The 67416-nt window shown below is 41.8% G+C and overlaps 2 protein-coding genes and 1 pseudogene across 2 annotated transcripts; 2 read left to right on the top strand and 1 right to left on the bottom strand.

The window, feature by feature from the left end:
- The first annotated feature begins 8888 nt into the window (after nt 1-8888).
- On the top strand, nt 8889-16725 carry LOC115591086 (interferon-induced protein 44-like). Its single transcript, XM_030432728.1, has 8 exons — nt 8889-8953; nt 12093-12633; nt 12861-12909; nt 14446-14641; nt 14732-14884; nt 14991-15162; nt 15844-15944; nt 16186-16725. The coding sequence occupies exons 2-8, from the start codon at nt 12162-12164 to the stop codon at nt 16378-16380; spliced, it is 1338 nt and encodes a 445-aa protein (XP_030288588.1). The 5' UTR covers nt 8889-8953; nt 12093-12161; the 3' UTR covers nt 16381-16725.
- Nucleotides 16726-19593: 2868 nt separating this feature from the next.
- On the top strand, nt 19594-27598 carry LOC115591567 (interferon-induced protein 44-like). The gene is made up of 7 exons (XM_030433686.1): nt 19594-20065; nt 21702-21750; nt 21923-22118; nt 24645-24797; nt 24883-25054; nt 26689-26789; nt 27401-27598. Exons 1-7 carry the CDS (start codon nt 19594-19596, stop codon nt 27596-27598), a joined length of 1341 nt encoding a protein of 446 aa, XP_030289546.1.
- Nucleotides 27599-40259: 12661 nt separating this feature from the next.
- LOC115591566 (piggyBac transposable element-derived protein 4-like) lies at nt 40260-50742 on the bottom strand (annotated as a pseudogene).
- Between the last annotated feature and the right edge of the window lie 16674 nt (nt 50743-67416).

Below are 67416 nucleotides of genomic sequence, written 5' to 3'. Positions count from 1 at the left end.
GAGGAGACAGTGAAATTGCCCCAGCTCTGTGTGTCTTCGGAGGACTTCATGAACCCAGACACGACGGCGGGTGGTTTTCCGGCGTTTCTGGGACTTGTACAGCAGGTACAGTACAGCAACGGTGGTGATATCAGCCATGATAGACGTGGAAAGACAGCGGGTTGAGAAATACCGGTTCAAAAATGAGCGGGCAAGCGGGCAAGCGCGAATGAAGCGAATGACGCGAATAGTCCAAAATGATCACGCGGCGCGAATGGAGCGTCTGGCGCGGCGCGAATTAAGCGTCTGAAGCGATTGTATTCGCGTCTATCGCGTTTGGTCTGAACGCCCCTTAAGAGGGAACAACATCACTGTACAGTGCAAGCTGTGCCTCCCAGCTGTGCACACACTGTCATCGTCCAAGGACACCACATCCAATTTAAAGAAACATTTAATGGTAAGCGAAACTGCGAACGTTAGCTAGCTACACAAAAATTATGTTAGCTAAAGTTAACATTAGTTAGCCTGCTAACCAGACTGTCATTGTAACAACTACTACTGCTGTTGCTGCTACTAGGTATTACTACTGGGTCTGTGGGTGGTGGTGCTGCTGGTGACCGGGATGGTACGTGTTTAGGTTTTTGTAGTTTTGAAGTCTCGTTTTGGTTCGCTCCCGTTTGCCCTGTTAAAATGAAGACATTACATTGTTAATACAAACTCAATACTTCCTGTGTCCGTCTCAAATTAAAAGTCCTCTCACATAAATCGCTCAGTAGGCTTTTATTGTGAAACATTTGCACGGACTTCATCGTGGAAAACTCGTTGACTTTCGAGGGCACCATAGGCACTTAAAATGTAGCTATTGCCACCTTGTGAGGCTTGTACATTACAAAATTGCCTGAAACACCTGCAGTGACTGAAATGGGTCACTAACATTTTAGATCACAACAAGGTATTAAAATAGCATGATTATATTAGGAAATTGTATGGGTAATTTTGGGGGACAAATAAGTGACACACATCCTATATGTGGGGGTGTTTTACAACTGCTATTACTAGAAATAGGCCTAGTAGTCACAATAACACTAATAATAATTGTTACTATTATTATTATTATTATTATTATTATTATTATTACTACTATTATTGTAATATGTGATGTAATTCTTGAATACAGCAGAATAATTAGTAGTCAATGAATAAAACTGAATAAATCTAACAGTAGATTAATAATTACATTTTTAATTTGCTTTATGTGTTCCTCAGAGGAAGTCTTTATTTGCATTTGTATCGAGGTAATCCAAAAGTAACTTAAAGTAATCAAGTTACATTACTTTAATATTGTGGTACTTGGATTACGTTACTGAGTACATTTTTTAACAGGTAATTAGTAACTGTATCGGACTACATTTTTAAAGTAACCCTCCCAACCCTGCCAATAAAACACAAACACTACGACTGCGATGGAGAGTCCAACTCACAGCACGTCGTCCGACAACAGTTCACAGTCCGTTAGTGATAAAACACGACACTGACGACACACAAAATCCTCTGTCAGCTGCTCGATGCCATTAACTCTGGGCTCCTTCTTCCTCACGCTCCGGTCTACCTGGAAGTGTAAAATCTCTTAAAGGTCATGAACTCTCACACGAAATAAGAATTACTTTGCAGCTTATTTTAAAACATTCAGAACCCATGAAATTATATTTCAAAGTCACACATTTTTAAACAGAAATTATTCATACATTTTAATATTTCATTTATCTCAAAATATTTAATCCAAATTTTTACTTCTTAACAACTGGTGTTTTATCTTTAACTTGTTCACAGGAGAAAAAAAAATGTTTATCTTTTTTACACAACATTGGCCATTGCTAATGACATACGCAGTAATTAATCTAGCATACTTTCATTAAATAAATCAATTTGAGCTAAGCTTTAAGAGTCTATACTTATACTGAGCCTGACTCCCTCTGCTATCCTGATTTTTGTCCTGTCAACTTACTGACATATTGACAGTATGCTTATTACTTATTCACGGTATTCAGGCATTGGATTTGATTTTACAGGTCCGTCCTATTCAATGTTTTTCAGAATCATGACAGAAAACTGAAACACAGCCTCCAACTCACCAACAGAAAGGCAGCAGGTCCTCACAACATGGTGCATTACCACCCAAAATTTAACACTGAGTGATGTCAACTTCACATTCTATATAGATTACGCTAAAAAATATTATCCAAACTAAAAATAACTAAAACTTACAACAACATACAGTATGTATGTTAATTGAAATGACAAATGCTGATCATTAAATGTATTCAGCTCATTTTTGCTAATGTTATGTACCAAAAAGTTGTCAGTTATGACAATACAAATCCGAAATACTAATATCTTATTCTAATGGTGATCTTTAAAATAACACTTTAAAGATACCGTATGCTTAAAATGAGTTTAATATTTATTACCACTTAAGTATTTTTGTTACATTAATATAGGAATATAAGTGACAGTCAACCTAAATTCATTAAGTGGCTTTAAAAAATGTTTCAAGTCCAACGAACCATTAAAGTGTATGGTCTGTGCACAATTTGTTGTTTACATTATACGTTATTTTGACATTAAATATTTAGGTCATGTTGCCATAAACACTGTAACACAAATTTAGGTTTTGTTTGTGAGAAAATAATAAGTTGGTAAAAACAGAAAATTGTGGCAGTTTTATGTTAACACAGAAAAACATTTTTGTGTTCAACGTAACTGTGCAACTCTTGTTGTAATTATGTAGTCAAGAAATTGACTACTTGTCAAAGAAACAAACAACTAAGTATATTTTTACACCAATTTGTAAGTTCAAACAACTATTAATGTCTACATAGTGCACAATTTCTATACTGTCCATTGAGCTTAACAATATATGCCATTTCTGCATTACATATCAAAGTTGTATTGATGTAAACAGTATGACACAAATTTAGGTTTTGTTTCGACTCAAAGATTTTAAGTTACACAAACAAAGAAATGGAAGTTGTACTTAACCTTTAAATTTAATGTTGCTTTGACTAATTTTTTACTAAATTATGTGTACTAGAAAATAATGAGTTGGTAAAAACACAGAAAATGGTGTCAGTTTTATGTTAAGACAGCAAAACATTTTTGTGTTCAGCATAACTGTGCAACTCTTGTTGATATTACATGTTTTTGTTATGTAAAGTGAACACACATTTTTCATTTTATTGATCAAGAAAGAGACTGCATGTTATATGAACATAAAAACATTGAGTGCATTTTTTACAACCATTTTTTTTAGTTCATTCAACTATCAAAATATATGCTAAGTGCACAAAGTATGTGTTGTTAATTGGCCTTGAACTAAATAGGCTACTTCAGCTTTATAGATTTAAGTGAAATTAACTCAAAAATCAAAAATTGCTGTCTTAACATAAAGAAATTATGTTGTGTTAAAAAGGGATGAGTGTTTGTGTCAAGTGAACATAACGTTTTTATGTCATTTTGACAGTCCTGAACATTTGTGTAGACTTTACAATAACATTTTGTGTAATGGATGGATTGGGGTTTACAGTGTGCCTCAGCAGCACACTGGAGATGTTAGATACTCGTTTTACATAAATGGACCAAGATGAACAGATTTAGATCAGGCTGTGATCCCTGCTTTATTTCCAGACTGTAACACTGTAAAATCTAGTTAAACGTTTGAATAAAGAGCTAAGTTTATGATTATCCTTATGATGATTATGTATATATGTATATTGCTGTATTAGAACCCTTTTGTCTGTTGACATAACACAAAACATCTTTTACATTTCATTGTGTTTTAGGGAACAAACAGAGAGGAGGAAGAGGAGGAGGGAAGATGAAGTAGGACATGAGGCTGCAGAGAGGATGGAGAGGCTCTTCTCTGCTCCAGAGGACAATCCTCACATTATAGCTGTTGTTATTTAGTTAATGTATGGGTTCTTTTTATATTATTTGTTCATTATTGTTTATTTTATATAATTCATGAAATAAAATATTGTTCTATTGTTACACGTTGTCTATTCCATTCAGTATTTACAGCTTAAGTACAATTTATAACAGCAAACGGCATCAAGTGCCACTTTTCAGGGACAACAGATTGAATTTTTTCTTTTATCATTTTTGTCTTAATATTTACAACTATTTACAACATTACAGCATAAATAACTATTAACAGATTATTATTCACTATTAACAAAAACAATTATTATTAAAAACAATATTAAAACAGTTACAGATGATGTACAGTAACAGGCTGAGCACGAGTCCCTGCAGTGCTGCTGGGCTGGATGGTGTCAGTGGGACATCATCTGGGTCGGTACTCAGGGTGTTTGGGGGGTCCAGTCTCCTCTGTCCACCACATCCTCCATCAACTGGGTCTGCAGTTCTGACTCGATCGACGGCTGCCATGTCACTAAGAATGTTTTAAGAAAGAGGCAATTTTATAATATAATCATAATAATAATAAATCATTACAACAAACAAAACTATCTACCAAACACTTTAAATAGGAATAACTTTTAACCTTTAAAATTTAAACAAAACCCTAAGTGGCGATCAGCAGTTTACATGTCTGCATTAACGTAATGTAGGCTATAAGTATGTTAATGTCCCCAAACTGTTAGTTAGCTAATAATGATAATATTGATAACATTACTGTGGGTTCAGTTTCAGGTTTACCTCTCCACAGTCCTCTCAGCTGGAGACAAACCAGAGCCGCTTCTCCTCTTCCTCCACAAAGCAGGAGGACTAAAAAGGAGATCAGGAATTTCTGAAGCTCAAACAGAGCTGACAGTCAAACTTTACTCTTCTTGTCACTTTCACGGTCCTGGGCTGCATAAATAGTGACGTACGAGTAGAGGCGGGAACATCTGGTGACGCAACCAGGAAATGCTGCGAAGGGTAGACCGTCCCATTTAACAAAAGTTGACGCGGCCTGCAGAGCGCACCGAAGTACACTCATTCGGTGAGACCGCAAAGGGCGGGTCCTTGAAGTGCAGATCCTAAATTGGGACACAGCTAGTGTCTCCTCCCTTTTATACCTTGCTAGGACTGGCCACTAGATGGCAGTCCAGGGTCATTCACATGCTCAACAGACAGAATACAGAGAGAGGCTGAGGTGACAGCCCAAAACAATTTACTGTTCTTCACAATTATCAAGGCTATTCTAATGTAAAGTGCAACAAATTTCAGACTCACATATCCTCAGGTCTTAATGCAGTTAGCGCTCCAGGGGAACATCTTCTGTGATATACAACTGTACAAGGTACAATATTCTTTCTTCCAACTTAGTGATAGTCATGTGGCGTGGACAACCTTGCTTTAGAAACATGATTTATAGCAACTACTATGACTTCAACCAGTTCTCAGTTAAAAAACAAAAAAGAAACATCTGGTGGTCCAAACAAAATTCATGTACGACGTTTAAGTTTTGTTTGTTTTTTTCCCCATGTCCCTTCAGGGGCTACATACCAAACAGCTTATTCTGCTATTGACTCTTGTTTGGTGTTGTGTGGTGGATTGGGTGATTGAAGTCTGAAGAAACAAGACATATTGGTAATTTAACAATTTATTGATTTTACAAACAGGAGCCTAGCGTATGGAAGAACCATACACAGCCACAACAACCTGGCACCTCCTTCTCATGCTGGTCTCACACTGCTGTGGAATGGCATCCCATTCTTCAACCAGCATTTTTTGCAATTCAGCCAGCTTGGTTGTGTTGGTCACTCTGAAACGAACGGCACGTCCAAGCTGATCCCAAAAGTGTTCAATGGGCTTGGGGTCAGGACTGCTGGCAGGCCATTTCATCCTCTCCACTCCCAAATTCTGAGGTAGTCTGAGAAACCCCGCTCTGTGTGCGACCTTGAACATTGATCATAACGATAATCAAATCTAGTTATCGAGTGGGTTCAATTAATCTAGATATTCATCCTTTTTTGTATCCGTTTGACTTTGTGTAAATAGACATCAAAGGTTCATTCAGCATCCTTCCCACACTTTGTCATCTTGTGCCGTCATGAAGATGCTCGACTTTGGTGGTAATTACACTGATGAGATCAATGACAGCAGGGCCAGTTTTAACCTGCTATGTTGGGGTCAGCTGGAAGAATTGATATTGCTTGACAGAGAAATAGTCTGCAAAGGCCCAAAATGGTCGCCTATAATTGTAATGGGACTCTCTTGTAGGTTTTGGAATTTTTTATTTTACACTTTAAGACATATATAGCTACTTATCTCTCTATAAAAGCAAGGAATCTCTGTCTGTCTGTCTGTCTGTCTGTTCCTCAAATATCTCTGCGGATCAGGATCAGACTGACCTGAGACTTTCAACATGGCTGCTGCGTGGCTCAAGGGTGTGCGACTTTGCATTTGTTTGGACTGCAATGATACCGTTAATAAATTATTTCATAAATGCATTACAAATTCCACGAGCATTGTCCACCGGAGCCACCACAGTCACGTGCGCACCAGAGCCGATCACTGCACACCTTAGCCATGTGCACACCAGAGCCAATCACTGCAGAGCTCAAGCCCACGACATACGTTAAGAAACAAGCGGATTTATACCTGAGCGAGCTGGACCGGGATTTTGCCGGCGGTTCGGTCCTGTTCTGTTCTGTGCATCTAAACTGACTGTTGTGGATTAATGAGATTAAACGAGTCCGGACCGAGTCTGTTCGGGTCTGAGGAGATCCGGAGACGCGCGGACAACAAAGTGGAATCGGAATCTGTGGATGTTCGTGTGTAGCTAGCTGCTAGCCCACCCACACAGCCCACTTCCCGAGTCGACGGACCGGACGCACCGGCACGTCCAAAACCGGACTTAGGGTAAATAATGTCCGCCACGCTTTTTCGCAAACATTGCCGTCACGTTTGCTTTGTGTCTGGTGCAGGAAGAAACGGTAAAAACGGGCTTTTATCACCAAAGTGTCCAAGCAGCAAGTTTGGTTGAGGGACGGGAAGTTGTGGGAGGGACGGAGGCGGATGATTGACAGGCAACGACATTCGGTGTACAGACAGCGATATTGAGAGTTGAGAGATTTGTGACATTTAGCGTGTTTGTTGTGTGTATAGTTAGTGTGTTATGTAGTGTTTGGTGTAGTGTGTTTAGTGTGTAGTGGACTTGGTTTTTTGTTTATTGAGTCAAAAAAATTATACATATAACTTTGTACATTTTTAAAAATGTATGCACATATTTAGCAAACAACAATTTATATTTGCATTATAAGTAATAAAAAATGGTTTGTTAAACATATTTGTGGTTTTCACAGTGAAAAAAATCGAACTTTTTCTACTGTGATTTTATGTTGGGGTTTTTTTGTGATTTTAGGTCCATTGTGTAAATACAGTATGTCAAAATGAAAAAAAATAACTGCACAGTCACACATGTGAGGTTGTGCTGAAAATAATGACACCAAGTAAATAGTTTTTAAGGTGAAATATAATGGCAAAATCAAAAATAGTTAAAAACAGCCAGTTATACCCTGGAATATCGGATTTCACAACAAACCTAAATATCCCTGACGTCCCACCTTCAAAGACAGCCTCATTTGGCCATCAATGAAAAAGCTTCTTAACCTCCCACTTTTCTATAGGAACACGTATTTCCTACGGGCAATGCACTAGTAATAAAAAACAGGAATACACATAAACACATACTGAAAGTTTTAGGGGAAAATATTCGTATTGTTTTGAAAGCTTATTACTTTGCTTTTATTGTTTAGGCTTATGAACTGAAAGATTTAAATAGAGAGTCAAAAAACAATAATGAGAATAATGATAGCATCCAGGTGAATGGTTGTTACAGTATTTAAAATGTTTTGAGGCATCTACTGGTCACCCATTGTAGTCTAATGTTACAACACTATGAATCCTAGACCTGAGCTGCACCTCCAGTTGGCTCAGGAAAATGTGAGCTGGTTCTCTATTTGAGCGTTTCGCTGTGATTTTCTCACAGATTCAGTAATACATCATTTAGGGGGCCAAGGGAACTATTTCATTCACAAAGAATGCAATTTAATGGACTTTGTTGGCTTATTTACTGGGACTTTAATCATTAGTTGAAATGTTTGACTAGCAAACACATCATCTGATATTACTCCTTCCTGCATTATGATATCATAAAACTTCTGCATCATAATCCTTTTGTTCTCTGTTTGAATCACAACCACAGAAAGCAGATTCAGAGCAGTTTACAAGAGCTTATCTGTGATGCCTCAGTAAGTCTTAAATTATGTACAGAGAGGTATGATTGTATTTCCACTTTAGTGGCACAAAATTATAGGATACATTGTAAAGGGCCAAAACTGAATCTTAATGGTGGTCCATGGGCCTAAAGCACACACCTACTTTCTTCTTATGCAAAATGGTACTAGGATTCGAAGTTCTCTTAATAACTGACTTCCTTCAGTGTCACTCTGCCTACCATGCTCAGATTATGAAAAAATAATAATAACTGATCCCACATTTATAAAGAGCTTTTTCAGCAAAAAATTTAACAAACTTTATTTTGCATCTTTTTACTTGATTTATTTTTTGTTAATATCTTGTGTGACAAACCAAACCATATGGAGAACAAACATTAGACAGCCCTGATTTATGACAATAAGCCTAACTGAAAAAATATCTTTAGTATAAGACTATGATGTACAAGGACAGTTGTGTTTCAAGTATTATCGCTTTAACACATGGGATTACATTTGCGTTCTGCTAGAGGTGGACAAAAAGCACAATTTAATTAACGAGGGATTTTTACAGCTTCAAGAACACACAGTGAATTGTTGTATTCAGAGACAAACTTCACTTTTATTTTGAAGGCAGCACCAGTTTCGTTTCTGCCAAATGGAACGCGACCCGCCTACAGCATTCCTGTCATTTGTGCCAACACACAGTTAAATTCCACGGCTCCGTCCTCAACTTTAAACAGGAGAAGGAGGTAAGGATGAAAAACATATCCAAGGATCATATTTGGATTTTGTAGTTAGCCATTGACATTTGAAGGTTTTATTTGATTTGGTGACTGAAAGGTGTGGCAGAATTCTAACTTTGTTAAAGTTTATGTTACAGGTTGCTGTGTACCCCAAAACTGGAGAGTGTTGATCACTCCATGTATTTTGATTTGTTTTATTTTATTTTAATCTTAGGAATAGATACAAGAATTATTAACTGTTCACCGATTTAAACCGATTGTGACTACATAAATACGTACTTATTCAACAACCTTGTGTGTTATTATCGCGGCTGCAGCCTGTAATAACTTAGGTGTGGCAATCCGTTTCCAGGAAATCGAAAATGTAGGCACGAACTGTCAAGGTGTGGCAAACTTGTTTTTTCTTTTGAGAAATATTCACAGTTGCGATCAGAATCTGTGCTAAGGTTGCTAAATGCAGGACATCCAGTGTTTAAAAAAGACGGGAAAAGATAATCTTGTTGAGTGTTTCATTCAATATAGAGTTTGTAAGATCTCCCAGGTGTTGTCACATGTGCATTGTATTTATAACCAGTGTTGGGCAAGTTACTCCAAACACGTAATGAATTATTTATTACTTGTTACTGTCATTCAGAAGTAATTCGTTACATTACAATATTACTGTCTTTGAATTGTAAGGCATTACACTACAATTGCATTACTTTTAAGCTAGAGGCCCAGATGCAATGAACATACATTAGCTAAAGGGCCTTAAAATGTAGGCTACCTTCCATTCACAACCACCAACACTGAAAACGACAGATGGCTGGCCATGCTGAACATGCTGAACATGAATTGCAATGTTCAAATTGAAACATTTGGGGTGCACTACCTGTTTCAGTCCCATGAGAAGATTTACATTGAATCAATATGTGTCAAAAAATGTTGTATGTCAACACCTTGGTCTCTATTAATATAAGGGTGTCATGACTGTAGATCTACGTTCTTGATTTGTTCTGTTATCATGGTTCTGTGTCTTGTGTTGTATCATGTCTTGGTGTGTCTTTGTTTTGATTTTCCATGCCCCACTGTGTCCTTTTAAGTGTCTTTTTTGTTCTTCCCTCTGTCTCCCTCTGTCTGTTAGTCTTGTTCCCTCCTGGTTTTCTCCTCTGTGCTCCTCCTCCTCGTTACCACACCTGGCCTCCTCCCTCCTCTCTCTCCTCACCTGTGCCTCGTCTGTTCATCAGTGTCTGTGTATTTAGTCTGTGTCTTCCCTTCACTCCTTGTCTGGTCATTGTATTTGTCAGCCCCTGTCTGCGCCTGCTCATGTGCCTGCCTCCTGTCTCTGTTCCCTTTGGTATGTGTTTTTGGATTTTTGCATTTTGCATTCTGTTTTGAACTTTGGTTTTGATTTGTACTTTTCCCTTTTTCTTTGCACTTTGTTGTTTTGCTGTTTTGTTGCTACTTTGTCTTTCGTCCCCGTTTTGTCTGTTTTTGTTTTTTTGTATTCAGCCTTAAATAAAGCTCGCTTTTGTTTTCCCCCATTTCCTTGTCTCGGGATTACTGCATTTGTGTCCAACTCCTATCCTTTAGTTTTTCCCCTTTTAACCCCGACTTGACAAAGGGAAAGCATTTTCTAAAAGCTTATGTCCTCTGGATGTGATTTAAAATGCATAATGCATGGACCTGTCCCACCTTCAACAGTACATATTCCAATAATGCATCTACATTGTATTGTATTAAGTTTTTTAAACACACACATTGATTTTCAATGTAGCCTAAATCTGTTCATGGGGCAGAAACCAGCCATGTATCCCAAAATGTTTGATGTTAACACTAAAATTCAGTATGGGCAGACATTTCAAAAACAGTTGATTTCGTGTGTGTTTTGGGGGAGTCTACATTGTGAGGCCCTTTAGCCAATGTTATTGTGTTTAACAGAAGTTGTTGTATGTTTTATCTGGATACAGACTGACGTGAAACAGACTGACATTATGTCGCTATATTTATATTATAGTCAGTAGCCCAGCAGCACTAACCTGTTGAGGCAATGATGGCTTACCTTGTCATTGCTAACCTGGACAGGGATCTTGCTCACATTTTTTATAAAAGATGGAGAATCCACTGATGAAACTGGCAGCATATCTTCGACAACATACTTTGCCACCAGTCTCCTCACTTCGCGAGGTTCAAGCATCGAAGAACGGGAGAATGTTTTTGCTGCTTAGTTTTTTCTCCGCTCTCATCCTCAGTTTGCTTTCGTTTACTAGCTTAATGTTAGTTTGGCACCTCTCTAGATGTTTCGTTAAATTACTTGTGCTATTTCGAGAGGTAGAGAGATCTTTTGGTTTCACAAACAAAATGCACTTAACTATAATGTTCTTCACATCCTTGTCTCTGACAAACTGAGAATAATGAGCACATGTCCATCTCGCGAGTATAAGGTCCAACTTGTCTGCTGCTGCAGTCATCTTCTCCTCAATCAATAGTTCTCCAGCAGTAACAGGAAGTAAACATTTACGCAGATTTTTTTTTTTCTCCTCTGCTAATCTGGCAGTGTTGGCGAATTTGTATAAAAACAATACACCACTTAATTTCGGGTTTAAAATGCATTGTAACGCGCGTTACTGAGATTTGTACTGAGTAAAATATTACCTTGTTTTTGTAATGCCTTACATTACTGCGTTACAGCAAAAAGTAATTGCATTACTTTTGTAACGCGTTACTCCCAACACTGTTTATAACACAATTGATCAATTAGAACATTTATTAACAAGTAAATTCCTATTTTCTTCTTATCCACTCATTTGCTGTTCAGAAATATATATGATGAAGTAAACTGTATTTTTAATTTAAAGTATGGCTTAGTTTGTAATGGTTATTTCATTGCTGTTTTTGTATTTCTTTTGTATTTTTTTTATTTTTTTGTAGTGTAGTGATGATTATATCAATGTTTGCATTTTTTGGTAATTATATCTTGTGTTCTTTTTTAGCACTAATAGTTTTTACTGAGAGAATTCAGTATTTACACCACAGACCTTTTCCATCATTACTCTTCAAACATTTGAGCGCTACAGTTTAGGAGCTGTTGTGAACAGACTGAAATAAAGACAACCTACATTATAACCTGTACTTTTAATGACTCTGTGTACATTTCTTATTTCAGACACAAAAGGGAGTAAACGGCAAAGGTTTTCTCAGCATCCTTTACACACTGGAAAAACATCTGTCCACTATGAACCCCAAACTAACCAGTAGCCAGCAGAGAACAATCTGCTCCCAGCTGGGGAGAGTCAAACTCCAGTTGCTGTACAAGGCCAGCATCCATGGTTTCACCGCAGCAGCCTTCCACCAACGATGTGACACCCGCGGCCCCACAGTGTCTGTGGGCTATAACGCCTCCGGCTTTGTGTTTGGAGGTTACACCAAACAACCCTTCAGTCAGTCTGGACAGTATGTGAATGATGACCAGGCCTTTCTTTTCACTTTCAGTGGAGAAAAGCTCCTCAAATATCCAGTCACTGGTCCTGCTAATGCAGTGAGAATGATAGGTAACTCTGGTCCATATTTTGGAGAAGCTTTGGTTCTTGTCCATGGAAGTCAGCCTGTAGTCTATAACAATCCAGGAAATTATTACAACTTTAATGCTGCAGAGATGCATGGCAACGACCTCAACCTGACTGAGTGTGAAGTCTATCAAGTGGAGGGTGAGTTCTGTATAAATAATTGTTTTTGTTGTTGTTATAAGTCCATTGGAAATCAGTTTTGTTACTTCCCTTAGACCTTACAACACTGTGTTGGCCCACAGATGATTGAGGATTTAAAATGAATGTAAACCCATCACAAAGTAAAACAAATGTGTATATATGGGCAATACATTCAACAATTTTGATGAGCTTATTGTTTTGTAAAAGTTGTATTTTCTCTTCAACAGAGACCACAGAAATGGAGAAGCCATGGAGGACTGTAATCTGGGAATCTGAGTAAGATGGAGAGAGCCACCATCCTGCACACAATACTTTTAATGTGCTTCATTATAGTACAGTATAATTTATTGACGTCAGACACGTAATCTTAATGGGACCTTCCACCATATAATTTTCAAGAAAGACCACAAAACAATACCATACTATACTTCCATATACAGTATGACACAAACTGATGATCTGAAAAGACAGCAGAATGTTGAAATCAAGATGATGTTATAATGAAGGAGACCCACATACATTACGGTGGCCCTAAGTGTCAAAATACATCATACACCACAACATTTCCGATAAATGAAAAGGTGAGACAACAGTCTTGTCTGTGATTGGACAGAATCCAAGTCAGTGTCATTTCCTGTTTTTATTGTGAACCACGGTCAGCCTGATTCCTAAATCTTTCAAGTGTGCTTTCAGAGTTCCATGCAACATTTTAAAGGGGTTACTTTTGAATAGTGATCATCCATAGTCTGTGTACTGTCTACAGTAGATAGTCGTCAGCATGCCCCCAGTTTGGAAAAGCAGCAGAAGTATGGTAGTAGGAAGCTAAGCAACGTACTGCTGACTGGGGCCAAACTAGCGAAACAGTGAAATATAATTTATACTTCTTAAAAAATTAAAATCAGGGCACGCTTTATTGGAACATCTTTATGGTTGCATCTTGCAGTCAGACAGGAATCTAAAGCTATATCCATCTATACTCTGGTCAAAGCCACCAGACTCTTATATCCATAACAGTAATTGTACCTCAAGGAACACAGGATTTGCCGATCTGCCACTGCCACGATCAGTCAATTTATTGTTGTTATTGTGTGTCTTTGGGGTTTGAAAGGGTTAGTTCAGATTAACCTTGGTCACACAGTGACACCAACAAACTGATCAAGCAGCAGCACACCAGCAGCTCACATGTTCTGCAAGCCTAAAATTATTGATTTTATCAAAGGAGTCTGGTTGTTTTGAGAGAGAAATATAAGTTCAGTTCCACGTTGGATATGGCTGTCAGATAGAAAGGTAACGTGGTGAAAATATTCTAGAAATAATGCACACTACAATGCATAATGATTTTTGGGGGGTTGACATTATTTTTAACATATTTTGCTGCGGACTCCACCTGCTGCAGTGCATTACTTAGCTTCCTAAGATGATACAGTGAATATGTTTGAATGGGATAATTTTCAGACAGCTTTGTACAATTTTGCCTTCAGCCACTTTTTTTTTCAGATGATCAAAACATGTCATCTGAATATTTGTTGTGTGTTGACCTTCAGAGCCACCATAGGGTATGACTTTACACACTGTTGTAGATAAAAAAATATGATGCGTCTAAGCAAAACATTATGCTGTGAGAATGTCTGTTGCGCTTACAGTGCTGTAGTGTTTTTGTACAAATCTTAATTTCATAGATTTACCTGCAAACATGACTTGCTTCCATCATGGAGGTAACTGGCTGTGCACAAATAATCTCAACCAGGCTAAAAACAACAAATAAGCTATTAAGTCTATGAAAAAATGATTTATCTTTTCTTGTCCTTGCAGGACGAGGACAGAGCTGATGGAGAGTATTAAGAGCTACAAGCCCACAGTCAGCTCTGTGTCCCAGAGTCGGGTTCTGCTCATTGGGCCAGTTGGAGCTGGAAAGTCCAGCTTCTTCAACTCTATCAACTCTGTATTCAGAGGCCACGTCACCAGCCAGGCCATCTCTGGCAGCGCCACCACCAGCCTCACCACACAGGTCAGTTCCTGACATTTCATGATGGGCGTTTGTGGTGATTGACATGTCACCATTTTCTGATTTGTTTTTCCTTCACTTTGTATGAGACAGTTTCGCTCCTACTCTTTGAAAGCTGGACGAGAAGGAAAGCCTCTGCCAGTCATCTTGTGTGATACCATGGGACTGGAGGAAAGCACAGGGTCTGGGCTTAATGTTGATGACATCAGCAACATCCTTAAAGGTCACCTGCCAGACCGATATCAGGTACATCTTTTTGTTACATGGAGCAGGATATTGAATGCATGAGCCATTGATTTGGCTTTAGTTAACTCAAACTGTCTCTGTCTTTCCCCTCAACTGTGTGACTTAGTTCAACCCCTCTGTTCCTCTGGATTCAGAGGCCCCCAGCTACCGTAAGTCTCCAGTGCTCAAGGACAAGATCCACTGTGTGACCTACATCATTGATGCCTGCAAAGTCTCCATCATGCCCACAAAGCTGGAGGAGAAGCTGGAAGCTATCCGCAGAAAGGTCAACTTAATGGGTCAGTTAATATACATACATGCAGTCTTAGAAAGTAGCACTATGGGTGTCTGCTTTCTCAGTGTCAGCATACTACAACATACATGCTACAGCACGCACACAACTTTCTCCTGACAATCCACAAAGATGCTCTGTATTTTATAAATGGGAAAATGAGTTGTCCAACAATGCAAGACAGCGATGACTAGTAAGTGTCTGAAAGCTCAATTCCCTGCTGACTGGAGAGTAACTGGTGCAATTCCAAAGTCATTGTTACAATTGGAACGTTAAGTGATAAGGTTACCATGGGTCAAGAATGTATTTTTGAAAAAATCTGATTAAAGGTCTCAAACTTACAAGCTGAAGTGAAACATCACTAAGTGATGTCCCATTCCCTCTCAACCATTTCAACCCGTTCCAGACTCTCTCACTCGAACGCTAACCAGCTGATGTCGTGTGAGGGTTTAAGGTTTTAGGGGGACATCGGGATTGGGCAATTGATCAGTAAACAAGAGAGTGATTTTAGATAGATAGCTTTCCCTTTTAAAAGTTATTTTATAGAATTGTGATTAAACTGCATTTAAATTGCAACATATTTTTATTTTTACTTAAGCTTTATTTAGAGCCCCTGTCATATGTTGACAGGCTGATACCTAAAAATCTCCAGCATTTTGAAAATGTTCTTTCTCTCTGGTGTTTTCAGGTATTCCTCAGCTGGTCCTGCTCACTAAAGTAGATGAAGCCTGCCCTTTGGTGAAAGAGGACGTGAGAAATGTTTATAAGAGTGACTACATCAAGGAAATGGTGAGGACTTTGTACAGAAGAACAATGCTATAAACTTTGTTGTATTTCAGGTTTGTTGTGTGTTTTTAGGCCTCAAGTGATACGCTTAACTGACAAGCCGGTCAAAGTCTGTCCATTTGTTTGTATTATTTAATTTAGATAGATTCCAATACTTAAATAGTGAAGAGTCTGCAAAGTTTTCTGTTATCTTTGGAAAACCCCCAGCTATAAATCAGTCTCATCTGAATTCTTTGTGATCCAGATGCAGGAGGTCAGCACTCGGCTCGGTGTGCCTCTGTCCTGTGTTGTTCCGGTGAAGAACTACAGCGAGGAGTTGGAGTTGGACCCAAACTGCGACATCCTGCTGCTCAGTGCCGTCAAGCAGATGCTTCGCTTCGCTGATAATTACTTTGATGACATCAGCGACCAATTCAGCAAAATGGAACTGAAAGAATAGGAAGCATTTGTGCAGCAGATATAACAACCTGAGCATCTGTATTGAAATGTCCCTCAACATGATCCACCCATTTACCAGCATTATGCTCCTCTTCCTCAGGCTTTTTTCACTGCACCCCCAATTTCTGGCTTCAGTGAGCTGTTCTCATTTTGATTGTGTCCCCAAATATTTGATTTTCTTTCTTTTTTTTTTTTTTTACATTTGACATTATGAAGTTTGGCACCATTATCAATTTATTGTATGTTTACTTATCTTTATTATTTCTGTGTTGCGTGTTCTGTACATTGAACTTTACCTTCTCGTTGTAAATACACTCAATAGCAATAAAAGCTCTTGTTGGCCAGACCGGATGTTGTGGAGCTTTTTTAAACTCTTGCTTTTGTTGATAACTCCTAAATCATGTCGATGAAGGTTCTCAGTCATCCAGGTCATAGTGGTTCTAAAAGCTGTATCGTAGGCAACTAGACGTGTTTCAGTTTCTTGAAGACGTTTCACCTCTCATCCAAGAGGCTTCTTCAGTTCTTACTAACTGGAGGGGAGTTGCAGGCTTTTAACCTTAGGCTGGTTGTGGCCCTAAAGACTCTGAACCTCAGAGCTCACATGTCCTTAACAACTCTGTAAGGACACTCCCACATAGAGTGTAAAAGCCTGCAACTCCCCTCCAGGTAATTAGAACTGAAGAAGCCAGTTGCCTACTATACAGCACTAAGCGCTCCAAAATCAGTTAATTCTGTTTAGTCATTTGTAATTGAAGAGTAACCCAACATGCATGAATAAACAAAAAATATGAAAGCAGGTCAGACAGTTACTGTACAGCAAAGTGTCATTCAGACCAGCTGAGGAACACTCCCTCCCTTTGTCACTGGACTATGGTACAGCAAACTGTTAACTAAACACAGTCACAGCTGTAATCTCACTCACTACCTGTTTCTGCATCACTGAAAATAACTAAGTGGATTGTACTATAATAAAAGGCAGCGACTGTCAACAATCACACCAATCATGCTCTCTGGTTGGGAACTTTTAAACAAAACAGCCTGAAAAAGTTTTTTAAAAACATCATTAAATTGGCCATAGGACTGTTTAGTCAGTCATTTGGTGCTTTCTGCGCCTTTGGTGCAGTATTTCCTCTGGTGGAGCTGCTCAGTGGCCACCAGTGACATTGAAGTGTTCGTACTGGGGAGCTGATAAACTGCAAACTCAACTTGTGGTCTTTTAACATTGTGTATGTTGGTTTACTACAGTAACGATGTCAGGCTGTTTCGGTTTGACGGGAAAACGAAAGTTATAGTGCGTCTGTCAAGGCAGCTGAAGTCTAGGATATGTATACTACCCTTCAAAATAAAACGATTATCCATGTGTAAAATTTTGGACCAAATGCAGAGAAGTGATAATAAGAGGACATGTGAGATGAAACTAACGGGGAAGATGACATAAACTCAATATTTTAAGAATGCAGTATAGCCATGCATGCTGTCGTCTGTATTTCTATCACTGGAGAAGGGCCATAAGTATGATTTCCAGTTGTAGTAAGAAGAGGACATGGTGAATAATACACTTTTGCCATGAAAATACTTTCTGTGAGTTTTGATGCTTCTAATCTCCTCAGTCGTCATACTGATAATGAAAAGGCTTCTAGTTTTTTTCAGCTGTTGCAGAGGAGAACTTGTTGGTTCTGATTGTCAGGTAGCAAAGAAGTGATATTGCTGTCTTCCCAACAAAACATCAAACATGGAACACACAAACGTTGATTCTCTTGAAAGAAATATGAAAACTCAAAATATGTTTATTGTTGTTGTTTCATGCTGTTTCATACGGCCGTCTGACTTTCTGAATGGCACTTATCTGTTGTCCTGTAATCAGATCAGGATACACCCAAGGATGATCTCTGGTCCTATCTGATCATTTACATCTAGATGAAGACGTGCAGTATTTTCAGGCGCAAGTGTCACCACAGTTCGAAGAGTTGTGGCAACAGACACCAAAGATGCATTTGAATATATTTGCAGATCTATTTACAAACATAAATTGATTCACAAAAGAGATGTGGATGGCAGAAAAGTCAGTGGTATGTACTCCTGTCGCTCTATGTCTGAGAGCCTGTCGGTCTTCCTTTGTTCATTTGAAAAAAAAATCAGTAGCTATCAATTAGAAATAGCAACTGGCTGTGATTTTCTATTTTTTATTTGACAAGAGAAGGTCAAATCAGACATAAAAGTTTGATTATGTTAATCCCGGTAATAATCCATCCCATTATTGAAAAATGACACTTCGAGTCGACGTTACGCTCTTATTTTGAAGGCTATTTTCCAGTTGAATTCATGCTGACTGCCTGTCTGTCGGAGCGTGCTGCATCAGGTGACACCTGCCTCCACCCTGTGCAAATCTTAATTTCTTGGAAAGTCAATCAGCTGCTACTTCCAACAAAAGAGATAAAACTGAAATATTAGTTTTAAATACTTTTGCCAAACGTCGACATGAAATTGCTGCCTGTCCTACTAGAAGATCTGTATTTAGTAGTTATCATAGTATAGACTGAAATGCCAAACTGCGCATGTACATTTAATTTAAACGCAGTATGGGACTGTGTCTGGGACTGAAGGCTATTTGGCTGAAATGTTCACCTTTATGTTCTGTTTTAGTTTTGGCGAATTTAAGTAAATGGCGAGTGTTTCAGTTTAATTCGACATTATTGTATTACTACACACTTATTACTATTATTATTATAGATATTTTATACTACTTTAGATAGTGTTTGTGATGCAAAACATCTGTATTAATAATAATGGCCTCTCGGTTTCATCAGAACATGTATAGAAGACTAAATGTGACAAAATTATATGAATAGCAAAAAAAAAAACAAAAAAAAAAACAGTACTGGTTACCCAACTGCCAACACCCCCAGGTGGAAGTGCTCACATGTGTATTATGTATTTATCAAAAATATATATAAAAAAGCATCCTGTACATTGCTTGATAAGTATTTGGTTAAAGTGGATAGAAAATGTAAATGAGATCTGAAGAAAATATATTTAAAGAATAATTCACGTGTGTCAGTCAAATCGAGAGCATGAAATTCTAAATACTTCAGAGATTTAAAAACATTGAGATATACAGTTTATTGTGCATCGCGATATAGCCTAAAATTACTGTGATGTTATTTACAGAACTTATCACCCAGGGTCACGAAGTTCAGCGGAACAAGCATCCAGCATGGACCCACAGCTGACCAGAAGCCAGCAGAGAACAATCTGCTCCCAGCTGGGGAGAGTCATACTCCAGCTGCTGTACAAGGCCAGCATCCATGGTTTCACCGGATCAGCCTTCCACCAACAATGTGACACCCGCAGTCCCACAGTGTCTGTGGGCTATAACGCCTCTGGTTTTGTGTTTGGAGGTTACACCAAACAACCCTTCAGTCAATCTGGACAGTATGTAAATGATGACCAGGCCTTTCTTTTCACTTTCAGTGGAGAGAAGCTCCTCAAATATCCAGTCACTGGTCCTGCTAATGCAGTGAGAATGATAGGTAACTCTGGTCCATATTTTGGAGATGCATTGGTTCTTGTCAATGGAAGCCAGCTTGTAGTCTATACCTGTCCAGGAAACTATTACAACTTCAATGCTGCAGAGATGCATGGCAACGACCTCAACCTGACTGAGTGTGAAGTCTATCACGTGGAGGGTGAGTTCTCTCTTAACAACCAAATATTGATCCTGAGCATGCTTGTATCAAGCACAAGGACAAAATTGTTATTGTTCCTGTCACACTTCTGCAACTGATACAGTTCGACTGAACTTTGATCCTATCTACAAGAGAATTTACCTTTTTCTTGTTTTCATAAATCATAACATGTTGCACTTTAAATTATGGAAACTCTTCTACAACCAAGCTACCAACTAATATTCTCATTTAGTTGTAATTTGTTGAGGTTCTGCCAGAATAAACACAGGTTGTACCTTTAATGTCATTACCAGAAAACTGACTTCACTGTGAAACTAGAACCGGACACTCAAGTCTTGGTTTTGATGACTTGCAGCTTGAATCAACAGAAAATAAATTATGTGAGACTTGACTTGGAAATGGAGTACTTGTGACATGACTGGAGACATGACGATGCAAATGAATGAACGACTTGTCTGTGTTCGTGGGTATGTTTTCAGATCCCTTTAATGTCATCTGACTGTCAGTATTTCCCTCTATAAAGGTGACGGGGAAGGAATATTTTTTGACTGTGAAGAAATTAAGAAAGCTTTTATGAGGTTTTTCTTTGAATAAACAGGATTTATTTCACTGAAACTCAACAAATATTCAATTAATTGTTTGGCTAAATTGTTGCCTGAGCTACGGACTCGACTTAATTTGACACAACCTGTGACTTGACTTGCACAAAAAAAGTCATTTAAATTTCTCACTGAAATCCTAAAGGCTTCGATTTTTCTTTTTAATATATTTTTTACACTTACTGACAAATAGTAGACAGTAGCGCAAATTGATGATCCACAAGTGTCAAAACCTAACCTCAAAACTAACTACAGCCATTGAATGAATACTCTTCTAATAGTTAAATAATTCATAATCAAGTCATAAAGAAGTTATAATGTCGTAAGTTCATGGCCTAAGATAAAAGGAGTCAGTTTCAGAAAACGAAACATATTTATTTTTCAACATCGTTCACTCCCACATTAAGTCCAGCAGTTGTGAAGCATATACATCCCTACTTTGTAGAGTTGGGCTTTTTGGACCTCCAGAAATGTTTCAACAGCTGTGTTGACTAGTGACATAATCATGACTGTCAAGTCAGTAGCGTTAAGGTGTCACATCAGTTGAATAGGGCAGGTGTTGGTGCAGGTTAAAATCTGCATTCTTGGATGGCAGCGATCGCCACGGTGGACTGGCGGTCTGGAGCTTTGTCTCAGACTGGGCTGACCTGCAATTTTCAATTACATGAAACAGATATACCACAACAGTTGACCAACTTCAACTCCATGCATAATCACTCAAAGAGTTCAATGGCACATGCTTAGACTGTCAGCTGTATAACTTACCTCAATTCTACCTAAAGCCATGAACTTATGAATCCACCCTTGTACGTACGATCAGGATGATGTGGTGATAAAATTGCTTTTCTTTTTGCTTTGCTGGATGCCCTCATACTTTTTAATGGTGTTGTCTGAGGGAGGTGCTTATATTTCAGAATGATATGCTTTACTTTTTTTGTTAGTCTTTACAAGAACACAACATTATAACTGGACAATATTGTAATAAAAGTAAATAATGAAACCATAACAATTAAAAAGCTATTTTTGCTCCTCCACAGAAATCCCAGAGTTTGAGAAGCCATGGAGGCCGGTTGGCTGGGAAAATGAGTATGTTTTATTATGCAAAACTTTGCATCATATAATGGAATTACTGTCCTGTTCTTTAATATGTTACAGTATACTGCACAAGGTCATGCTACACAAAAACTTGAGGAAGTTATGACTAGAATTGTTCCTATATGGTAATAGATTATCTATAAAACTGCACTTGTTCCTGCAGGACGAGGACAGAGCTGATGGAGAGTATTAGGAGCTACAAGCCCACAGTCAGCTCTGTGTCCCAGGTTCGGGTTCTGCTCATTGGACCAGTTGGAGCTGGAAAGTCGAGCTTCTTCAACTCTATCAACTCTGTATTCAGAGGCCACGTCACCAGCCAGGCCATCTCTGGCAGCTCCACCACCAGCCTCACCACGCAGGTGAGCTCATGCTACAACAGTCACTCAAACAGCTATTTCTAAAGTTCCATCACCAACACCATGTGCTGCCTCGGCACAGAAAGGGTAATAAAACGGTGAAAATCACAATAAATCTGGACCTATAACTGCAGTTATATGAAAGGAGAGCTCATCAGTTTTGTGAGAAAGCTAACAAATCAGATCAGCTCTACAAGGTTTCAGTTATTGGTTTGGTGAGCGTTTAACAAGATGACGTAACTAATGAGACTGTTGCCTATGTAGTCTTTCAAATTGCTCGTTTTCACAGTCTTATATTTCAGCAGTTTTCTGACAAACTACAACTTTCTTGACTTGGAGAATGAGCTTTTAGATTGAAAAACGTCATATGCATACTTCATGGCAGAATTCAGATGGGTCTATAAAATAATTTGTCTCTCCATTCACTAACATACACTGTTCAAAATGTGTTTGGGTTATTGGGATGTGGGTGCATATATGCATGTGCATGGATATGTAATAAAAGTCAAATGAAATGTGTTTCATTATTTTTGGGAACAGTCAAGTGAAACGATATCCCAACATTCCCAACTAATTTTGAGTAGGGTAAATATTTTCTTCTGAAGTAAGGTCCCATGAGGTCCACTGCAAGGGTTTGATAGTGAAGAGAGAGACAATTAATACTTCGATACTGCGACTTTCTTGACTTGCAAAATTATCTTTTTAAATCTCATACCTGTGATTCATGACACAATTCGAATGGGATTGAACATTGTTTTATCTCTCTCTATTCACTACACTTTCACTACAAAGTTCGGAAGAAGGACTCATAGGGGACAAACCAGAAGTGGCACAAGGTCGGCTGTCACAACATGTAGTCCTTCAGTGCACCATGCCCCGAACACCACTAGGTGGTGCATGTAACACACAAGCTGCAACAGCCTACACTCAGGGCTGTAGTATAAGTGGTAACCCAGAATTTACTGTCTGAACTGTCCAAAACAAGTAGGGATAACTCATTAAATGGTGAGTTAAGCCCTGTTTGATTTTAAAAAGCAGGGTGACTGACTTTGTGTGTGTTTAAGACCCACTACAAACTGATAGCATTCACTGATCAACTCACTACTAATCCTTTGTCAAAATCCTTACCAGAGAACAAGAATAAATATATTTTGCCCAACTTTGATGTGGAATAAAACATGTATTTTCCATAGGTAGTCCAAGATTCATATACTGCTAAACTTAGTACATCCTAGACTACTTATGTAACTACTATGATGTACTTTTACTGTGTGCTTTTCATGTAATCCTTTGTCAAAATCCTTACCAGAGAACAAGAATCAGTCTTTTTGCACAAATTAATTAGGTATAAAATCTGTGTCGCGGAACATTAACCATTGTGGCATATTATGTATCATGTTCACTGTACTTTGAATGACCGGAATAAGCTGCTCATAAATAAAAGATAAAGTCGATTTTATATGAAGTAATACATGGTGTTCTACTAATAAAGAAAACCACTCTAAAGAGTCCTAAAAACCGGGATCAGAAATAATTTTTGCTAACAGGTTTTTTGAATGGGTTTTCAGTTAAATGCTTGAATTATGGTCTGTTGTTAACACAAGCTTTAGACGTTTAAACATTTTGTCCAATGACATAAAATACATCATTACATTTTCCAAATTTTGATTATGAACTGCTTATGTGTCTTGAAAAAGGCAGTTTTTCTAACAAGTGGCTATTTAAGGCTGGAGAGGTTGTCACGGACATTAAACGTCATCACCGAACACAGAGAATCATCTACTCACTATGCTGTCTTTACAGGCTGACTTAAGTTGCAAACTGTTCTAACTCCGACTTTCCAACTACACGTGCTTAGTGGTGTTGATGTCATGCGACCGCAGTGTAGTCCTCTTATAGCCACACATTAGCTTTATACTTCTTGTACTTGTACAAATTTACACTCTGATAATCACAAAAGTAGTGTTCATCTGTGAAGATTTTCTTGCTGAACAAAACGTGTAAGTATCATAAACTTGTGTTTAACACAGAGCTTATTTTCAGCAATATTACAAAATCCATTTTAAAATCCCATAGGTTTTATGTTGAGGGAGCCAGGGTGAGCCAACTTCTGGGTTAGCCTGCAAAAATACGTCATCCCTACACAACTCTCTGGACTTAGTGCTGTGTGTTGGAAGGTTCTGGCCTCCATGTCATACATTTATTCCAGATAATGGACACATAGTCAGGCATCGTCCGCAACTTATTATTCTGATGATGTGAATGCACAGAATGAAGTCAATCAATAGTAGAGCTGCGGCTCTAGATTGCCTCAATCTATTTTCAAAAAAGAAAAAACACATTTAATTAAATCCTACAGCCTGTTCCTCCAAGAGTACAAAAAAGGTACTCCTCTTGGATTGTGTATGTAAAAAATACCTGGTGAAATTCTCAGGGTTGTTGCCCCACTGACCACATGCAGTATTGCTATGTGGTTTGTGCTATTTTGGTAATTTTATGTGATAAACTCCATTACTTATTTCTTGACAGTTTCGCACCTACTCTGTGAAAGCTGGACGAGGAGGAAAACCTCTGCCACTCATCTTGTGTGACACCATGGGACTGGAGGAAGGCACAGGGGCGGGGCTTGATGTGGATGATGTCATAAGCATCCTCAAAGGTCACCTGCCGGACAGATATCAGGTAAACACATGATGACGCACTGATTTGGTTGTAGTTTTTTTCTGTAACACAAACTGTCTGTTTCTTCCTCCTGTGTGACTCACAGTTTAACCCCTCAGCTCCGCTGCATTCAGAGTCCCACGGCTACCATGGAACTCCAGGTGTCAAGGACAAGATCCACTGTGTGGCCTACGTCATTGATGCCTGCAAGGTTTCCATCATGCCCACAAAGCTGGAGGAGAAGCTGGAAGCTATCCGCAGAAAGGTCAACTTAATGGGTCAGCAAACGAGCCTTGCGTCATTTTAGTGGAGTTCCAAGTCCTCAGACTGCACTGAGTAAAATATTAACCCTATAAAGCATGACACATCAAAAAACCTTTTTAACAAAATCAGTTAAAAACCATTTTCCATATCATTTCATTTATGAGATATTTTTTGTATCACATTTGATACATTGGGCATTTTTGGCAACTTTTTGCTTACAACAATGTTGACTTTAGATACAAAACAAATTATGCAACATTTTGAAAATATAGAACATTTCAGGCAGTTTCTCTCATTGTTTTTTAATACATAAAACTTTTCACAGCCTATTTCTTTCACTTTGTGGTCGGCACAAAAACAGTTTCTGTCCTTGTTCTGGCAAAGATGCACCTTACACCTTCACAGTAGACATTTGAGAAGTGATTGCTGGTGCAAGTGCTTGCAAAATAGTGTGTGTTTGTATTGTGGTAGGCATGATGTAGATTACATTACAAAAATGTGACATGACCATTCAAGGATAAAGAACCATATATACCTGCAGTATCAAATTTGATACACACATTTTTAACACGGTTTAACTGTAATATAAAGAATGAATCATTCAATAATCAATAATCAAGTAACATATTTACTTGAAAAAATGAGTCACAATATAAATGTTATTCTTACTGTAACTTCTTGAAAATTAGCAAAGATTTTCCTGCCAAAAGTGTGTGAACCATTTAATGACAGCGGCCATTTTGAAAAAGCCAAAAAAAAGTCCTTCTACTGCCTGCACTGGAATGATTATCCACTAGTGGGCAGAGTACATGTATCAGGTGATATACAACAGGTTTTTAAGGAAAGTATTGATTATGTTGATAAGATAGATGTCTCAGAAACTTATGTATCAATTATGATACAAATGGTCATTGTTACCTTATAACAGGATGCATTACATCCCTTAAATCTAATGTTGCAAGAATTTAGGTATATAATATGGTACATGTATTATTTACTTACTTTAATACCTGTGGTGTATTTGGCCTGGATATAACTGTGATATTGTCGTTGCAATCAGGCACAAGCACGTGTTGCACCACAAAATGCTTATTTACACCTGTCAACGGGCTGCTTTTCAAAAATAGAAGAAGGGGGGACGGGCTAGAATCCTGGTTAATGTTCATATCAAGCTAGCATATTCAATTTGGCAAAGTTGTAGAGTTACATACAAGCCATTTCAAAGCCACATGAGAATTTGTTTTAATGGGAATAAAATCTGCACAAACATCCATATATCCTGTTCCAAGGTCTATCATCAACAGTTACCGCTTGCTCGTTTAGTCATGCAGCTAACATTAGCGCTTCTAGCTAAGAAATTCATAAAAGTAGACAAAAGAAAATAACAAAAAGGACGGTAGAAAGTAACATGTAGTTCATATTAATGCTCATGTACAGAACTACACATATCACAGTATGTTCCAGTGAGGCCTTCATTTGTTAAACAATAGAAAGCAACAGTAAAATGAACTTGTGAATGCATCCTGACTATACAAGTAGTAGCTTTACCCTGCAGCAGAACATTACAGTAGATGCACAGCATTTTTGAGATACAGTCAGGTGTTAGTTAAGCACTTGAAAATAGTCTTTTTGTTTTGTTGGTTCTCAGGGGTTCCTCAGCTCGTCCTGATGACTAAAGTGGATGAAGCCTGTCCTTTTGTTCCACAGGACATCAGGAACGTTTATAAGAGCGGCTACATCAAGGAAATGGTGAGATCAACTTCAAATTGTAGGAATTTATTTTGAAAATATAAATGTATATTGACTGCTTAATTCTTATATTTGTGTAAACGTGCCTTAAAAATCAACCAAAATTGAATCCATTTAGCATGTGTTATCTTATTCAGTTCCCCTCCAGTGTTTTTGTCTGTTTTAGTTCAATTATTTCACTTGCTACCTGCTAGTTTCTGTCTTACCTTTCCTCAGCAGGAAGTTGAAGTGAATTGTCGCATTCCAACTAGTTGGATGCTAAAATGGTGTGATGAGCAGCAGCTAAAAAAAAACCGGTTGAAACAGGTTTCCTGGAAACATGTTAATGAAATGTTATTAATTAATTGATTTTGCAAAATAGCAGAATATTATTGTTAAACATCTTAATTTATAAGTGTGTAAAAGTTTAATGACCCAGTAATAAAGTTATTGTTGAATTGTGGACAATCACAACCCACACAAAATGTCTGCTGTGGTAAAGATCAAAGGAAAAATGTGATGGTGTCAAAAAGTATATGTATATGTGTATAGAAAAGTAAACTATATCACTATCTATACTACCACCACTACCACTATTATCTATAATATATGCTCTGTGTTTTGTGATCCAGATGCAGGAAGTCAGCACTCGGCTCGGTGCGCCTCTGTCCTGTGTTGTTCCAGTGAAGAACTACAGCGAGGAGTTGGAGTTGGACCCAAACTGCGACATCCTGCTGCTCAGCGCCATCCAGCAGATGCTTCACTTTGCTGATAATTACTTTGATGAGATCAGTGACCAATTAAGCAACACTGAAGCAAGAGAACAGTGAAAATTAGCTTAGTTTAAATTCCTGTACAAGTGGGTCAGGCTTACTGGAGGAGAAGCAGCCCAGACCATCCCTCAGAAACGAGTGACTCTGAAAATCTGGGCTGATACAGATGTCCAAAACAGTTTGTCCAATAGTTGCTTTTTTTCTTTCTTTTTAGTTGTTATTCATTTTGTTTCTTTGAAAGAGCAAACATTCAGTCAAACAGATTTATGAAACAACCTTGAATACACCTTTCTTTCACATAAATAAAACTTTTATTTGAAAAGAAACTCTGTCAAAAGCCATTTTAGCCCGAAATACAACTACCTACTCAATGAGAAGAACTTGTCTACACTTGCACAGCCTTAAAAACTGATTGAAGGTGCTTAGGGAGGCAGAAGCTCGTGAATAGGCCAGTGCAAAATTGATGTGACAACAAATAAACATTTTCCTCAAGGGGATTATCAGCCAATACCAATATTGGCCAATAAATCAGTATTTCCCTGTCAGGAACTCATTCTGCTTTCATGTCGTTTTAGGAGCATTCATGCATTATTCCAAGATGGGTTTCCTCTCCTTATCATGTGAATGACTAAATCATCTAAATGACTACATTATATATCATATCAGATATCGAGCTTCAGAGCTGCTCTTCATGTTGACTGTGTTTTTTTCTCGTTATGTATGATACATTCTTAAGGTTGGTTTTTGTAACATTTTTAACTGATTTAAAGGGACATTTCATTACAAGCAGACATGTTTGAAAAGCCAACACATCACTAACTAGTATGCAGTGTTGTTTTACCGCATGATGACCACACTTCTTTAACATTCATGTCATTGTCTTTCTGTTCTTTGTCCTCTGTGCAGGTAATTTAGGCTGTAGTCACAGTCAGCATTTTGGCAGTCAGATTTCATTTTGAGTGTATCAGCTTTGCCTCCGTCAGTCTGTTTGTACAGAAGAAACTGATGATTTTCGAACACTGGAGTCGAAGTCTAACAGGGAAACCACCATGTACTGTGTGCACATGTTAGGAATGAGAAATAGAAATGACTTGGACATGCATGGACTTGTGATTAAACACATTTTCCCTGCTTGAAAAGTATTCAGTTGGAAAGTAAAAGTTTCTATTCATGCTCTTATTCAGCTGTGTCTCAGTGGTGGATAAAGTACTGAGATCCTATACCATCTATACTATATAAAGTAAAAGTACTAATACCATACTGTAAAATTATCCTGTTACAAGTCCTGCATTGACTTAAGAAATGTAACTGAAGTTAAAGTATGTAAATATAATCAGAAAACAAACTTTGAAAATAAAAGTAAAAGTACAATGCAGAAAATGGCTGCTATGACTGTTGTGCGGTAATTCCATTTGATTATTTTAAGCCTCAAAGCTGCTGCAAGTGTTGTCCTTGTTTTAGCTAAATTCCTGTATGCTATGCTGTTAGCAGTTCCCTCCCTTGTCTCGATGTCACCACAGTTGCAGACTTTGAAATGGCTTGTATGTAACTCTACAACTTTGCCAAATTGAATATGCTAGCTTGATATGAACATTAACCAGGATTCTAGCCCGTCCCCCCTCAGAACAGCTGGAATTTACCAGCAATTTTTTTTTAAAGTAGGGAAACTTGTAATGCTAAATACAGATAATTAGCTACATCTGCACACCTGACTTTTCCTGAATACAGCTCATATCTATCAACAAACTAGCATATCCATCGAGTGTGCACTTAACAGGCTTAACAGGCTATTGTAAGGCTCATGGCTCATGACAGGCTGTAACATGGACATGTACATTATGAACATAAACACGAAAACGCTGGATTACGTTTTCGTCTCCGCCAGTGAGGGAGTAAGTAAGTGAGGGAGTAAGTGAGGGAGTAATTTACTTTAAGAAAAAAGTAAATTGCAAAAGACAAGAAAAGATCAGGATGAAGATTTTATCCTGTGGGTAATGGGGGCGGGACTTGATAAGCTTTGGCTTCTCCCGCTTTTCCCTTTCGGCCATGTGTGTTGTATTATTTGAACAATGATGAAATGTGATGCTTATGAATTGAAATGCCTGAAATAAACAACATAAATAAACATAAATAAAAGTGCACACTCGACGGATTGACTAGTTTGGTCTAGCTACCGGAAGACACGGATGTCAACAAACAGGTAAGTAGCTCCTTGCACAAACACACTGTTTTAACTACTTTTTTATTCAGTTTGAGTCATACACGCTACAGTGCTGTGTGCTAAGGTGTCTGCTGATGTTACTTTTGGTGTGAGATGTGGAGCATGTTAAGATGCTTAAAACACAGTGTAAAGTTCTGACCCCATGCTGTTAGCTGTCAATGCTAAGTCTCCGTTCACGGAGCTCTGTAATGGTTGGACCAAATGTGTTCGCGTCTTTGGTACTGGCAAGTCAAGGGTAGGGAGCAATGAAGCTGCATGTTTAAATCGACCGAAGTTCTCCTTTAAGGCTTGAAAATTCAATTATTACAATCAGCTCTTCTCATGAGCCGCAGACAGTTTAATGAGCCAGGATTCTTACTGCTCATCCAAAGACAAAAACAAGCTGCTCCATAAATGTTAATGTATAGAGCCCCCTGTATGAATATAAAGAATGGCACATTTATCACACAGCATCCTGAATATGTTATCTTGTTTCAGAATGCACTGAAAACCCTGTCAGCTCAGGCAGCATGCACACTGTTAAAAATCTCAAGAGGAAGTTTGAAAGAAATAAAATCTATCAGGAGGAGTACACAGCATTTCTCACGGAGATGTTGGACAGTGGATATGCAGAGGTGGTTCCTCGAGACCAGTTGGAAGGTAGAGATGGCAGAGTGTGGTATCTCCCTCATCACAGAGTCTATCACACAAAGAAGAAAACCTTAAGAGTGGTCTTTGATTGTGGAGCAGGATTCAAGGGAACGTCATTAAACTGTCAGCTTTTGCAAGGTCCTGACCTCACAAATTCTCTTTTTGGTGTCAGGGGGTGTCAGAGAAGCATGTAGATTTTCTTCGCTTTCTCTGGTGGCCGAAAGGAGACACATCACAGAGTCCAGTGGAACACAGAATGAGAGTGCATGTTTTTGGAGCAGTTTCATCACCATGTGTTGCTAATTATGCTTTGCGGAGGACTGCAACGGACAATAAGGATGACTTCAAAGTGGAGGTGACTGACACTATTCACAACAACTTTTACGTGGACAATTGTTTGAAATCCTTGCCCACAGAAAAGGATGCACTGTCATTGGTTGTTGATCTGGCTGACATTTGTGCAAAGGGAGGATTTCAGCTGGTAAAGTGGACCAGCAATAGTCGAAAGGTGTTGTCATCTATTCCAGCCAAACATGTCAGATGACATTTAGACTCATCTCCGTGTTCGCGTAACAGCGCAGCCTTGCCAATGCAAACAGTACAGCACAGGTTGGATAACATTGCGTCAGTTGGACCGTATAATGCCGATTGGATGACATCGCATCAGTTGGACCAAATAGTGTCGGTTGGATGACATCGCGTCAGTTGGACCGTATAATGCTGGTTGGATGACATCGCGTCAGTTGGACCAAATAGTGTCGGTTGGATGACATTGTGTCAGAAATCCAGATCCATCTTCGTTTTCACATAACAGCACAAGGTTGCCAATGTGAACGGCGCAGCACAGGCTGTAAAAAAACAAAAACATGTGAGATGACATTTAGACTCATCTCCGAGTTCGCGTAACAGTGCAGGCTTGCCAATGCAAACAGTACAGCACAGGTTGGATAACATTGCGTCAGTTGGACCAAATAGTGTTGGTTGGATGACATCGCGTCAGTTTGACCGTATAATGCTGGTTGGATGACATCGCGTCAGTTGGACCAAATAGTGGCAGTTGGATGACATCGTGTCAGAAATCCAGATCCATCTCCGTTTTCACATAACAGCACAAGGTTGCCAATGTTAATGGCGCAGCACAGGCTGTAAAAAAAAGACTCATCTCCAAGTTCGCGTAACAGCTCAGGCTCGCCAATGCAAACAGTACAGCACAGGTTGGATAACATTGCGTCAGTTGGACCGTATGATGCCGGTTGGATGACATCGCGTCAGTTGGACCAAATAGTGTCAGTCGGAGATCAGAGGAAAGGTGTGTTTATTCAGTTGCATATCAGATGACGGGGAAGTTGGGTGTCTGGAGATTAGATGAAGGGGGAATTTGGGTCTCTGGAGATCAGAGGAAGTGTTTGTTTATTCAGCTGCAAATCACATGACGGGAAATTTTGGTCTCTGGAGATCACATGACGGGAAATTTTGGTTTCTGGAGATCAGATGACGGGGGAGTTTGGGTTGTTGGGTTTAACACTGAATGAAACAATCACAAACAGACACGGACTCAGAGTTTGTCTTTCTTTGCAAAGGGGAAGCACGGAGGTCAGCACTGTGAGTCTGACCATCAGCGTTCCAACGAGTTCTTCCCCATGCACATCTTTTATTGTCATACATTTGGGCGTGATCGCATATGATTGGTTCTTACAAGATAACAAGTTGCAGAGTGTTGCTATGCAAGATTCAGGCACATATACATTTCTGTGGTTAATGAGGTGTAACGTAACGTTCCCACCTTCTTTGTTTCAGGCATGTTCTGTGCTTTGCACGACACAAATACATACATAGACAGTTGTTATTCACACATAAACAGCAAGACGCTGTTCCTCATAGTATTTGTCCACTCAGGTGACCTTGTAGCTTTCTGCTGACAGAGCAAGAATGTTGATTAAATACAAAAGCTATGCGAGAAACTGATAATATCTTGGTTACATTTTTCCAACATTTCCCTCCTGTTTATCAGTTTTGAACTAGCTTTTTTTCAGACATTTACTACCTGTTATTCACAGTTTCAGTAAGGTCATCATTGTGCTTTGGTTCAAACAACACTTTCAGACATTCCAACTTTAAAGTTTCATCCTTCAGTTGGTACAGGCTCATAGTATTGTGACAGTAATTGCATTTGCACAAAACTTCTTTCAATCATTTTTTCAAACATTGATCGAAGACATGGCAGTAGACATGATACAACCAGGCAAATTAATACAATGTACAAAGTACAATGATAACAGGGGCTGATGCTTTGAGTAAGACTTGCCACCAGGAGCCGGAAAACAGTCTGTCTAACCAGACAGCTGGAGGTGACGCCCCTGGGGTGTTGTCCAGTACATACCTCTGGAGGTCGGTGAGATTTGTAATGCTCTATGTATGTCTCCTCCATCGCTGAGACCGTTTGGAATATATGTACAGCAGGTTTCTCCAATGATGGTGCACACTCCTCCTTGTGACGCCGTCAGTAGATCGAGGACGATGCGATTCTGCATCACCATTTCACGGATGCTGCATTGTTCTTTTGCCAGTGAGCGCCCGAGGGCTAGGGTGACGTTGATGTGTCTAAGCAGGGCATAGCGGTTGATTTCCACATGGTCACGAACATATCCCAGTCCCGACATTGGGAACAGACTGTCCGAACTTGGCTCCTCCGGACCAGATGCGGTATTCCCAGGGGACGGAGTCAGGAAGAGTTTCCGTCTCCCGCTTGCTCCGGTGACGATGATGTGGATGGCTGGATATGTTTCCGGGTAAATAGAACACGTGGTCTGACAGTGCTACTAGTGCACACACTCCTGCCCATCCTTCTGGTAGTGAGAGGTAAGCCTTTTGTCCACACAGCCAGTACCAGTCAGCGAGCACCCGCGTGCCCAGGGGTGTAGGTACCGTTTTTGAACACTTGGTGGTGCTCTGGTGTCGTGGATGAGAGATGGGTTGCTGCCAGCTGAAGTCGGTTTCACATATCCTAGCTCTCTTAGTTCTCCCCAGTTCCGTTTCCTTGTACGCACTTCGGTAGCTGTCGGGGTTTCAGACGATTCAGTAGGACGAGGCCGGGTAGTGGATCGGTGAGCTGAGGCCAGGCCAGTAGGTCCGTACTGCCCGAACAGTATTGGTCCGAGAGGGGTGAGTCACTCCAAGTGATATTGAGTGGCTGCTTGTAGTTCGCGTCGTACCATGCCACTCCGTTTCCTGGGTGAGTGGTGAATCCGACGAGGCAGGTTGTCCTCCTGGCCGGAGCGTTATACGGCCAGAGTCCTGGTGAATTTGCTGAGATAGGCATGTGTGTGCACATGTAACAGTTCGTTCTATTGTTTAGGTGTGCAGTTGTGTTCATAAACCTCCACCATTCATTCGTAGAGAATTCATGTGGGTACTCGGTGTGGTTCACCAGGCTGTCCTCCAGGGCTCGTCTTTTGATGGGAGCCAACGTTTCTTGTAACATGAACCAGATGAATATTCCGAGTCCCACTAGGGTAATTAACCCTAGACAGCACCACAGCTCGTGGCACCAAAAAGCACATTTCCTTTTTCCTCCTCCCCGTCTTTGGCGTTGGATGCCAGGGTTTTCGGGGTCGTTGGCCACGGCGTCCTGCATTGTCCGAGCCTTTTCCTGACCTCCTAATAGAGCAGGGATCGGTTGGTTTCTTCACTGGGTTTGAGACGCTTGGCTTCTATACGGCCAAGCCCCTTTGTAGCCCAGACTTCCCCACTACTCAGTTGAGGTAGGAAGCGGCTGTAGTTTGCAGTGACTGAGATGAATCCACGTGGTTCTTTCTGCAACTTTCACAGCAGTGGGCGTCGTCAGTAGCACTTGGTAAGGCCCCTCCCAACGTGGGTTGGACCAGCACTTCCTCTTTATGACTTTTACGAACACCTAATCGCCTGGCACCACCTTCGGGATTACCTGGGGGAGGGGAGAGGAATCAGAGGGCAGTAAATTTGCATTTGACACTTGTTTTTCTGAGAACAGCTTCCTAATGTGTTCTGCTAATGTTGTTTCTTCATCTGCTTTCTCGATTTCTGAGGAGAAAGCTGGAAGTTTAAACGCCCTTCCGTGTACGATTTCAAATGGGGTTAACCCTTTGTCAGTGGGTGTGATTCGCATGTACAGTTTGACTAGATCAAGGCATTCAGGCCACGGTCTTTTTGTTTCTTCCATACATTTTCTCAGTCTCGACTTTACCGTGCCGTTTGTTCTTTCTACCAGACCTGCACTTTGAGGGTGATAAGCGCAGTGGTTTTTCAGTCGTATTTGTAAGTGTTTTGCCATCTGTTGTACCACTTCGTTTACAAAATGAGCGCCGTTATTGCTGTATAGTATTTCAGGAATACCATGTTGTGGGACTATGTTTTTACACAGCGCTTTGGCCACAGTTAGAGCATTGGCATGTTTAGATGGAATTATCTCAACCCATTTAGAGAAAGCATCTACAATAACTAAACAGTATTTGTAGGGTCCGCTCTGACTTAGTTCAATAAAATCCATGTGTAGGATCTAAAACGGGTGCTGTGGCTCCGGGAATTTACCTCGTTTTGGTCTTATATTTCCCTGTGGATTGTGTTTGATGCTGATGACACATGACCTACAAAAATGTTTGGAGAAGGTGTTAAATCCATATGTGACAAAATGTTTGTTTACTAGGTCTACCATCCCTCCTGTTGAGACATGGCAAGGCCCATGACTCAAAATAGCAGCGGCCTTAAAAAGGCTTTTAGGGAGGACCGTTTTACCATTGTCACTGTACAGGCCGCATTCGTCAACTTTGGCGCCATGTTTCACCCAGAACTGCTTTTTCGGTGTCAGGTGCGGCCTTCTGCATGTCTATGATAACTTCACGGGTGATAAGGGCGTCATCAGGCTCAGAGATATAAGTATCTGACTTCCCGAAAGAGCCGACCGCAGCTGCTTTTGCAACTTCATCTGCAAGTTTGTTACCGCGCGTGACGTCATCTGTGACCTTTTGGTGTGCGGCACATTTACAAACAGCTACTTTTTTAGGCAATTGTACTGCTTGGAGAAGGGAAGTCAGTAACTGAGCGTGTGAGACAGGCTTTCCTGTCGACGTGACCATCCCTCTGCGTTTCCACTGGGCGGCAAAGAAGAATAGAGTGGAGAACGCATATTGGCTGTCAGTATATATTGTGACAGTTTTGTCTTTAGCCAAAATGCATGCGCGAGTTAGTGCGATTAGCTCTGCTGCTTGTGCGGAGTTTTTAGAGGGAATCTGTTTAGCCTCTATGACAGTATCAGGCAGTTCGACGACAGCGTAGCCTGACTGTGTTTCGCCTTTATCATTTTTAGAACATGAGCCGTCAACAAACCACACCATGCCTTCCTTTAGCGGTTGATCTGTAAGATCTTGTCTCGGCAGCTGGAGAGCTTCAGTGTCATCAATACAACTGTGTGGTTCACCCTCCGTGGCTATTGGTAGCAGTGTTGCTGGGTTTAGGGTGGTGCATCGTTTAACTGTGAGGTGTGGCTGTGAGAGCAACATGGCTGTGTAGGATAGCTGTCTCGCCGGCGATAAGAATGTCATTTTGGCCTGCAGTAGCAAAACATCAACTGCATGAGGTACCAGAAGGGTTAATTGATGAAACAAGACAACATCTGCGGATAGCTGCACGGCTAGTGCGGCGGCACAAATAGCCTGCACACATGGGGGAAGTGCTATTGCCACTGCATTTCGACAGTCCACAGTTTGAGTGAAGGGTTTGTTATAGTCTGGGAGTGATAGCACTGTGGCAGACATAAGTTCTTTTTTCAGTTGCTCAAAAGCCTGGGAGGCTTCGTCTGTCCAATGTATCTTATCAGTCATTGCCATGGGGACGGAGTAGATAAGGTTTAACAGAGGCTGTGTTTTCTCAGCATACGAGACTATCCAAGCTCTGCTGTAGTTGCACAGCCCTAAAAATGCCATCATTTGTTTTTTGTTCACAGATTTAGGAGCGTCAGCAATAGCTTTCTTTCTGGTGTCTTGTATCTCTCTGCCCTCAGCACTAAGTGTGTGGCCTAGATACTGGACTTTGTCCTGCACCCACTGTAACTTTTGCTTTTTGACTTTATTTCCAGTTTTTGCAAGGTGTTGCAACAGAGCATAAGAATCAGCTCTGCAGCTGTCTTTTGTTGGGAAAGCGACTAGAATATCATCGACGTACACTATTATCTGACTGCCGTGTAGGGGAGAAAAGGTAGATAAACAGCCGTTTATTGCTTGTGTGAAAATGGTTGGGCTGTCACAGTACCCTTGAGGTAGTCGGGTATATGTATAGCTCTTCCCTGCATAGGTAAATGCGAACCAGAATTGTGAGTCCTGGTGCACTGGTATAGAGAAAATAGAGTTGCTCAAATCAATTACCGTGTAAAACTTGTTGCATGGATTCAGTGAGTTGAGCAACGTGTGAGGGTCGGGTACGAGCGGGGCGCGTGACTGTACTGCTTCATTTACCTGCCTCAGGTCTTGTACCATTCGCCAATTGTTACCATCTGCCTTTCTAACAGGGAAGATGGGAGTGTTGCAGGGGGAGTCAGGACATTCTCTGATAACTCCAGCATCCAGGAGTTGGTTGATAACGGGCCGAATTCCTACGAGGGCCTCTGGTTTCAAAGGGTTTTGTTTGACCCTGGGACGCCAATCAGACTTAGCTTTAATCTGAACTGGGGGAGCTGTTGTCATTAAACCCACATCTTCTGGACCGGTCGTCCAGAGTGTGGAGGGCAAGTTCTGCAACTCCTTCTCCTCCTCTTCAGAGAGGAGGATACTGACATGTCACTGTGGGAGCTCAGGCATGGCTGGAGTGGCAGAGGTGAGGCCGCCAATGCGTCTGCGGAACATATTAGCAGACGGACTGTAACTCCAGCCCTCGTTATCTTCCAGGCCATAATCAGAGGCACGCATAGCTCTTGTAGCGAATTGACCTAAATCTCTCCAGTTCATATCAGGAGCCTCGGATAATGAGATGTGAGGCTCCCAACTTGTATAAACTAGAGTTTTTACTTCACGTGGGAGATTGGTGTCGGTCACAACAATAATTTTCTTATCTGAGTAGAGATAAGGGATGTAAATTTCTACAGTTTGTAGAGAGAACAGTTTGTCCTGATATTTTTAGTCAGGGTGAGACGCTACGTTCAATGTGACATGCAACTTATCACTCGTCATGATATCGTGTGGTTCAGTCAGGGAGCTCTCTGCTATGTGCAGTAGTTTAGACGTTGTGCCTGTGAAAGAATCTCGAATGAGATCCAGCGAGTAGTACACGCGATTTGTCCCTCCGCTGACGTGATATAGCTCGCCTGAGTCATCATCTAATCGCACCACTCTCATACCGTCAGTGGTTGGAACAACTCCAATCTGTAAAAGTTGCATCAGGTCTCTTCCTAACAGGTTGATGGGGCACTCTGGTGAGATTACAACTGGAGCTTTGATCGTTCTCCCTGACTCATAGTCCTGTATATACAGCGGTTTAGAGACACGGTTCATGGATATAGCTCCGTTGGCTGATTTAACCCATATTACGCTGTTAGAGGCGGCCAGCCTTGGGACTTTGTTTCTGAGGACAGTTTTACACGCTCCTGTGTCACACAAGAAAACAATATTTTTACCATTTACTCTAAGGGTAATCTCGGGTTTAGTTGTCATAGCGCTAAAAACTTCCCAAGCATTGTACACGTTCACCATCATCTCATCAGCGGGGTCCGGAGATGGTGCGGGCTTGGGGGCAGTTGGTGGTCATTTCAAACTATCCCAGTCATTTGGGGCTGATTGATTGTCAGGCCTTCTGTCTCCCCGCCCTGATTTACCTCTTTGGTTACCCCTGAAGCTACCCCTGTAGCCTCCCCGGCCAGATCTACATTCCCTGGACCAATGTCCACGTTTCCCACATCGATGACACGCATTGGGGTCTGTGCTCTCAGAACGTCGGTCACCCGCATTTGGTCTCCCTCCCCCACGCTCTCTGCCTCTGCCCCGTATTCTATAACCTCCTTCAGGTTTGCCAGTGAGGAAGGTTTCGCACTCTTCGTTATCGGAGTCATTATGGTAGTAAACATCACTATCGTCTTTACTTTTAGTCCTTTTTGTGTCCACCTGTTTACAGGCGTGTCTAACCCATTGCATCGTATCTGGGATGCTAGCGGTATCTAGCCCTATATAACGTTTTCGCACCCAGGCGGCTACGCCTGGCTGGAGTCCGTTTATTATAGCTAGTTTGAGCTGTTGTTGGTAAGCACTTTTTTTGGTCCTCATCATGAGTACTGCCGCTGTTAGCCCGGAAAACGTTTTCCATTCGGGCTTTAAAATCATCGGGGACTCCGCCGGGTTTTTGTTTAACTGCGGCGATGTGGGCATAATCTGCTCTCTTGGTGAACGTTGTTTTAATGCGGCCGAATAAAGCGTCGAGGTTATCTTTATAGCCCCCCGTCAGAGTACCGTCTTCGGGATAAGAATATATTGTTCCGTCGTCAGCTCGGCCTGTATAATTCCCTTTAACCTTTGCCCATTTTCTACCTAGAGCCGACTGTATTGCCTCCCCAGCTTCATGCCCATTTAGTCTGTAAGAGTGGATGAGGTCAGTCATATTTTTTACCCATTCTTCGGGGTCTTCTTCGGGGCTTGGGATGCCGGCTACGACGTTTGCAGCCTCCTGCAGAGTCCAGGGCCTAAATACATACATAGTTGGTCTCTGCCCGTTGGCTGTATTGGGATTCGGAACCTGAATCATAGGGTAGGTTTCATATGGAGATTCTGGCCCGAGCCTGTATCGGATTGGAGTTTGTAAAGTCTCTCTTTTTCGAGTTGAGTGGATTCTTTAGAATCTGTTTTCTTGGCTGCAGCCTTCAACTTATCTTTTGGATATAATGTTTCAACCGGGGGTGCTGAGGTCTCAGGGGAGTCAGTCTGTACCGCATGACTGGGCTCTCCGCCTACAGCTGCATGTTGAGTCGGAGAAGGAGGTGTTGAAGGTGAAAGTGGAGGGGGTGAGTAGGGAGGGGAAAAGGTTCCCCCCACCACTGTTTCATTATCTTCTTTTCGTACAAACTGTACCTTGGCATCTTTATTTTTCTGCCTTTCCTGCTTTTTTGTATTCACGTTCTGTTTCCTTTTCTCCGCCTCTTCGAGCCACTTTTTAGCGTTTCTTAATTCATCCATTCGCTTATCTTTTTTTCTACCATGTTTAGCGACTACGCTCGCTTCTAAACGTGAGACCAGCTCTTTTAATTCTTCTACTCTAAGTCGACTCTAAGTCGACCATATTTTTTTTCCCATTTTTTTAGATACTGTACACTGTGTGGATGGAGTTGCTGCATGAACTTCTCATCACCCGAGGCCTCTTGGTCCTTTTTGGACCCACAACTGTTATTACAGTTACCCATTTTTATTAGATGTCGTACTATTCCTTACAATATTGTTCCTAGGCCTTTTTACCTCATAGGCTTTTTTACCTCACTCTGTATAGCGTTTTTCAGTGTTTAGCGCCCATGGTCTACTTCAACAGGCCACTGATTTACGTTGACACCGTTAAGGTTTCGGTCAGTGATGCTGCTTCAACTCATGGGATACTACACATCACTATTTAGTTTTTAGCCTATTTTATTCCCTTGTGGTCCTTCAGCGCCACTTATTCTACTCGGGATATTTCAGCATAACCATGCTCAAGGGTTATTTCAGCATAACCATGCTCAAGGGTTATTTCAGCATAATCATGCTCAGTATACTCACTTTATCTGCAGTCCGGTCTGGTATGTCTGTCCGGATCCCATCAATCCAGCCCTGTTCAGTTGGAGGGGACGTGCGGAGAATTCACGGAGAATTCACTCCCCCGGGCTTTCCTTCAGGCCACCTGTTGTGGTCCTGGCCGTCGACGGGCTTCGGTGTGTTGTCCTCCTTCTGGCAGAGCTGGGTATGTTGGGATCCGGGTCACTGCACCAAGAAATGTTGGGTTTAACACTGAATGAAACAATCACAAACAGACACGGACTCAGAGTTTGTCTTTCTTTGCAAAGGGGAAGCACGGAGGTCAGCACTGTGAGTCTGACCATCAGCGTTCCAACGAGTTCTTCCCCATGCACATCTTTTATTGTCATACATTTGGGCGTGATCGCATATGATTGGTTCTTACAAGATAACAAGTTGCAGAGTGTTGCTATGCAAGATTCAGGCACATATACATTTCTGTGGTTAATGAGGTGTAACGTAACGTTCCCACCTTCTTTGTTTCAGGCATGTTCTGTGCTTTGCACGACATAAATACATACATAGACAGTTGTTATTCACACATAAACAGTATAGCTTCACCCAGTGGTTGAACAGCAAGACGCTGTTCCTCATAGTATTTGTCCACTCAGGTGACCTTGTAGCTTTCTGCTGACAGAGCAAGAATGTTGATTAAATACAAAAGCTATGCGAGAAACTGATAATATCTTGGTTACATTTTTCCAACAGGGTCTCTGGGGATCAGAGGAAGTGTTTGTTTATTCAGCTGCAAATCACATGATGGGAAAGTTTGGGTTTCTGGAGATCAGAGGAAGGATGTGTTTATTCAGCTGCATATCAGATGAAGGGAAAGTTTGGTTTCTGGAGATCAGATGATGGGGGAGTTTGGGTCTCTGGAGATCAGAGGAAGTGTTTCTTTATTCAGCCGCAAATCACATGACGGGAAATTTTGGTGTCTGGAGATCAGAGGAAGTGCTTGTTAATTCAGCCACATATCACATGACGGGGGAATTTGGGTCTCTGGAGATCAGATGATGGGAAAGTTTGGGTCTCTGGAGATCACATGACTGGGGAATTTGGGTCTCTGGAGATCAGATGATGGGAAAGTTTGGTCTCTGGTGATCAGATGAAGGGGGAATTTGGGTCTCTGGAGATCAAAGGAAGGATTTGATTAATACATTGTTCAGCTATACACCTGTTGTTCGGCATGGTGATGTCACCCACTTTAAAGGGCAAATCCATGCAATAATGACCTTCCTGCCTGCTAATGGACTTCTCCATGATCTCCATAAACCTCAGATCCTCCCTCCTGCCTTTCCTCCATGATTTTTTCAAGTCCTGGTTATACTGGGAGACCAACAGCTCCTCCAGTCTGATGATTGATATCCTATTAGCATATATGGTCGAACAGCTTCTCTAACAACCATTGTTGCCCCTCAATATCTTTCAGGTGTTCCCATCTTTCGACATCTCGCTGAGTTGGAATGTTGTTCTTTGACACAGGGATTGTTTCCTGTGTGAATGTCTCTGGGAGCTCCACAAATTGGTTGCTGTCCAACCTTGATACCTCCAGTCCTGTAAGAATCTGGCTTTCCACCACCCTTTCTTGGCCCATGGTGCGCAACATATACGAGTCTTTGTGCCCTGTAAATTCAACTTCTTCATGCAACTGGTGGTACAAAAGGTTGCTGTACTTCCAGGGTCTAAGAAGGCATAGGTCTCTAGCACCTTATCTCCTTTCACAGACTTCAACTGTACAGGAATGATGGAAAGAGTACAATCTTGGTCTCCGGCCCCAGTACAACCACCTGTTTGCAGAGAGACAAGTGCACTACTCACTGGTGTTTCTTGAGGTTTGCTGCCTTTATCCTTATTATGGATTGTTACGTGTGTCGGCCGTGTGTTCTGCCCTGCTGTTTTTCTCTCTCCATCTCCCTCTGTTTCAGGTAGCACCCTCCTCCCTCTTCACCTGAGCACACCTGAGAGCAATTGGTGCTCTAGAGTGGGGGAGGTGATAAAATAGCAGAGAGTGCAGGAGCAAGGGGGCGAGCACACACAGCAGCAGCACACCTGTGAGGAGGATTTCTCCCCTCACTCTCTTGCCCCGTTGTTCTGGACAGGTTTGGTGGAAACCTCCATGCTCCTCTGGTGCTGGGGTTTTTGTTGGGTTAGTTTGTTTTCCTTTTTGGGCTGGAGATTGCCGGTAGTTCAGTTATCTCGTCTCTTTTGTTTTAGGCTTAGTTTTCCTTTAGGTAGTTTAGGGGAAGGTGTGGGAACGACGGCTCACTGCGCAGCTGGTCCCACATCCTCTCATCTTTTGTTCTTTTTGGCCGGCATCTTCAGCCCTCTTTTGTTTGCTGTTGGGTTTTCTTTTGAGAAATGTACAATAAAGTTTGTTTAACGGTTTACACTGAGTGTGGCGTCCTTAATATGTTGCTTCCTCCAACCCCTTTGAGCCTAGTGCTAAGATTATCATAATGGAGGCCGTAACTTGGACATGCAGAATAGTTGGGTGCTTTAGATTGCATTCATCACATGATAGACGATTTCTGCATTCTTTGCTCATGTGGCCAACCTTCAAACATCCAAAACAGATTCCTTTATCTTTCAGAAACTCAATTTTCTCCCTTTGAGGAATTTTCTTTAGTTGTGAACATGTGAATAGCAGATGTGGCTCTTTACAATAAGGGCAGACTTCTGATGACAGCTCTTTAGATGTTAGGGGCTGCCTTTGCATTTTATACACTGTGGGCTTGGGAGGTGCAGTGTGATTGGTAGCTGTAATGGTTGTTGCAAAACTACTTCCTTTGATGCTGCTCCTGGTTAGCGGCTTGCTCCTGATAACAGGCTTTGTTAATGTACTTGGACATGAATCTGAAATATCACCAAAGAGTGGGTGAGACAAGATCTTGACTCTATTCTCCAGAAAGTTCACCATATCAGGAAATGTGGCTCTGTAGCTTAGTCGTTCTTGAATGTCACAGGCTGCAGACCTCCATCTTTCCCTTAATTTGTATGGCCACTTCATCATGACATTCCGCATGTTTGATGGGATATTCAACTCCTCCATGTATTGTATCTCAGTCATAGCATTGCAGCATCCTCTGAGGAACAGAGCAAATTCATTCATCGCCTGAACATCTTCTGCCTTAACAACAGGCCATGCAAATATTTTGTCCAAGTAGGCTGTTGCTATCTGGTATTCATTGCCGAAGTGTTCTTTCAAAAGGCCTTTTGCTCTTTGATAACCTTGTTGTGGTGTCATATGAAGACAACTTCTCACCAGTTCTCTGGGCTGCCCCCTGGTGTATTGCTCTAAAAAATACAAACAGTCTTGATAACTGCCGGTCTTCTCTTCAACACAATGTTCAAAGGTCCTAATAAATGAAGTACATTGCAATGGATCACCATCAAAAATTGTTATTTCTCTTTGTGGCAAAGTAGCTGACATTTGTTGTTGCGCAAGCATTGTGGTGATTTCATTTTGCTTTTGCATGATTCGACAAATGACATTGTGCTCAGAAGCTTTTTGCACTGGTGACTGTCCATTTTGAAACCTGTACAGATGTTGTTCCTGTGCAGCTATTGACCTGAGGGGTGCAGCAGTACAGGTTGTGAGAACATTTTGAGGTTTGTGCATTATTGTGGTTGTATGGAGCATTTCAGTGTTTGGTTCCAACTGTGGCCTGAGTGATTTTTCCATTGCTATTGAGGTGCCATATTTGATTTGGTCCTGTGGTTGTGTTTGCACTTTCACATCTTGCTTCAAAGAGACAGGTGGCGCTGTTGGGCTTTGATCCAAAGACATAATTTTTCCTTTGGCACAAATTCATTTGCATTTGGGTTGAATTCCAGTTTTTGCTCTTTAAGTCCTTTGCTCACAGAAGAGTTCATTCCATTTGAACTGAACTTTCCTCTGACATCACTGCCTTCCAGCACAGAGAGTCTTGCAGCAGCAGCAGCTTTTTGTGCATCAATGTCCAGCTGCTCTTTAGCTTTCCTCAGTTTGTCACTTTCCTGTCGTAGTTTCTCCTCTTGTGCCTCAAGTTCAAGTCACATTTGCAGAGCAGCAGCTTTCTCCATTAAAGCTGCTTTCTCAGCCTTTGCCTTTAAGCATGCAGATGAAGTACTAGACATGGCTGATCTAGAATGGCTTAACCCTCTTAATGTATTTCCATTTCACCCCACAGAGGGTTACAGTGACCCTCCAGGACAATGGCAGTGACAGGGCTGGTGTCTCATCACCGTAGTGCCGCCTAGTGACTATACACAGTATTGCAGCAGTAAATCCACTATGATTGTAGAAGGCAGAGGGTCACAGTGACCCACCAGGACAATGTTAGTGCAGCAGGGGCAGGGCTGGTGTCTCACCACTGTAGCGCCATCTAGAGCAGGTTGTTGATGTTGAACAGATGGCTCAAAGCTACATGTGCCGCTCAATCGGTGAACTTTATTGACAATTTTAACATTTTCTGGGAACGCAGACACCTCTTTAAGGCAGATGGATTCTGCCTTAACAAGTCAGGAGTAAGGTTGTTAACCTCCAACATATTCTACTCTGTGCACCACACACCAGTTCCTCCCTTCAAGGACACCAGGCAAAACAAACTAAAACAACTGATAAGACAGCCCTTGGAAGGAGAAATACTTGTGCCTGAGATAAGCTTCAAACAGACAAGTCAGCTGTGCCAGGAGGAGGAGTCCTTGCTGCCATCTTCGCTCCGCAAGGAGGAGTCCCCCCCAGTCGCAACAAGAGGGAACATCCACTCTCCACCAACCCCAACCAACTCTCCGCCCTCTCCAGCCAGCCTCAGCCTCAGCCTCTCCCCCTCTTCCCCCCTCCTTGATTTCACGGATGAGATGAAAAAGCTGGTCAATGTTGGACTCAGACTCACACCCCGCCCAAATCTGCCACGCTTGAAACCACCATCGCCAAAACGTCATCGTGCCCCTCCGCCCCCTCTGAATAATCTTTGGCCTCTACAGTCTGAAAACAGCGAAGTACATCCTGTCCATGCTGACAGTACAATTAACGCTTACTGATATGTACCGGGTCCGGGCTATGAAGTTGATATCACTACTGTTTTCCCCCGAGAAAAGCCAGGGCCCCCTGGAGTTCAGGCTGCCTCCTCAATTCCTGTGCTTACAGGTAATAGAAAAAATGGGAATTTGTTGAGAAACAGGAAATGCGGGACTAAATCTGCCAATCCATTCAATTTAGCTCCCATTCCTCGTCAGCCACTAACTGTCGCAAAAAACTGCACAGTTGGTTTTGATACTGTAACTGTAGCTCTATTAAACATCAGATCTCTAGCAGGAAAATCTTTTTTAATACATGACTTTATCATCAAACACAATCTTACTTTTATGTTTTTAACTGAAACTTGGTTAGACCAGGATAACAGTGCAGCTGTTCACATTGAATCAAGTCCTCCAAATTTCTCTTTCATAAGTGAAACTAGAATGCATAAAAAAGGAGGAGGTGTTAGTATTTTGTTTAATGAGTTACTCAAATGCAAGCAGATGTTTTATGGAAGTTTTACTTCTTTTGAATATGTTGCTCTTCAGGTAAACTCATCTTCTCGAGCTATATTTCTAAACATCTACAGGCCACCTAAATACTGCACATATTTCTTTGATGACCTTGTTGAGTTACTATCTCTTATCTGCACTGACTTTGATTGTGTGTTAATTGTTGGTGACTTTAACATCCATGTCGACAAGCCTGAGGACAGATGGACTAAAGAACTGTGCTGTGTCCTTGATAACTTTGGACTCACTCAGCATGTGACACAACCCACACACAACAGGGGCCACATCCTGGACTTAGTTATCTCAAAGGGTCTGAACATTTCTAAGGTTCTGGTATCTGATGTCGCTCTCTCCGACCATTACTGTGTTTTCTTTGAGAGTGATATATCAGTGCACACAAATGTTCAAACTCAGGTTGTCTCAAAGCGATACATCACTGAAAACACTGGTGACATATTCATTGATGCTTTCTCTTCCACACCACCCCTCTCTAGGTTCTCTGTCAATGACCTTGTACTTCATTTCAATTCCAAAATTACAAATGTCATGAATGCCATTGCACCCACTAAAGTGAAGGTGGTCTCTGGTAAGAAAAAATCTCCTTGGAGAAACGCCACGCTTGTCAAGATGGAAAAAAAGGGAATGTCGAAAAGCTGAGCGCAGGTGGCGAAAAACAAATCTCCAGGTTCATTTTGACATTTATAAAGAGAGACTTTACATTTTTAATTTAGAATTAAAAAAGTCAAGGCAGTCCTTCTTCTCAGACATTATCACCAAGAACAAAAATAATGCTCGTGCCTTGTTTGCTACTGTCGACAGGTTAACAAACCCTCCTGTGCCAGTAGCAGCTGAACATCTGTCTACCAGGGCCTGTAATGAATTTGCATCATTCTTCACTGCCAAAATTCAGAACATTAGACAAGCGGTCATTGCCACTCTACCAGGTACTGGAGGTGTGTTGTCGTTTTGTCCACCTAAACCCAACTCTAATACCCTGACACAATTTGATCCAATTAATGACAAAAACCTTCAAGACATTATACAGCATTTGAAGTCTTCCTCCTGCAGCCTGGATATTTTACCAGCAGGGTTCTTCAAAAAAGTTTCAGACTGCATGATTCCAGACCTGCTACAGATTGTTAACACATCTCTTCTCTCAGGTGTCTTCCCCCAAGCCATTAAGACAGCAGTCATTAAACCACTCCTGAAGAAGAGAACTCTAGACACATTAGTAATGAATAACTATAGGCCCATTTCAAACCTCCCAATTTTAAGTAAAATAATTGAAAAAGCTGTCTTTCAACAGCTGAACAATTACTTAATAATAAATGGCTGTTTTGATGCTTTCCAATCAGGATTTCGACCACATCACAGCACTGAGACGGCCCTCGTTAAGGTCTTCAACGACATTCATTCAAACACAGACAGCGGAAAAATCTCAGTCTTAGTATTACTGGATCTCAGTGCTGCGTTTGACACAGTCGACCATAATATACTACTGGACCGACTGGAAAACTGGGTTGGACTCTCTGGTACAAAACTAAAGTGGTTTAAATCTTATCTAAATGAGAGAGATTACTTTGTGTCTATTGGTGACTACACATCTGAACAGATGAAAATGACAAGCGGAGTACCCCAGGGCTCCATTCTGGGGCCTCTACTATTCAACATTTACATGCTCCCTCTAGCTCAAATAATGGAAAACAATGAAATTTGCTACCATAGTTATGCAGATGACACACAAATTTACATAACCATATCACCAGGGGACTATAATCCCATACATACCCTGAGTAGATGCATTGAACAAATCAATGATTGGATGTGTCAGAGTTTTCTTCAGTTAAACAAAGATAAGACTGAAATAATTGTTTTTGGATCCAAGGAAGAACGACTTAAGGTCTCTGCTCAGCTTCAGTCTGTAATGTTGAAAACTACAGACCAAGTCAGAAACCTTGGTGTGACTGTGGACTCAGACATGAATTTCAGCAGCCATATTAAGACAGTTACAAAGTCAGCCTACTATCACCTTAAGAATATATCCAGGATAAGAGGGCTTATGTCTCGGCAGGATTTGGAGAAACTTGTTCACGCATTTATCTTCAGCAGACTTGACTACTGTAATGGTGTCCTTACAGGACTCCCTAAAAACTCCATCAGACAGCTGCAGCTGATTCAGAACGCTGCTGCTCGAGTCCTAACAAGAACCAAAAAAGTAGATCACATCACTCCAGTTCTTAGATCTTTACACTGGCTTCCTGTCTATCAAAGAATAGATTTCAAAGTCCTGTTGTTGGTTTATAAAGCATTGAATGGTTTCGGGCCAAAATACATTTCTGATCTGCTGCCGCGTTATGAACCATCCAGACCTCTGAGATCGTCAGGTACCGGTCTGCTTTCAGTCCCCAGAGTCAGAAGTAAACATGGAGAAGCAGCTTTCAGTTACTATGCGCCACATATTTGGAACAAACTCCCTGAAAATTGCAGGTCTGCTCCAACACTCACCTCTTTTAAATCAAGACTTAAAACATATTTTTTTGCCACTGCTTTTAACTGAAGTCTTTGAACTGCATTATTACTCTGAGTTTTTTTTTTTTTTTTTTTTTTTTTTTTTCATAATGCAATTTTTAATGTCTTTTAAATGAAATGTTTGTCTTTTAATGTAATTTGTGTGTGCCTGTAAAGCACTTTGAGTTGCCTTGTGTCTGAATTGTGCTATACAAATAAACTCGCCTTGCCTTGCCTTGCCTAGAGACTGTACACAGTATTGCAGCAGTAAATCCACTATGATTGTAGAAGGCAGAGGGTCACAGTGACCCCCCCAGGACAACGCTAGTGTGGCAGGGGCAGGGCTGGTGTCTTATCATTGTAGCTCCATCTAGAGACTATACACAGTATTGCAGCAGTAAATCTAATATGATTGTAGAAGGAAGGCAGAGGGTCACATTGACCCACCCAGGACAATGCTAATGCGGCTTGGGGCAGCAGGGCTAAGTGTCCACAGAGGGTCACATTGATCCCCACCCAGGACAATGCTAATGCAGCTTGGGGCAGCAGGGCTAGTGTCCACAGAGGGTCACATTGACCCCCACCCAGGACAATGCTAATGCAGCTTGGGGCAGCAGGACTAGTGTCCACAGAGGGTCACATTGACCCCCACCCAGGACAATGCTAATGTGGCAGGGCTGGTGTCTTATCATTGTAGCGCCGCCTAGGGTCTATACACACTATTTCAGTCAGTCAGTCAGTCAGTCAGACATGTCTCCTTCTAGCCTCTCCACCACTAATGTCAGCTCCTAAATTGAAATGTGCACAGGTCGGACAGTATGGCAGTGTACATCCTTTGCATATAAACGTCTTACAACCAGAGCACACAGTCTGTGTTTTACGGTCCTTCTTTGGTGGGCATATCTGACACCTCTTCCTCTTGTTGTGTGTTCCAGGTGGGCTGACAGCTGATGAGGTGGAGGTGTGGTGGTCGTTGTCATGGGCTGCTGCTGCTGCTGCTGCTGCTGCTGCTGCTGCTCTTCTTTTTGTTGTTCTTGTTCCTCTGCAGCCTCCTCATCCTCCTCCTCCTCAAGCCAATCACGACATTTAGCACTACTTCTCTGAACAGCTCTCACGACCGAGGCAGACGCTGCCGTGCGAGGTAGACGCTCCCTTTTTTGGATGAGTGGAGTCACCAGCGCCTTTCCCAGTTGCTCCAGGAACAGCCTCCTTTTGTTTCGTTTACCAGGCAGCCAGCCAGGGTTGATCTCTCGCCATAACACAAAGGCATTGTACGAAGAAACATCGATGATGTTGTGAAAGATGACCAAGGGCCAGCGGGCTGTCATTCTTCTACAGCTGTATGTTCCAATCACCTTATCTAAGTTGTCCACACCTCCTTTGTTGCTGTTGTAGTCTAGAACGATGGCCGGTTTCCTGTCTTTGCGACGGCCAGCGACAACGTCGTCGGGAGCCTCTGTGTGCAACGTGCTCATGAGCATAACGTTCTTGTTTTTCTTTGCCATGTAGAACACCAAAGTGGTGGTGGACGTGACTGCAAACTTTGAGGAGAAGACTTGCCTGTTCTTGGACGCGAGCAGTGCGAGCGGGAGTTCGGGCTTGTTTCTTCTGACCGTACCGACCATGGCGATGTCCCTCTCTAAGAGGCGCTGTCCGAGCTCGTAATAGGTAAAGAAGTTGTCACACGTGACAGTTTTGTTGCCCCCCGTCAGCCCCTCTGTGACATCGAGCACAACCCTCATGCCCTGGTTTTTCTCTGAACCGCCAGCGGTCGGCTTCCCGGTGTAGACTTGCATTTTCCACGCGTAGCTTGACTTTGAGTCACACGCCACCCATATCTTGATTCCATACCTGGCCGGCTTGTTTGGCATATACTGTCAGAAAGGACAACGACCTATTGTGTGTGTGTGTGTGTGTGTGTGTAAGAAAGAGACAAAGGGAAAAAAGAATCAGAATAACAAACCAAATAATTGATATCAAATCACTCACTCACTCACTCACTCACTCACACACACATCAAAAGCATTTATTGTATGCCAACTACTACTACTACTACTACCTCTGCAGGGAGCCAGTTGCTCATCCACTGTTATGTCAGGCCCTGGGTTGTAGAGGTACGGAAGCCGCTCGGCCCATTTATCCCACACCTCTCTTATGGCTGCCAGTTTGTCAGTGGCGCATCTCTCGGGTCTCGACTCGCGATCGTCAAAGCGTAGCTTTTCTCGAGTAAGTGTGAAACACTTTGAGAGGCATGGTGGCACGGAAAATTGCCCTACCGCTCTCCGCGTCCCATAGACTGGCTGCGGCCTCGCCTCGGGACCTGTAGACACCTGCTAAGATTAGCAGCCCTATGTAGGTGCGCAGTTTTCTCCGTACTTTCGGAAACCCTCCAGATTTGTCATTTCTAGCACAATTTTTTCTATCGCCGGTGGGAGAAACATGAGAAATGTTGACACAATGTCGTGGGCATTGGCAACCGCATACGCAGTGGGTCCTGGTGGGTTTGCTTCTGCTGTAGCTGTTGTTCCCCTTCTTCTCCTCCTTCTCTTCCTTATCGTCATATCCAGTGTGCGAAATACCCGTCAATATTCGGGGGGGTCCCAGTCTCCCGGTTGTTGCGCAATACCGATCTAAATTTTCTCAATATGCTGTAGGCCTATAATATTACAATATTTCATGGATGCAAGCTAAGACAATCAGTCTATAGCCTACATAACACACACACACACACACACACACACACACACACACACACACACACACACTCTCACACACACACACACACACACACTTAACAATTTTTGATAATCCGATACACTATAGTATTCGTAAAGTAACACTGACATAGGAGGTTGCATTGGCTAAAGTTGTTTGGAAGCACGTTGTTTAATAACAAGGAGAGGCAAAGTTGTGCATTACGACGCAGATACGACAATAATTGGCACCAATCTGGCGCACTTACAAGAGCAATGAACTGAATAAATGCCAGGTATAGCCTATCGGTGACTGGCACACAATCAGTGCACTTGCAAATGAGAGCCTGCAGTATGACCGATTGTGTGACATTATTTAACGATCCATCTGCAGCAAATACGATCAGACAGACTGAACACATACACAAAGCACATTCGCCGTGCAAACATCTCTCAAATTAAAAAAAGCACCACGGCAGATGCTGACAGACAGCCTACAACAAGCAAAACATTACGGTGGGCTCTCTCTCTCTGTGTCTCTGTATGTATGTATGTATGTCTCTCCCTCTCTCTCTCACACACACACGCACACAATCACTTCAACTTCTCCAACTCCAAGGCTAGGCTGCTTCACTAAGATAACAAACCACAAGGCCTACATAACCATGCAGTATGCCAAAGCCGGAAAGGACACACGCACCGTCACACACACTTATATTATGCACAACAATCAGTTCTATCGTCACAATTCAGTCACTGCAAAGACTGAAAAAATAGCCTCTTACCTTAAGTTAGAATAGACCAAAGATGCCTTGGCTCGACTTCTTGAGGTTGCCGTCCTGGTTTCCAGGAAGAAGAGAGACGATGTCCTGCTTTAATCCAGCTTCTGACAAGTGGAACTGGGTCGAATTCTTTCAGAGGAGGTCAGTTGAGGTCCACAAACAGGAGTGAAGACAGGCTGTCTTCGCGCAACCTGTTGCGCGTCTGGTTGTCCGTGTTATCAACTGCGGAAAAGCCTCGTTCGCACTCAGCTGACGTGGGGAGATACGTGCGACTTGCTATGCACAGTCTTTCCAATGTTTTCCCCGGTGCAGAGCGCTGTAGTTTCCAGTCTCGAAACTGCTCCATGGCCTCCCTGGCTGGTTCTCCGAGCGCTTTCACAAGGCTGTGTACTTCTGGTTCGCCATGCAAAATCAAGTCCTTTTGCTCTCCTGACCAAAAACGTTTGTCAAGAACTTTGAGCATCGAGACCAAATTTGACTCCGGTAATCGCGTAGTTAGAGACGTAATCACTGATTCATAAAACCGAGACCTGTTTATTTTCGCCCTGCTTTCACTCAGCTCTATGCCCTTAAAAAGGCCAGATAAGACGGACTGTTCAGCCTTCTTGGCTGATTTCCCCCCACCAGTCGTCTTTATGGCCGTCAAAACATTGATAGTTTGTTGGATGGCGAGACTTGAATCCACGAGTGACATTTCTCTTTTCTGCAGCTTGAGAGACAGGCTCTGGAGTTGCCAATGTAAAAGGCACAGCACAGGCTGTAGAAAAACCAAAAACAACAAAAAAGATCCTAAACGTGTCAGATGACATTTAGACTCATTTCCCTGTTCGCGTAACAGCACAGGCTTGCCAATGCCAACAGTACAGCGCAGGTTGGATGACCTCGCGTCAGTTGGAACACATAGTGTCGGTCGGATGACCTCGCGTCAGTTGGATGACTTTGCGTCAGGTTGACAGCATAAAGCTGGTCAGATCCAATGCTGACAGAGATAGCTCAGTCACAGCACTGGTTTCATATAGATGTGGACACTGCAAGCACTGCAAGCACTTCATTCATTCATTCAAAGAGCTTAATTCTACTCTTGGGTTTTTTTTTTCGTCTGCTATAATGGACGCCTTTGTCGAGACCAAGTTGAAAGAGTGGGGTTTTGAGTGTCATATCCCAAACTTTGCATCTGAAGAGATTGACACACAAAAGTTCCTGAGTCTGACAGAGGAGAGCAACACCACCTTGCTGTACAAGTTGTGCCGCGGGAAGGTCGGATGCTCTGTAGCGCTCAGAGAACAAATCCGACGCTTCAAAAGTGAAAGTGACGGACATGTCCCTGACATGAATACAGAAGACTGGTAAGACTCAGAGTAACAACCTGTGTTTGAGTGATGTGTAATTGTTACCCTCGACCTTGATCATAGAACAAGTAATCCCCGTATTTTTTTTTTATTTTTTTTTTACAGCTCCCAGCTCTAAGAAGCCTCTCGGGCCACGCTATGAAGCTTCTCATGTCTCAAGTATTATGTGATGTGATGTGATGTGATGTGACGTACTTTGCTTTGCTGGGCTGAATAAAAAAAGGAAAACTCTGAGAAATATCTACCAGTTTTGTCCTCATATTCTTCTGTATTCTTCTGCCTTTTGCAGAAATGTTTATGAAAACCTACAGTACACAGTATGAGACATCTCTGTCTCCTTCATGTTACACATCTTATGCGTAACCTAAGAGGAAGTGGTTGTTTATTCAGCCACAGATAATATAAAGGGGAATTTGGGTTTCTGGAGAACAGAGTTACAATGTGTTTACTCAGCTGCATATCAGATGATGGGAAAGTTGGGTCTCTTGGGATAAGAGGAAGTGGTTGTTTATTCAGCCTCAGATAATATAACGGGGAATTTAGGTTTCTGGAGAACAGAGTAACGATGTGTTTACTCAGCTGCATATCAGATGATGGGAAAGTTTAGACTTCTGGTTTACTCATAGATCACATGAGGGGGAAGTTGGGTGTCTGGAGATGAGATGAAGGGGGAATTTGGGTCTCTTGGGATAAGAGGAAGTGGTTGTTGATTCAGCCACAAGGGAAATTTTGGCTCTCTGGAGACCAGTGTTTACTCAGCCTATGCCTGTCCTGCAGCAGCAACAGCAGCAGCAGCAGCAGCAGCAGCAGCAGCACCATCAACACCATCAACACCACCAACACCATTTACATTGGCAAACCCTGAGCCCTTCTTCTTCTTCTTCTTCAAACAAGGGGAGATGGAGGTCTGAATGGCTGCGTGACAAAAATGCGCGCGGGGGGGGGGGGGGGGGATAATAGCGGCCTCTACCGGACACAAGCGGTAAAGATTTCAGGGATGGGCAACGCAAGGGTTAACCTTTTACTTGGCACATTAGACACACTGTCCTCAGGATTAGTATCCTCTTGACACTCAGATTTTGCATTTTTATCATCATCATCATCATCATCATCATCATCACCATCACCATCATCATCAACCCCATCATTCTCATCATCATTATCATGTGAGATTCCAATATCTTTCAACCATGTTGATATTTCCTCAACAAACACATAATTGTTAGACCTTTTGGACTGAAACCATGTTTCCTGCCTTATCTGTTCCTCATCTGGGAGAGTTAACTGAGTGAGAAATGTGTTATGAAGCTCAGCGGCCTTTTGAAATAGTTGTTTGAACCTTTTTAGATTAAGTTGAACAGCATGGACATTTTCCTTAGACACCAAGAGTCTGATTCTTGTCTTTAATTTGCTTGCCTGTGCAAAATGATCTCTCCTTTCCTTTTGGAGCCGTTCAATCATAGTCATGATTCCTTTAAGGCTAGGTTTCCTTATTCTTTTCTCCGCGACATCACTTCTCACAATTGAGTCGGTTTCAGCATTAATACATTACGTTTCATTTACTTTCAACAAGAGCATATTGACGCTTTTAAAGAGAAGACACTTCAACCGAGTGCTGCGCTATGTTGGATATGCATGCACGCAGCCTGCGCAACCTTTATCCACATGACACAATCGCAGTCACGCAACAAGATGAAAGATAATCTCTTTCCTCCAGTTTCCTTGAATGCACAAGTAATCACAATGACTGAAGTCTTGCATGAGAAACATCGACATCAAAGCGGCCGACTGCCGTATCAGCGCAATGCTATACTGCCACCAGTGGAGACCTGTCAAAACCCAAAAGACAGACAAATAAACAGATGTGGCTCCTACAACCGCGTTTCTCTAACTTTTGTTTTTGTTTTCTGTTCCCAGAAGCGGCAAGCTGTGTTGCTCTCACTCTCTATAGCTTCCTCCTCTTCCTCCTCTTTCTCTTCCTCCTCCTCCTCCTCCCCCTCTTCTTCTTCTTCTTCTTCTTCGTCCTCCTCCTCCTCTCTTTCCCTCAGGCTCCCTTCTGATGGACCTCGGGCCACAGGGACCATCTTCCTGGCTCATGGTGCCTCACATGTTGATGGGTATGGATCATCATACCCTGAGCTCCACTGGATGGTTGCTCTCCTCTGTTTTAATGTCTCCTCATATTGTACGTGTTTCTGTCACATCTGATGCCTCTTCACTCCGATCTTCTCTGTTCACTGCTAGTTATCTTGTGTGGCCTGCCTTCTTCCAGGTCACCACGGTGGAGAAGAGGTCATGTGGCTTGGGCACCCCTTGACGATGCCTCGGCCTGCTCAGTCGTCTCCTGGATCCAACCACTTCACATATGTTATAATTTGTATCAGATATTCTGTGAATGCAAATTGTCAACTGTGATTTTATTGTACTGTTCTGCACATGTGATATCTATTGCATGTGTGTCAGTCTTTGGAGAGGGATCCCTGAGGTTTCTTCAATCCCAAGACAATGTGATTGTGATTTTGAGCCGTTATATATAAAATTGATTTGATTTGATACACTTCATCATAATTAACACAGTATTTATTGGACTGAAGATGTCACACACTGTCAGACTTTTGAATTATAAATTACAGATTATAATTTTGTTGGACACTAAATAATTTTTTATAAAGTTTGTCTTATAATTATTGCACTGTACTATTCAGGAGATACAGAGCATACATGCTGTATACAGCACACAGTAACAGAGCATTGAACTTGGAAAAGACCTGTCGCTCAAATCAAACGAGACTGACATTTTGTTACAGTGCCTACTGCCTGCTTCTCCCTGCTCCACCCTATCCAGAGCAAACCTCACCTCTCCCACTCTTCTCTCATGTTAGTTCAGTTTATCAGAATGGGGACTGGTTCACCCAGTGACACCTAGAGTCCCATTTGGCTTCTGCAGTGAGGTACAGGACAGCCAGAAGCTGCTCTGACAGACTCAGAAGAACACAATTAAAACATCAGTTTGTTTATTTGGGGAGAGGAAACAGAACTCCTCTGAGTGAATCAGTGACGTATCAGGCTACATTTATCAGCTGATGACACTTTGATATTTTATTTGTCATTAGAGCAATAAGCCTGTCTGTGTGAAAGCATGAAGCAGTGTGCGTCCTCATACAAGCCCCCACAGCACCTTTAGCTCCAGACCCTCAGTTTGAGAAGAGCTGCCTCAGCATCTCAGTTTGATTTCTGTTTTATGAAAAGCGCCTGTGACAGTGAAGTGATGTCAAAATGTGTGTGGATTATGTTTGTGAACTGTTGGAATAAAGTGAAATTAACTGGTCAATGTGTGTTTTTAAGTTATTATAAGTTTCTAATGCTGTTGTAAATTAAACTGACTCAGCACTATATAAGCAGCCATTGTTGTCAAGTTGCTGTCAGAGTCAACAGACCCAGGACTTCTTCTCATTTCTGACAAATGATTCAAAACATGAACGCTCTTGATATTTCTGTGATTTCAGGTCAGAATTTGTACTTTTATGTAACAACTGATGTTGTCATACAATGTGATTTATCGTCAAAGCTGAAAGTTTTGTCATTTCAAAGCTCATTTTTGTGACCTGAGAATATTTGTAATCATTAGTTTGCAGAGTTTGTGTTTGTTTGTGTAGCATAGGAACTACACGTGGAGTTTCTTTATACTTCATGTGTTGCATGATGACACATTCATACTGATGCTTTAATTCACACAATTCTGACACGTGGCTCAGTGGAAAACAGATAGTAATAACAGTTTGATTCTATTTTTTATACCTTTATCTAAATACCATTTCTTCACAGTTACATATGGACTCATATCTCTCTTAAATACCAGCAGGGAGACATGACTGTTAAAAAAGATGTGCACAAAGTCAATGTATGAATAAACTTAAGTGAACAGATAATATGTATTATTTATACACTAAATTACTAAAATACTACTGATCGTAGAAATATTGACATGAAATATTTGATGAATTTACTGCGGCTGTGCCACGTGCGTAAAAGGCGCACCTTACGTGTGGATGCGCGCACCGATGCTGCTGCTGTGTGAAGACAACATGTGTTCAATAAAAAAAAACTATATATAAACAGTTTAGATGAGGATTAAACATGTATTTTGTTGGAAATCTTGACACGTAAATGTAAAGCAAAGTGAAAGAGGCCAAACTCAACATGAAACGTGTTTCCAGAAGACTCTGGGTGTGTGTGTGTGTGTGTGTGTGTGTGTGTGTGTGTGTGGCGCTCCATTGATAAAATACACACAGGTTGCTTGTTGCGCTCTTTGTGATGTTAATTAAATAATGTCCATACAAGCTGAGAGTCTCTGAACCTGAGATATAGATTTAGTAAAAAACAAAAAACAAAAAAAAACAAACAACTTTGTAATAAAGGAGTCTGAAATGTTTCTATGTCAAAATACACAAGGAGCTGTTTCTATCTGTCATGCTTTATGTATTCTATTTCTTTGTGTTGTGTCTCTTGTCTTGTGTTTTGATTTCCTTGTCCTTTTTATGTCTCCTCAGTGTTCGCCTCCATGCTCTTTCCATCATGTTCTATCTGTATTTTCCCATTCCTCCTTTCTTGTCTGTCTCTCCCTGTCTGTCAGTATTGTTTCCTTCATATCTTCTCCTCTGTCTTCCCCTCATTATATCACCTGTCCTCTTCCCTCCTCTCACCTCACCTGTTCCTCGTCTCGTCATTAATGTCTTTGTATTTAGTTTCTGCCTTTCGTCTTCTTTTTGTCGGTTCATTGTTCCTGTTTGTATGCTTCTGTTTGGAAGTTCCCTGTGTTTCCTCTGGTGTCTTCTGTTCCTCAGTGGTTTGTTTTTGGATTTTGATTTCTCTAGGTTTGATTTGTTACTTTGCCTTCTCTCCCTTTTTACTAGTTTGTGGAACTAGCTCCTTTTGTTAGTGTGAATTCAGCTTTTTATTTATTAAAGCTCGCTTTTTGTTCCCCCTGATCCTGACCCCTGTTTGATCTGCATTTGGGTCCACCTTTTAGTTTTTCCCCTTTTAAACATCCCGTGACACTATCAGGACTGAAATAAATTTCTGTCAATAGATATAAGAGAGGACACAGTCAGTGGCGGTTCTAGACCAGTTTTAATAGGGGGGCCAGGTCGGGGCCGGCATTTTTGTTAGGGGGCACATACAACCCGGGAAAAAAAGATAAATCCCTCATTCAGACAAAGCAGTGTTTCCAATTTCAGCAATTTTGATTGGGTAGATAACTGCTGAGACACTTTATTTCAACCTTTCTCTTCAAAACAAAATCATTGTCATTGTATTATTGATGCAGACTCCCTGTCAGGGGGGCCACAGGGGGGTCCAGACTCAGAGTTATGGGGGCACTGGCCCCTGTTGGCCCCCCCCTAGAACCGCCCCTGAGAGTGGGAGAGGTGTAGAGGTTTGCTCTGGATAGGGTGGAGCAGGGAGAAGCAGGCAGTACGCACTGGAACAAAACATCAGTCTCGTTTGATTTGAGCGACAGCAGGTCGTTTTTATATTCAATGCTCTGTTACTGTGTGCTGTATACAGCGTGTATGCTCTGTATCTAGTGTCCTAATAAAGACAAACTTTCTAAATATTTCTTCAGAGTGTCCAACAAAGTTATAATCTGTCATTTATATTTCAAATGTCTGACAGTGTGTGCCATCTTCAGTCAAATAAATACTGTGTTATTTATGCTGAAGCGTTTCAAATCAAATCCAAATCAATTTCATTTATACAGCCCAAAATCACAATTACATTGAAGAAACCTCAGGAAGAGCCACAGAAGAGGGATCCCTCTCCCAGGACAAACACACATGCAATACATGTCACAAGAACAGAACAATAAAATCACAGATGACAATTTGCATTCACAGAATATCTGATACAAATCATAACATATGTGAAGTGTTTGGATGCAGGAGACGACTGAGCAGGCCGAGGCATCGTCAGGGGGTTGCCAGAGCCACATGACCTCTTCTCCACCGTGGTGACCTGTTAGGGCAGGAAACACAAGATCGCTAGCAGTAAAACAGAGAAGATCCGAGTGAAGAGACATCAGATGTGACAGAAATACAGATATTTAGAGGAGATATTTAAAATAGAGGAGAGCAATGATCCAGTGGAGCCCAGGGTATGATGATCCATACCCATCAACATGTGAGGCAGCAGGAGCCAGGAGAGGAAGATGGTCAGGGGCCCGAGGTCCATCAGAAGGGAGCCTGAGTGAAAGAGAGGAGGAGGACGACGAAGAAGAAGAAGGAGAATAAGAAGAGGAGGAGGAGGAAGAAGAAGAGGAGAAAGAGGAGGAAGCTATAGAGAGTGAGAGAGCAACACAGCTTGCAGCTTGTGGGAACAGAAAACAAACACAAAAGTCAGAGAAACATGATGTTAATCAGAATTATGTTGTATTTTGATCTTCACTAGACTCAGAGTCATTCATGTTACAGTTTAACTGTGCTGGGAACTGTGTGACGCAGGGCCGACTCCTGCCGAAAGCACGTGACGCTGCCTTCAGATCAGGCGATGCTGGGGCCAATAGATCATCCAGGGCAAACCTGAAGAAGGGCATCAAGACACAAAGCACAGCCACAAGCTAAGGGTCGAGGAGCACTTCAAGAGCAACTCTGACCCCAATGCATGTGGCAAGGCATCCAGGCCATCACATGCTACAAACCAGCCAACTCCTCAACTCCATCCAGCGATGAGCTGATGAGCTTAACAACTTTTATGGCTGTTTTGTCAGGGACAACAAGGAGGTGGCCATCAAGGCTGTGCTCCCTGCAGACCACCAGCCCCACACTCTCTCCCACTGACATGCATGCAGCACTGAGCAGGTATCATGCACAGAAGGCTGTTGGTCCTGATGGTGTCCCCAGACGCATCCTCAGGGCCTGTGCTGTACAGCTGACTGAGGTCTGGACTGACATATTCAATCTGTCACTAGCCCAAGCAGCTGTACCCACGTGCTTCATAACCACCTCCATCGTGCCAGTGCCAAAACACTCCACTGCAGCGAGCCGTAATGACTTCCGCCCAGTTGCACTTCACCCCCATCATCACAAAGTGCTTCAAGATGGCTTCTTCTGTAACCCAGTTCTGGCGGTAGGAGTCTGTTAGGTTAGATAACCACACCTCCTCAACCATGAGCACTGGCGTTTCAAAAGGATGTATGCTATGTGCACCCTCCTTTACTCCCTCTTCACCTGCGACTGCACACCTGAACATGGTTCAACCATAGTCAAGTTCGCAGACAACACAACGATGACTGGTCCCATCAGCAACCATGATGAGTCGGCCCACAGGGAGGTAGTCCAGCACCTAACAGTGTAGTGGCCAACAACAACTTGGCTCTCAACACCAAGAAGACCAAAGAGCTCATTGTGGACTACAGAAAGCCATACACCCATCAGTATCAACGAGATGGATGTTGAGTGTGTCACCAGCTTTAAGTTTCTGTGTGTCCACATCTCTGAGGTCCTCTCTTGAACACCTCCACCCTGATCAAGAAGGTTTGCCATGATCTCTTCTTCCTCAGGAATCTAAAGAAGGTCCATCTGTCTCCTCAGATTCTGGTGAATTTCTACCGCAACACAAATCAACAGCATCTTTACCAACTGTGTCACAGTATGGTATGGCAACTGCTCTGTGTCTGACAGGAAAGCACTGCTGAAGGTGGTGAAACAGGTGCCTGCCCAACGCATCACTGGTTCCTCACTTCCCTTCATTGAAGCTCTCCAGAACAAGCACACACCAAGCATCTTTTTCCTTTTTTTAAAAAATAAAATATAACATCCAGTGGTCACATATACTTCTCTTCTCACTTTAGATGCACTTTTGACTTATCTCACCACCACCTCCAGTGACACAGCATCAGGTGCTCCTGTCCCTCTACCTCAGCTCAGCAGAGAGACACTGCATATTTTTATTTTGTATGTAAATAAAATATTCTTTATGTTTGTGCAATGCCTTCACTTGTTTCTTTCTGCAGTTTTCATTTGGTGTGATATATTTGACTTAAAATTGATAAAATCTTGAATACACAGGTGCAGTTTCGGTGTGACTGTATAAAATTGATTGTGAAATTGACTGCGATGCAAGGGGGCACCTGCTCACATCTTGCCTCGTTAACCAAATTGGTCAGGGCCGGCACTGAACAGCAGGTACTTTACGCACGAGCCACAGACAGGGTTACACGGCTTGATTCTGAGCAAAGATCGCACCAGAACTGACTTCAGTGAACAACACAACACAACCTCAAAGCAGCACAAGACAGAACACAACACCAGGTCGACCAGTCGTTTGTACAATTAGTGCCTTTGCTTGTTGGGCCCGGTGAGAGCCTCTGTGCCATCCAGAGCGCACACAGGCTCACACACCGTCATGTGCTGGAGAAGCTTTAGGAGGAGAGTTTCCTCTGTCACTGCAGCTTTTGACTCTGTGCTCAGTGTCTGTAGTCTGGATCAATATGGACCATCAATAATAATCAGTGGCGAGTCTTTTACTATACACACTGAATGTAATTACTCCCACACAAGCTGAAAAAAGTCTATTTGAACGTACTGGCGTGTGAATTATCAATGTAGGCAAAACAGAAAAATTATGAGCTCTTCGTTGTGAAGCACATGTGTCTGTGCACCAGCCAACACAGTGGCTTCGTCATTACGGGTTTGATTCGAGTTGGAAACGGCACGAAATACCGCCGCGTCCTCGTGAGCAAACAGAGGAAACCTGACCTCGATAAAAGCGCACTAGGGGAGCAGTAGTTAGACAGATTTAACACAGAAACAAATGATCACTCAAACTTTATTCAAAAGAAATTTGCACAAGCATTTTGTCATTTTATGGCGGTGATCTTTGTGAGAATGAGGATGTCATCGGTGTGCTGCGTGGAGATTGCTGCAGTGTTGTTGTGTCTCGGGCCTGTGTGGGGTTTTTCGCGTCTTCATGTGCCATTATGCTGCTGTGTGATCATATCCCCCTGGATAACACGATTGTGCCGTCTGTCATGCGTTCGGTGCCGAGCTCGACTCTCCAGATGATCTTCGCAGGTGAACACGGCACTCGGAGCTGGCAGGGCGTCAGTAGAGCAGGTGTCTGTGTGATCGGTGCGCTGTGTTCAGATTGTTGCAGTGTGTTGAGTGAGGACACTGTGGTGTCTCCTGCCATTGTGGGGTTCTTCGCGTCCTCATGCGCCATAATGCTGCTGTGTGATCATATTCTCCTGGATAACGTGAATGTGCTGCCATGCGCCAGATGATCATTGTAGGTGGACATGGCACTCGGAGCTCGCAGAGCGTCATCAGAGCCTGTGCCTCGACGCGGATGCCACTGTGGACATCACTACACAGGTGTATTATCAGCAGGGATGCTCTGCCAGACACGATCAATGAAGACCACGAGGAGTGGCTGTTCGTCATGTAGAAGCGTAAAAACGAGACCATCAGGCCTCTTACGGATCAGCTGGAATCCAAACCCATGACGACAAATCCATCTTGTCGGCTGGAGCAGAGCTAGAACAATCCTGCAAACTCGATCCATGGTCATCTTCTGCTGAAATCTGTACAGTGGGGCTGGCTTGTTATAGTTTTTCTTGAAGAGGAAGTCCCGCCCCATCGGGGAGGAAAGTGGGAGGTTATCCAACCCGACTTCACATATCCAACCAGTGTTACAAGGAGTGTGCCACAGCTTGTCCAACTCGAGACCGTATGTCCAGCGGTACATGTATTGTCCAACCTGAGACCATATATCCAACCAATGTAACAGGAAGTCTGCCCCAGCTTGTCCAACTCGAGAGCACATACTGCACGGAGGGATCCTCACACTGAATCCGAATCAACACACGGTGAATGGATATCCTTTTTAAGAAAAACAAAGAAGAGGAACCAATGACTTTTTCATTCATTCGTCTTGGTTCCCGAGCTCCCGAGCCGGGTTGACGCGACGAGGGAAGCCGAGCTCAGCCAGGCCGACAGATGTAACGGCAAAAACGACTCGTGTCTCTCTGAGATGATCCTCGGCCGGCGGAATTCTGAATCGAAAAAATGCTCTATAAAATGCGGCACATTACGATGTTGAGGCAGAGACAATAGGCGCGTTCAAGTTGACCTCCTGCTGCCTGACTGCATCAGCGAGATCTGCTGGCGACAGCAGGGGCGGGGCTACAAACGCTGCTATGAAGTCGGACACTCTCTCTTCCTGTAGACGTGACGTGACTTGGCTGAGCTTGCGGTGTTTGCCTTCTTCGTCGGCGAATAAGTGGAGGAAATTGATTTGAAAAAAACATTTGGGCTGAGGGAATAGAGCAGTGGAACTGCTGCTGTGTTGCATGCAGACGACCGGGGATCAAGACCCGTGTCAAGCCTGTATTTTTGCAGAGGATGTGTTCATCTGATTACTTTTATTTTTTTTATATATATATATATATATATATATATGTATATATATATATATATATATATATATATATATATATATATATATATATATATGTATATATATATATATATGTATATATATATATATATATATATATATATGTATATACAGTTCACATTAAGAGACAACAGAATGTGACAGCTTTGACACAATAACAACTTCAAATTTGGATACTTTGTAATAACTTCACTTCAAACGGTCACACAGTGGCACATCAAGAGTAGATGAAGAGCCTAAATGTTGTCTTACTGTAAATGATCATGTTCTGTTTTCCTTGTAATGTCACCATTAAATACATTAGAACTTTGTCTATCTGGTACATTATAGTAAGTCTTGCACAATAACAATACAATTACAACAGTTATTCATTATTATGATGACAACTGTGCTTAGGTGCATCATGATTAAATCACAGCTGAGGGGAATTTGCTGACTACATTTAACAAATAAGCATAACTATAGACACATAAGATGATGCATTTTCTCATAGCAACATTTTTCACAATGAATTAAATACATTTCACTGAATGGTTTTTGTTTCTCCTGAAGACTTTTTCACTGCAGATGACAACGAACGACCCACTGAGACTGACAACCGACCTCCAACATGGAACATGTGAGACTTGAACACTTTGACAGTCTGATGGTTAGGGGTGTGCATTGGGACTGCCCTCGAAATTCGATTCAATTACGATTCACCAGGTAACGATTCGATTCAATTCGATTCTATGATGCATTGCGATGCATCAAAATTCTACTGCACACAACAAGGCAAACTTTTCATCAGTCATGAGGCAATACAAGCAGTCAGATATTGAACAACAGATTTTATTGGCTGCTATGTGTGTATTATCACTCTCCTGTTTCCCCAGGTGTCCCCCTGTTAATCCAAACCTGCGGACAGTTTATAATCATATGGATGCTGTTATAATGTGCAGTGATTGAGATCCTGACCCACCAAACATCCTGGAAAGTGATGGAGTTAAGTTTTTTGCGTTAAATTACATAATTATACATAATCACCATCAGTAAACAGGACACTGTCTGTCTGTCAGGCTGTTTTCTGCGGGTAAGTTCCCTGAAGTCTCGGTCCGGAGGGCTGGCGGTCGCGGTGATTTATTTTCATCACTCGGTGAGTTAAAGTTTTTTGCCGGTGACAGACGCTGTTTTTTGAGCAGAAATGTGAGGAAGAGTCGGGAGGACAGACAGGAGGACGGACGCTTCTCCACATACAGCTGTTGTATTTGTTTTCCTCATATAAGTTGCCAAAGACAGTTACAGTTACTAAGTTACTTTTGTTCGGTCCTGTAACGTTGCTTTGTGGGACATTTCTCTGTATTTAGTTGAGTGAAGGACCTGTGTAGTTATCAGACTGCACGACCGACACGCCCTCGCTCCACGCCTCCAGACTATCCGTTCACATTGGGACGGCTCACCAATAATGCGGCTGATACTACCTCCAGAGGCGGATCAGCGCCGGAGCAAAATTTCCCCCCTCTCCGCATCTGAAACTTTCACACAGAGGCGGGTGCGGAGAAGTGGCGCAGGACCCCTGCATGCAAACAGCAGTGTGAAAGAGGCTACTGTTGTTGTTATGCTAGCTAGTTCTGCTGCTTAGCATGTAGCTACAGGCTGCGCATGTCAATAGGCGCGTTCAAGTTGAACTCCTGCTGCCTGACTGCATCAGCGAGATCTGCTGGTGACTGCAGGGGCTGGGCTACAAACGCTGCTATGAAGTCGGACACTCTCTCTTCCCATAGACGTGACGTGACTTGGCTGAGCTTGCGGTGTTTACCTTCTTCGTCGGCGAAAAAGTGGAGGAAATTCCATTAATGTTTGAGGAAAATCAACAACGACTGCGATCAGTTTTCTTACCTGATGCTATCGGAACTTTGCTGGCTTTTTTCTCATATTCGTCTCCTTCGGAAATTATTCAACCTGAGATGTTCAAAATAGTAGTGAACCAAATATGTGGGCTGAGGGAATAGAGCAGTGGAACTGCTGCCGTGTTGCATGCAGACGACCAGGGATCAAGACCCGTGTCAACTGTGTCTTTTGCAGAGAGTGTATTTATCTGATTAGTTTATTTATATATATATATATATATATATATATATATATATATATATATATATATATATATGACAGTTCATATTTAGAGACAACAGAATGTGACAGCTTTGTCACAATAACAACTTCAAATTTGGATATTTTGTAATTGCTTCACTTCAAAACGGTCACACAGTGGCGCATCAAGAGTAGATGAAGAGCCTAAATGTTGTCTTACTGTAAATGCTCATGTTCCGTTTTCCTTGTAGTGTCACCATTAAATACATTTGAACTTTGTCTATCTGGTACATTATAGTAAGTCTTGCCCAATAACAATACAATTACAACAGTTATTCATTATTATGATGACAACTGTGCTGAGGTGCATGATTATATCACAGCTGAGGGGAATTTGCTGACTACATTTAACAAATAAGCAAAACTATAGACACATAAGATGAAGCATTTTCTTATAGCAACATTATTCACAATGAATGCTGAATGAATAAAATACAATAATCAGAACAAATGACTGAATCAGATGTCTTGTCCCGCTGCGCCATCTCATCAAACGCAGAATTGCTCAGGATAATTATTTGTATTGTTAATGTGACGGGAACAGAAAGGGTTAATAAGACTGGATAGTACAGATAACACTGGACACAGCAGTTAATCACTTCTCCATCATCACAACAAGTAGGGTGACAGAACTGAGCAGTTTATTGACGACATCTTTCAGGGTTGTTGCGTTACATGAAGGATTTAATAGGTTTATTCATGTTGACTATCCCATAGGTGCGGCCACACGGCTGCTACTTATCTGAAAGTGTGTGATACTTGAGTAGAAAGGAGGCACAGGTGCTTATGGATATGGTAATTCATCGAAACACACGTCATATACGTCAGCGTCGATGAGAGCCAAAGAGCCAGGCAAAGTCCTGACGTCATGAAGGTGGGTCTGTGGTCGCGCAGTACCTGGAGAGCAACTGCGCGAATGCTCTGCAGCAACCTTGCTCCCGCGATAACTTAAGGTCACGTGACATCGGATGCGGAGCACAAACCACTCCCATCCAGGTCATCGTGGACACATTTTAACCAGCATGCATCACGATTTAGTCAGTACTGCGCGCTTGATCTTGAACTCGCCTATTGCAACATTGCTCCGGAAATGCCCCCGGAAGTAATTGAAACTTCACAACTTTATTGTCCACTCAAGGCCAGAAAATAAACAGTGACATTATTGATTATGGCATGTTGCCGCATCGATGCTGAATCGTGCATGCCCCGCATTGCGATGCATCGCCAAATTGACTATTGTTGACACCACTACTGATGGTGTTTTCTGTGTGTTTTGAAGCCTGACAGGTGAAAGTCATCAGGCTCTGAGATGAACACTGTAACATGTCTCACTGTACAGACAATAGACTCAAGTACACAAACTAATAAAGTGTAGAGAAAAGAATAAAGGTTATTAAAGTGTTTGGAAAAGAAGCAGCTATTCAGGCCAAAGCAGACATGTTGTACATAATGTAGTGGGAGGCAGTGGTGGACAGGTAAGCTAGTCAGTCCCTTCAGTCCTACTTCAGTACAGGAGGATATATCCTGCAAAAATTCTTTATTACAAGTAAAAGTATCTGAGTACAATCAGGAGAATGTGCATTAACTCAGAAAAATAGCTTTTACTGAATTATACATCAATATATTATCATTATTCCTCATGTAGGACTGTTGATAAGCAGGATTGTAATGTTGTTTGTTGTAGTGGAGCTCATTATGAGATATTTTGTAAAGGAGTGCAACTAATGAACACTGACTATTCGCTCTGAACCTAACCCTCACTCTTTTCGTCCCATTAACAACCATGTTAAGTCCCTTTTAGCAGATAATTTGCCTGATAAACTTGAGTC

The sequence above is a fragment of the Sparus aurata genome, chromosome 11 (assembly GCF_900880675.1).
Source record: "Sparus aurata chromosome 11, fSpaAur1.1, whole genome shotgun sequence".
NCBI lineage: Eukaryota > Metazoa > Chordata > Actinopteri > Spariformes > Sparidae > Sparus > Sparus aurata.
This window is presented reverse-complemented; position numbering and strand designations above follow the sequence as displayed.

What these genes read in the sequence shown, in the direction of transcription:
- LOC115591086 (XM_030432728.1), top strand. Translation starts at nt 12,162, where the DNA reads ATGAACCCCAAACTAACCAGTAGCCAGCAGAGAACAATCTGCTCCCAG. An exon ending in CAGAAAGGTCAACTTAATGG is followed by an intron (nt 15,163 to 15,843) that starts GTCAGTTAATAT and finishes TGGTGTTTTCAG; the next exon opens with GTATTCCTCAGCTGGTCCTG. An exon ending in GTGACTACATCAAGGAAATG is followed by an intron (nt 15,945 to 16,185) that starts GTGAGGACTTTG and finishes TTTGTGATCCAG; the next exon opens with ATGCAGGAGGTCAGCACTCG.
- LOC115591567 (XM_030433686.1), top strand. Translation starts at nt 19,594, where the DNA reads ATGGACCCACAGCTGACCAGAAGCCAGCAGAGAACAATCTGCTCCCAG. An exon ending in TGAAGTCTATCACGTGGAGG is followed by an intron (nt 20,066 to 21,701) that starts GTGAGTTCTCTC and finishes GCTCCTCCACAG; the next exon opens with AAATCCCAGAGTTTGAGAAG. An exon ending in GCGGCTACATCAAGGAAATG is followed by an intron (nt 26,790 to 27,400) that starts GTGAGATCAACT and finishes TTTGTGATCCAG; the next exon opens with ATGCAGGAAGTCAGCACTCG.